The sequence below is a fragment of the Ipomoea nil genome, unplaced genomic scaffold (genome assembly GCF_001879475.1).
Source record: "Ipomoea nil cultivar Tokyo-kokei standard unplaced genomic scaffold, Asagao_1.1 scaffold0869, whole genome shotgun sequence".
Taxonomy (NCBI): Eukaryota; Viridiplantae; Streptophyta; class Magnoliopsida; order Solanales; family Convolvulaceae; genus Ipomoea; species Ipomoea nil.
Window position 1 is genome coordinate 949,615 of NW_017617297.1, and position 72,089 is coordinate 1,021,703.

General features: G+C 33.4%; 5 protein-coding genes and 1 long non-coding RNA gene across 9 annotated transcripts; 3 read left to right on the forward strand and 3 right to left on the reverse strand.

Annotated features, from left to right (window-relative positions):
- Window positions 1-612: 612 nt before the first annotated feature.
- Window positions 613-19,075, reverse strand: LOC109178756 (HSP-interacting protein-like). 3 transcript variants are annotated; one of them, XM_019328302.1, is made up of 4 exons: window positions 16,172-19,075; window positions 15,922-16,093; window positions 8,652-8,657; window positions 6,789-6,800 (listed from the first exon to the last, which is right to left on the reverse strand). In XM_019328302.1, exons 1-2 carry the CDS (start codon window positions 18,396-18,398, stop codon window positions 15,945-15,947), a joined length of 2,376 nt encoding a protein of 791 aa, XP_019183847.1. In that variant the 5' UTR covers window positions 18,399-19,075; the 3' UTR covers window positions 6,789-6,800; window positions 8,652-8,657; window positions 15,922-15,944. The 3 variants fall into 3 exon arrangements, with proteins under 3 accessions (XP_019183848.1, XP_019183847.1, XP_019183846.1); XM_019328303.1 differs by lacking the exons at window positions 6,789-6,800; window positions 8,652-8,657 and adding an exon at window positions 613-623; XM_019328301.1 differs by lacking the exons at window positions 6,789-6,800; window positions 8,652-8,657 and having other exon boundaries at window positions 15,457-16,093.
- On the forward strand, window positions 10,885-15,147 carry LOC109178758 (toll-like receptor 13). Of its 2 annotated transcripts, XM_019328306.1 has the most exons (16): window positions 10,885-11,094; window positions 11,345-11,576; window positions 11,674-11,802; window positions 11,901-12,108; window positions 12,199-12,345; window positions 12,440-12,514; window positions 12,602-12,673; window positions 12,824-12,895; window positions 13,072-13,143; window positions 13,220-13,291; window positions 13,385-13,456; window positions 13,538-13,609; window positions 13,698-13,841; window positions 14,049-14,120; window positions 14,392-14,538; window positions 14,685-15,147. In XM_019328306.1, exons 2-16 carry the CDS (start codon window positions 11,373-11,375, stop codon window positions 14,870-14,872), a joined length of 1,746 nt encoding a protein of 581 aa, XP_019183851.1. In that variant the 5' UTR covers window positions 10,885-11,094; window positions 11,345-11,372; the 3' UTR covers window positions 14,873-15,147. The 2 variants fall into 2 exon arrangements, with proteins under 2 accessions (XP_019183851.1, XP_019183850.1); XM_019328305.1 differs by lacking the exon at window positions 10,885-11,094 and having other exon boundaries at window positions 11,277-11,576.
- A 6,644-nt stretch (window positions 19,076-25,719) lies between the features above and the next one.
- On the reverse strand, window positions 25,720-44,180 carry LOC109178757 (glutamate--tRNA ligase, chloroplastic/mitochondrial). Its single transcript, XM_019328304.1, has 14 exons — window positions 44,175-44,180; window positions 30,782-31,116; window positions 30,540-30,658; window positions 30,179-30,300; window positions 29,681-29,863; window positions 28,186-28,304; window positions 28,058-28,106; window positions 27,800-27,901; window positions 27,533-27,635; window positions 27,347-27,410; window positions 27,028-27,142; window positions 26,733-26,833; window positions 26,345-26,501; window positions 25,720-26,250 (listed from the first exon to the last, which is right to left on the reverse strand). The coding sequence occupies exons 2-14, from the start codon at window positions 31,090-31,092 to the stop codon at window positions 26,020-26,022; spliced, it is 1,776 nt and encodes a 591-aa protein (XP_019183849.1). The 5' UTR covers window positions 31,093-31,116; window positions 44,175-44,180; the 3' UTR covers window positions 25,720-26,019.
- Window positions 32,012-36,938, reverse strand: LOC109178759 (NEDD8 ultimate buster 1). Its single transcript, XM_019328307.1, has 11 exons — window positions 36,470-36,938; window positions 35,536-35,658; window positions 35,344-35,440; window positions 34,994-35,029; window positions 34,496-34,683; window positions 34,282-34,384; window positions 33,726-33,907; window positions 33,567-33,644; window positions 33,220-33,322; window positions 32,727-32,820; window positions 32,012-32,622 (listed from the first exon to the last, which is right to left on the reverse strand). Exons 1-11 carry the CDS (start codon window positions 36,784-36,786, stop codon window positions 32,243-32,245), a joined length of 1,701 nt encoding a protein of 566 aa, XP_019183852.1. The 5' UTR covers window positions 36,787-36,938; the 3' UTR covers window positions 32,012-32,242.
- LOC109178760 (putative nuclease HARBI1) lies at window positions 38,664-40,242 on the forward strand. Its single transcript, XM_019328308.1, has one exon. It carries the CDS (start codon window positions 38,734-38,736, stop codon window positions 40,090-40,092), a length of 1,359 nt encoding a protein of 452 aa, XP_019183853.1. The 5' UTR covers window positions 38,664-38,733; the 3' UTR covers window positions 40,093-40,242.
- A 19,502-nt stretch (window positions 44,181-63,682) lies between the features above and the next one.
- On the forward strand, window positions 63,683-66,413 carry LOC109178755. Its single transcript, XR_002053761.1, has 4 exons — window positions 63,683-63,778; window positions 63,899-63,964; window positions 64,940-65,067; window positions 66,252-66,413. It is a non-coding gene; the product is annotated as an uncharacterized LOC109178755 (long non-coding RNA).
- Window positions 66,414-72,089: the final 5,676 nt, after the last annotated feature.

Consider the following 72,089-nt stretch of genomic DNA (forward strand, 5'->3'; position numbering starts at 1 on the left):
TTTTGTAGACAATAGAGCAAAATAGGATTCTTGGGATCACAATGTTTAATCACCTAGTGCCAATTAACGTTTGTAATATTTGGTTTGGAATTAAGATTTGTATGGGAATGCAAAGTGGAATCGAATTACTCCCGTAATCTCTATTCCTAGTGAATTTCCACTCCCATGGCTTAAACACCCAATAAGATCAAAGATCAGCATTCAATTATTCCTAATTACTACCATCTCCCGATGAGCAATAATCTAGAATAAACTTCCCCTAATAAGTTCCCATTTCCCAAGGACCAACCATTAGGTGCAATCGTGTGTGCCCTAATTTATGCCCCAACTCCCATTGGTGACACAAACATGACTGTGAAGCTAGTAATTTAGGCCATTAACTACCAACAACAACAGATTAAAACAAGATTGCAACACAAATCATAAAACCAAACATAAATATATTAAGAAATTAACGAACTAGGCACATAGGTTTATAAACAAATTCACCCAAAAATCCTTAAAGAATTTAGTCGAGCATGACTAAATTATACATAGCAAATATGAATAAAGGATTACAAATCATCAAAAGAGTACAAGAATTAACCAAGCGATTCTCCCAAATCTCCTTGGCTTCCTCCTTGCTTCCAAAGACAACTTGAGCCTCTTGATTTCTCTCTTTCTTGTCTACAAAGAACTCTAAAAATCTCTCGGTGTCTTCTTAGGGTTGAGGAATGAGGGATTTTATAGTGGGTACAAAGTTGAGATGAAGTAGGAATCTTGTACAAAATTGGACTCAAATTATAATTCCTATATTTAAATAAAGAAATTGGAAGTTGAAGATGCTGAAGCCAACGCCCTTTTGTAATTAGGTTGCGACTTCGCGTTTCGCTCGACGCGTCGAACCAAGTCTCGACGCGTCGAGACCAGCAGGTCTCGATTTTCTGATGCTACTGGAAATTTTCGACGCGTCGAGCCTTTGGCTCGACGCGTCAAATCCTCTGGGCCCCGAACTCGTCCAAAATTGCTCCAAACTCATCCTTGAACTTCCCTTGCTCATAGAATTGACCTACAATGGTTCAAAAACACTAACAAACACCGTAAAACATTCAAAACAAGTGTGAACCATAATTAAATGATAATAGCAAGGAAAATATGTATTAAATAAGCAAAATTAAAGAACTAAAATACTAAGATGATTCAAAATAACTATAAAAACAAGCAAAGATGTGATAACATCACCATGCACCCATTTATTCACAAACATGCACATAGAAAACTCATTACTTTATACCACAACCTTGAAACTAACAAATTCTTGGATTCAAGCTTCAAATGCCACTTAATAAAACTGTGCACACATAAATCCCAGCAAATGTATCGATTTATACACAACAATAAAAATAGGAATAAAATGCACACAGCAAATCCATTCCTTTATAACACAACCTGGCAACTAACCTTTTCTATAATTGAACTAACAAATGTCACTGAATAAAACTGTCCACACATAAATCCCAGCAAATGCATCCATTTATTCCCTAGCATGCCCACATCAAACTCATTACTTTATAACACAACCTTGCAACTATCCAATTCTTTAATTCAAATTACAAATGCCACTTAATAAAACATTGCACACATAAATCCCAGCAAATGCATCCATTTACTCACAAGCATGCCCACAGCAAACTCATTACTTTATAAGACAACCTTGCAACTAACCAATTCTTTAATTCAAATAACAAATGACACTTAAAAAAACCGTGCACACAAAAATTCTAACAAATGCATCCATATATTCACACGCATACACAAAGCTACTGTAAAACATTAACATTACATCTAATTTACGGAATGAAAATAGAAAAAATAGGAATAAAATTATATAAACTTATATTTAGAAAAAAAAATTGATCCCATCAGTACAAGCAAAATAATAATAATAATGATAATAACAATAATAATAATAATAATAATAATAATAATAATAATAATAATAATAATAATAATAATAATAATAATAATAACAATAAAACCCTACTATAATTTCGTCGCCCCAAACCGCCGTGAAGCACCGTACGCCCCCCGCCCCCCCCCCCCCCCCACCCACTCACACACAACTCAACTGATGATGAAAACACACATGACCCTCTATCAACCAACGCCGACAAACAACCCACAAAACCCGAAGCCAAAAAACGAGACCAAATTCGCAAAGGAAAAAAGGGGGCAAAACATACCTAGTCCTACAACCCGAGATGGTGGCTCCCCACGCTTGGCTAACCCGCGGTCTCCCCCCTGCAACCATCGTCCGGGCTGTTGATGAAGAAACGAATCGACGGCGAGAAAATCCTAGGTTGACGCAAGGTCACGACAGAGAGAGAAAGAGAGAGAGTCCGTGAAAGAAGTGTAAATGGATGGTGATTGAATATCTCTAGGATTTGAAGCGATTAAAAAAAAAAACTCAAACCCCAAAATACCCCCCTTAACGTAAAATAGGACACTGTTTTATTAAAACCCACCATAAATAATTAAATAAATCCTGAACATTCAATCCCAAAATCCAACGATCCTAATGAATCCACATGTTTGTATTTTAAGACCTATTTGTATTTGAATATTATATATATATATATATATATATATATATATATATATATATATATATATATATATATATATATATATATATATATAGAGGGATGCACTCAGGTGCGAATAAGTGCCCAGGAAGGAATATGCGAACGAATCAGCGCGCGACACGTGTCCAGATATAATAGCTTTAAAAAAATGCGGTGGCATTTTCGTAAATAATTGAACATCGAAGTGCAAGTAAAATCACTTACAAGTGCACCTACTTTCACCTATAAGTGCATGTAATTTTGCCTTGCTAGCATTCACTTCCCGCAAACATTCATGCACCTGGGTGTGCTTATAAGTATAGGTGCAACTATTTATAACTATAGGTGCAACTATTTATAACTATAGGTGCAACTACATATAACTATAGGTGCACCTACTTTCACTTATAAGTGCATGTAATTTTGCCTTGTTAACATTCATTGATCTGAGTTCAACGGGTAGTAATACCCTGAAAACCACCGCAAACATTCATGCACCTAGGTGCAACTACTTATAACTATGTGTGCAACTACTTAGAACTATAGGTGCAACTACTTATAACTATAGGTGCACTTAGTATTGATGCTCAGTGTAAATTTTTAGTTGCACCTATAATACATTTTACATGCACTTGTAATATATTTTACTTGCACTTCGATTTTTAATTATTTACGAAAATACCACCGCGCTTTTTTTAAAAATCAGTGTTTCTCATCCATTAGATCTGGACACGTGGACAGACAGAATTCATTCCTAGTTCACTCCTGGGCGAAGCATTCGCACCTGAGTGCGATTCTATATATATAAATATAAATAAATAAATAAATAAATAAATATATATATATATATATATATATATATATATATATATATATATATATATATATATATATATATATATATATATAATATATATATATACTAGCATTTTGTACGCGCGATGCGCGAAACTTATGTCCAATATTAAAATATTTGTAAGTAACAAAATTTAAAAAATTAGTTAAAATTATATTTTGCAATTTCTTAAAGTGATGATAATTTTGAATTATCATATATTTGAATAATATAGTCATTAAAACAAAAAAAAAAAATATATTTTTATAAAATAATAATAATTTACAAATAATACTAAGCTAATACTCACATATATAATACATTGATATGGATACACAAATAATATACATACATATTTTATATATATATATATCTACAATTTTAATAAGAGCCAATAATGTTAGGCCCTTAACTGGAACAAAAAAAATGTCGGTCCTATTGTTTCTTAAAATGAATGGTTCATATTATACTATTGTTTCTTAAAATGAATGGTTAATATTATTTTTATTTTAATATTTTTTTATTGATTTTCCTTATTTACCCTCTATTATATTATTTTCTTCCCTTAACTAACCTAAATTCCGTTAGCATCAACTTTAGTAACGGAATATTCCGTTAACTATTTATTATTTTAACTTACACATTAATTTCTATAAGAAAAGTCTTAGTTTCGAACGACATCACAATTAGAGTTGGCATAATTGTTAAACATATACTACGAATATGTTTTATTCAAAATATATATAATATAAAATTTAACATAAACTTTGTTCAAATAATTAGTCTGACTAAATATATAACACTCAAAGTTAAGCATCAAAGATTATAAATCAATAACTTTAAAAATCATTTGATTTTTATGCATTTAAAAAAAAACATATTTAGGTTAAGTTTTTTGTTTTTTTGTTTTTTTTTTGGTTTAATTAATCTTCTTTTGATTATTTAGATCAGAAAAAAACTTAATATTTCAATTATACTTTTGCATTATTGGTATGCTTTAGGTCGTTATGGTATTAATATTTTTTTTGTATGTATTTTATAATGGTACAATTATTGTACATTACTTTACAAATATTATACTATTATTTTTTTATCGGACAAAATTGTTCTTACATCATTGTCAGGCCTGCACGACCTAACTACAAAATTGTTGATCATAAATACAGTTACACCTGGACTCTAAAACGGTAAGATCATTTTCTAACGAATGACAATGCTGACATCCCGCTGGCTCTAATTGAACAAGTTTAGACATCAGAATTTTATCAATGTATGAAATTTCTAAAGAAATTTGTAAGTTAATTTTTACTATATTATTATAACAACAATATCTATTGTAACTATATATTTTGAATTATTTATTATATCCTATATTGACAGGAATTGTAACAATTGTCATTGCCATACTCTCAAAACAATTTGTCTCAACAACGAATGTAAATTAAAAAAAAAAAAAGCAATGATTGCGTTATTGTTGATGAAAAGTATGTACGCCACTTTATTATTCTTATTAAACTAAATAAAGTATTAGCTACAACAAAAAATAATACATATGCATTTAATTAATTTAGAATTAGATGTCTATAATGCCTTTATTTAAAAAAAAAAAATTATTCATTATAAAAAAATTAAAAATAGATATAATTTCATTAGTTATATTATCTTTATTTTCTACAATTCAAAAATTCATTACCTTCAAATTTATTAATTTATTATATTCACTGCATTGTCCATTGTTTTCTTTTTACATTATCTTGTAATTAAATATCAAAGTTATAATACAAAATACATTATATATATTTATTTACCAAGTATTTTATACAAATATAATAAATATTAATATTTTGTTCAATAATTTTACATGATAACCTACGACACACATCTCACAATGCATAAACATGTATGGGAAAACTACCACTACCAAATGTCGATTAGAAAATTCAATAAATATTATCTTGCATTTATATATTTTGAATTACCGATTTAAATAAACAAATTCAATATTTATTTACATATGCATGAACATCTCCGATATAATATTGCGTTGATAGACTTTGAAATACTTATTTAAAAATAATCATTGGGCATTATCTAATTCGCGCAAAGCGCGTAAAAAAACTAGTATATATATATATATATATATATATATATATATATATATATATATATATATGATACACATATATAATTTAGCATTCATATAAATATTTAATTAAAATATAATTTATAATTAAATTAATTGTTATATGATAATTTTAATAAAATGATAATTAAAAATATGAAAAAGATATGATAGATGTAGGTGTATGGTAAGATTGGTAGATATATTAAAAACGAACGGTGTTATAACGGTGTAAGGGTGATTTTGTCCAATGCAAATGAATGTACAATAATTAAAGCAAAATGTATATATTTATTAGCATATAAAAAAGGGACAAAAATCAAGGACATAACTTGTATTGACACTTATTATGTTTTTAGATATATATATATATATATATATATATATATATATATATATATATATATATATATATATATATAAAAGATGCAATGCATCATAACTAATTGGACAAATAAGAAAAAGATGTATATATATATAGGATTTGAATCAAATAAAAATATTATTGAGAAAATTAAGAACCACTCAGAATCATTATTTTGTAAATAACTAAAACTTTAAAGTGTAACTAATAGTACTATAGAGTAGTGCATCTTGCATATATATATATATATATATATATATATATATATATATATATATATATATATATATATACACGTGTAGTGAATAAGAGTATCCTCAATAGGTATAGATTTTGAGGAATTTTTGCATGTGTGACTAAGATAGAGAAGATGGAAGGAAAATAAAAAATAAAAAAAGGGAGAAGAATAGTTGCAGATTAACTCACCTAGCGGCTGCTTGCAATAATGGGCGCATTCTGTGCTTTTCACGGGGCAAGTTTTTTTTTTTTTTTTGGTGGGTCCCACTTTAGAGACAAAAAATCAAGTTCTTGCATTACAACCTCAAAAATCACCCCAAATGTCACTATTGTGGTTGCTCTAAATACACTTTGTAGCTTTACTTATAGGTTGTAATTGAATTGAATTGCACTCTAAAGTTTGAACTATTTACAAAAATACCAGGAATTAGATTCACTTTAAAATTTGAGTTATTTATAAACATGCCACTACATTTTTTCCTCTAATTGCTTTAGATCTGTTAGATCTTTCCACATGGATAACTCTGAGTGGTTCATACTCCGTAAATCAATCAACTATAAGCTATCAACTAACAACTGATTGCCAAACACCCCCTAAAAGTCTATTAACCCCACTCCCTAGCTACCTCCTCCCTTCCTCTAGACTTTTACCTAGCCTAATCGGGACCAACACACACACAGACACAGACACACACAAAGTTGCGTTCAAATGAGAACCACTCTCCATGTGAGAACATAAAGACTAATCTTGTGCGTTCATTTTTTTTTTTTTTTTTTGGATGGTCTAGATTCGATTTCTTAAGATGACATGGATTGATTTTTTTTTTAACTGGTTGTTGTTGTTGTTGTTGTTGTTGTTGTGTGTGATTTTTTTTTTTTTTTTTTTTGTAATTGTTGCAAATGTGGCGATTTGTTTCCTATTTTCTTGGATCATCACTGTTGTGAATTGGAGTCGCGATTTCTTCATCATCGATCGAGTGTTTGTCCATTGAAATTGATCAGTATTTTTTGTTTTTTTTTTCCTCTTTTTTTTTTAGTATAATATTGTCTATATTTGGATGTTGGTGTATAAATGTATAATACACATTTTTTTTTTGAATACTTATGATCCTTTAAAAGGTAGTTCTTGTTCTATACTATATAGTAAATGGCACATATAATGTCTTCATATATTATCATCATTTGAGAATATAAGAAAATATATGGTGGATGCATGTGCATGTTAATAATAATGAGAAAAAATAATGGAAGTTATAATAGTATGAGTTATTTTTGTCCAATAAATTGTATAATATAACTTGTATACTACAATATATTGAAGAAAAAAAACAGACATAAATGAAGGTTACCAACATTCATTCACTCCGTTATTGTGTTCGATGGTGAAAACCCTAGACCAAAAAAAAAAAAAAAAAAAAAAAAAAAACCCCTTCATTCACACTTATAATGCGTGCATTGCGCGATTAAATTAAAGCACAACACAAAAATTAAAATAAGTAAATACTTAGTATTTTTCGAATACTATTGACCATGTAGTATCTGTTCAAATATACTTTCTCAACCTACTGAAGCCCAAGGAATCAATACCGTCTCCACTGAGGTTTGGGCCCATGACCTCCCATACTTAGGCAATTTATATCCTACACCACGGCGCGCGTTGCACTATGCGCCCAGATGCAAAATGACGTCGTTTTAATTATTATTTTTTTTGAAATTTCCCGCCCCAGTGAATGGCAGTAGTTTTTTCTTAAAAAAAAAAAAAAAAACCCCGATGTTCAAGAATGTACATAATGTTATACTAGAATACACATAATGTTATACATGAATGTACATAATTATATAACAAAATATACATACTCTTTTTAAAAGATAATACACATAATCTAACATAATACATAATAAACATAAACTTTTAACATAATACACATCAACTCTTAACATAATACACACAAATTTTCTGATTCGGATGTACATAATTGTATAAAAAGAATGTACATAATTGTATAAAAAATACACATAACTGTATGAACCAATACACATAACGTTGTGAACAAATACACATAACGTTGTGAACAAATACACATAATCTCAACAACTTCCTACCGCGCCTCCCAACACTACCCCAAAACGACGTCGTTTTGGGAGGCGCGCGGCGCACAGTGCTATGTGCGCCGTGGTGTAGGATATAACGATTGCCATACTTAGTATAATTTTTAAATATTAATAATTAATATAAAAGCAATGAGTAAGTTAAGAATAATAAATAATTAACGGAATATTCCGTTAATAAAGTTTGTAAATAAATGAAAATGTAAAAAATTAAAGATGGTAACTTTGAAAATGTCATATTATTGTACAAAGAATAATTCAAAAATATACAACGTACCAGATACGCCTCATTAAGTGGGTATGGTTCGGAACAATTAGTTTGTCTATCCTAAGTTAGTTGAAGACTCCTAGTAAAAATAATAAAAATAGTAAAAGGTCAACATCTTGCTTCATATGCCATAACTTGCAAGGATTCAAAGAAAACTAGTAAGAATCAGCCCAACCGCCTCGCTTCCGAGGGGCGACTAGTCGGCTCCCAACCCTATCATATGCCAAGTAGTTATTCTAGGAGGCATTGTCACCCCGCGCGCAGCCCAGGACGCTTGCACATTCACTTTGACTGCAAAGGTCATATCTCCTTCCCATGCTCCAAATAAGGTTAGCCACCTCACAGAGATAGATGCCTTAAGCCAGCCACTACGCTCCGAGTGATGCCTGCCTTATGTCTCCAATGTGCTTTGATTGATTTTTTCTTTTAAATTTTATTCTTAAACAACAAAGATCGGATCGATACCTTATCTCGATTGAGTGCCTTATCAATTCACACATTATTACACTCAGAGACGGAGCCAAAGGGGGAGGGAGAGGGGGGGGGGGGGGCAACTGACCCCCTCTCCCCACCCCCACCCTATACCCCCACCCTATATATAATCTTTGTATGTATATATGTATATATAGTATAGGTTTTAATATTAGTATAAAAAAATATTAAATGTTAATAAGAAATAAGTTAGATTAGTTGGCAAATAAGTTAGAAATAAAGGTCAAGAGTTTGAATCTTGGCGCACACACACACACACACACACACACACATATATATATATATATAATATTTTTCTATTCAAATTATTTTATCAAATTAATTATGTTTCATATTTTGTTATGAATATTTTTATAAAGTTTCGATGTGTTTTATTTTTTGCTCATATCCAATAATACTTACAACTATATTCTTTAGGTAATTTATTTTTTTTTTAATTATCTCTTTTGTTTTAATGTTTCACCTTTATTGAAAAAAATTTCTGAATCCATCACTACTTCTTCGCCCCTCAACTGAATTTCTGGCTCCGTCCCTGATTACACTAATATAATTTTTATCCCTGTTACAACGTTACTAATATTGATTTTTATTATATTTTATTTAGTAGATAATATATATTATTTAGATATACAATTTTATCTGAAAATAATATTTTAATAGGTAACAAAAAAGGAGTCCAAAGTTTAGCCTTCAGAAAAGGAAAATTAAAGAAGCAGAATATATACCTTACAAAAAAAAAAAAAAAAAATGATAAAGCAGACTAAGCAGTATTGCCGCTCACCCAAAGTTTTAAAGAAGTCTCTATCTTTAGCATCATATCAACGTAACATTTAATGGTGAGGACTTAACATTGGAAGAATATTTATCTAATACATGACTAACACTTGAAAGGTGATTGTAGTAAACAATTTATACTTCACTATTAATCATTTGATTGCCATTTGATCTTATAAATCAATTAGTTGAGCCAAAAATTTTCCATATATATATATTCTCATGCGGTGAGGACTTAACATGCGGCCGGTCACCATTTGGTATGCAAAAATGTTCCAATAATGTTAGTAAATCCACTACAAAAAAATGTTCCAATAATGTTAGTAAATGCACCACAAAAAAATATATATCAATGCACCACAAAACATACCATTAAGTACGCATCACCACAAAATGCACTATTAAGTACGCATAAACTCACCATACAACAGTATTCAGAAACGCACTATTAGGTGTAAGGAGGTATGATGCATTTTTTTAATGTGTGGTACGTTTTGTGGTTCATTGGTGCATTTTATTGTGGTGCATTTTCTAACACTATTGGCACATTTTTACATATTATGTGGCCATACCAACTACACGATTAAGTCCTGAGCGCACTTGAACTGACATATATATAGATATAGATATATATAGATATAGATATGGGCGTATATATGGCCACAGGTTATCATCAAAGGCTCTTATCTTCTTCTGCAACTGAAAGATAATTTCTATCAAATAAAGATTGAATGACAGACTCAAATTATACACTACCAGACCAAGATATGGACACGTGGCCGAAACCCACATGCTCTACACTCGTAGCTCACTCCTCGTACACCTTTGTGTTTTTTGTTTCTCCCCATGATGATATATATTATCATCAATTTCACCATATCCTGTTTTTCAGCTCTTTCTGTCTTCCTTTCTCTATAAAAGCCTGCACTTTGATCACCATAAAAATCGGTTCTTGAAATCACAACAAGAAAGAAAGAAAAAAAAAAAAAAAAAGATCAAGTAATTAAATAAAGGTCTATTTTCTGAAAATCGAGTGGCTTTTACTGGAAGCTAAGGTATGTTCCAGTTAGTATTTTTATTTATACCCACAAATATTCTTGTTCTCTTTGTACGTAAATGTGCTTTTCTTCATTGTTCTTTTGTCAAATTGATTCCGATGATATCTACATGTTTGGGTTTCTCGTTTTCTAAAAACTAGAAAGGAAATTGACGTTAAATGTACGAAATTGTGTGAGTGACAGTGATATGCACTGATGCTTATGAGGATGTTTGATGTTTATACATTCTTGGGTAAGTAACTCATAGCAGTTGATAGTTGATTGTGGAACTACCCTTTCCCCTGCCCTTTAGTTCTTGTTTTTTAATGTTAAGAAATGGGAAATTGCCTAATTCTTGTTACTCTCAAACAAAGGTGTGAGAATTTTGATGTTATTATCTCTGTTTTGTTGTATTTAAGGGGAAAGCTTGGAGGGAGGGAGTGAGTGAGCAGAAATTGCATTAAATTAGTCTGTTTGGTTATAGTGGTGCTAGCAAGATTGAGGTTTGATGAGATTAAGTGATTAGGGTTGATGGGTGGTGTTTGTTCCTGGAAGAGAGAGTACTACTATGCTGATGAAAATCCCAACAGAAGAGGCGTCTCGGGGAGATACTTTAAAAGCCGGAGTTCCAAGTGGATGTGGATGGCATCCGCTTTCTTTCCACCCGTTGTGGATTGTAGAGGAAGAAGCACTTGTCCATCCCTTATGGAGTTGTGCATTCACAAAATCCGAGAGGTCGTGTAGTTTTGCTAAGTCTGATATATGAGGTCTAGGTTCATGGATATATATGGTTATTTTGCTATATATCCTTTAAGCTCTGTGCTTTTAACAGGATGTTAGCAAATTCGGTTCGTTTTCCATCTTGCCAAGGGATGTCAGCCAGCTGATATTCAATGACCTAGTTTATTCTCGCTATCTTTCTGCCAATTCGATTGAAGCTTTCAGAGATTGTGCACTGCAGGCAAAAATCTATCCTTGCTTTTGCCTAAAGTTTTTTAAAAGATTTCATTTGTGTATTAAAATTTGAAAACTTTTCGTTATTCTGAGTGGTCTTGACAGGATATGTTGCTCAAAGAGTATCCAGGAATCGAAGATAGTTGGATGGATGTCGTCTCTTCACAAGGCTCATCCTTACTCTCGCTCGATATTTCGAGCTTTGAGGTCACGGATTATTCGTTGTTTCTCCTCAAGAATTGCTCAAGCCTCCAATCTTTAGCTTTTGATTATTGTGATCTAATTACTGAAAAAGGGTTCGAGCAAATCAGCGGTAGTTTCTGTTCTACCTTTTGTATACTTCGATTAATACCTATGTAGTGCCTGCTAAAGGTGAGTGTATACTATATAATCTGGTCGTCAGGTTTCCAAAAGTTGACGTGTTTGGGTTTTAAAAATAGCACGGCCCTTACTGGTGAAGGAATGCGGTGTTTGTCGAGCTTAGTTAATTTGGTTAAGTTGGACCTGGAGAGGTGCCCTCGAATCCACGGAGGACTTGTTCATATTGAAGGTTTGTTATTTATTGATATAGGGATGAATGTGAAAAGTTGATTATAAACCTCTTTCTTGGATCACTTTATAAAAACTGTACTCTACTTTGGCAGGTTTAACCAGACTTGAATCTCTCACTATCAGATGTTGTAAATGCATAGTGGATTCCGACATGAAATCTCTTGCAGGTGTTATTGCCAAAAAACATGACTGATTTATACGATGTTGTTATCTTGCCGGTTCTCAATGTCTGATTTTCATGTCTCGAATTTCAGGCCTCGTCAATTTGAAGCAACTGCAGACTCCCTGTGTCAACATAACTGATGCCGGGGTGTTCTATTTGAAAGGTGACTAATTCCTCTTTTATCGTCAATCTTGAAATCCCATATGGCTAGTTTTTGCCATTGCTAGAACGGGTAAAGTCAAACTGTAACTTTGCTGTCCTTGAAAATTTACTCTTCAACAGTTGAATTAATGCAGTTTTACTCTTTTCCCAGGCTTGAGCAAGCTCGTTTTGTTAAACATGGAGGGCTGCCACATCACTGCTGCATGTTTGGATTATCTTTCAGGTTTCTTAATTGTCGTTTTCTTATGCTTTAAACTTGAATTAAGGGCAATGATAGTAAACATGTTGCTTGCATTAAGAAGAAATGAAGAATCTTTCTTTTCTTAGATTACTTTAGAATTAAGTAAGGCGGTGGTTGTTATTTCTTTTGCTTCTTGATTATATCGTAATTTTGTGCAGATCTTCCTTCACTTCAATATCTCAACCTATGTAGATCCGCCCTGAAGGATGCGGGCTGTGAGAAATTTTCGAGTGAGTTGATAGTCATAGAGGCTCTGCAGGCGAGATAATTCTGCATCTTTTTTTTACGGTTTTTGTCTATCTGCAGCACTGAGCAATTTGGAGGTGTTAAACATAGGATATAACGAAATCACGGATGAATGTTTGACCCATCTACAAGGTTGTCTCTCTTCTACAATGTAGTATTCATTTGTTTTACGATTTACACCAAATTCTTAGTTCGGTTATCCATATTGGCTATGCTACGCTGCAGGATTAACGAAGTTAGAAAGCCTGAACTTGGATTCTTGTAGGATTGGAGATGACGGGCTCGCTAATTTAGCAGGTATAGCTTCCATACTTCTTAAGATCGATTCTCGATTCTCGATTCTGAGCACCTCAACCGTCACTCTCTTGTGTCTTTCAGGCCTCGTTAACTTGAAGAATTTGGAGCTATCGGATAATAAAATTGAAAGCAATGGGATTCAGCATCTTTCAGGTTAGGCGTGTCGGTTATGGAAGTTACTAATACATATGAATGCGGTGGGAGTTCTAAACCGTTAGTTCGAGTTGCCAATATGTTTTAGGTTTGACAAATTTGGAGGATCTTAATCTATCGTTCACCTTAGTAACCGAGGATGGTTTGAGAAACTTGTCTGGATTAAGGTCTCTCAAGTCACTTAATCTGGACATTCGCCATATTACCGACTCCGGGCTTGCTGCACTTACCGGTAAGCTATAACTATTACATTTTTACTATGATTTCCCCCTTCTGGTAAGCTATTATCGCTTTAGTCCTAAATAAGTTTTTGTGCTTAATTGATTGCGTCTGGACTTCAATGGTTTTACGTAATTGAGTCCCCTGTTAGGCCTTCCTTGACTAAATCGAGAAAAACCACTATAGTTGATGACTAAATTAGCACTTTCTTCTGATGCAGGGTTAACCGGATTAACTCACCTGGATCTTTTCGGGGCACAAATAACGGATTCTGGGACTAAATATTTGCAATGTATGTTAAGTGTTCTTTTGCACCGCATTACTATCTGCTTTGAACCTATGGTTCCATAGGTTTTCAGTGTCGAATGAAACTCTCGTTTGGGTTCAATTCACATTGGTTCTTCAAATTACTGATCTGCATTGTTTTGAAAACAAAGTTATCCTGTCAGGGGTTGGAAGGATCCATTATAGCTCCCTCTCTTTTGGGGAAAAAAAATCAAAAAATGGTTTAAACACCCAAACCTCCTGTGTAGAATTTCATAAATTCTTTATGTTTCCATTAGATTTCAAAAATCTCCAGTCACTCGACATCTGTGGTGGCGGGTTAACCGACGATGGCATCAAGAATATGAAACATCTTTCGTCCTTGACGGTTCTAAACCTGTCACAGAACCTCGACCTGACCGATAAGACCTTAGAACACTTGTCAGGTACGCTTTCTGCTATTGGTTTTCAAGATTATCATGCTTGCTGGCTGGTGTAGTCTAGTTGAGTTGATGGATAGAAACGAGTCGTTATTTCCCTCGAACAAACATTGTTGCATTAGTCGATTCTAATGTCACATTGAGAAATGCAGGACTTACAGGGTTGGTGTCTCTAAATGTCTCGAATTCTCGTGTCACCAACGATGGCCTGCAGCATCTGAGGCCGTTAAAGAACCTGCGCTCGCTTTCTTTAGAATCGTGCAGCGTGACAGCGGACGAGCTCAAGAAGCTGCAGCTGAGCGCCCTCCCGAACCTCATGAAATTTCATCCCGAGCTCTGAAAGCATTTCCATGAAAGAAATGTTTTCTCGTCCCGACTTTCATGTTCAAATGGTGTAAATATAAACAGACAATAAGGCGAAAACACTCGCCCGCCCTCTGTGCATATATTAGCTTGAGTCGTGTGATACCAGCACCAAGTTGGTTAAAAGAGTGTCTTATAAGAAAGGTTTGTATGTACTGATAGGTGTGTGAAATAAGGAATAAAGGTTTGTATGTATTTCCCTGTAATGTACAGATGGTTCTATATTTATATACACAAGAAGTGTTGAGTTTATGAGTTTATCCCAAGAGTTTCAAGAGGCTTAGTAAATTTATAAGAGTTTGACAAAAGGACGAGTAAAACCTGCAACCACTACTACCTAAGGGTGTGTACTGAGTAAATCTCGTTTTGTAATTTTAATCGGTAAAGGATCACAAGAAGGTAAATCAACCTATCTGGTCGGTTTAAACCAACTTATAATTGATAAATCTTAAATTAAAGAGATGAAGTGTAGACCAAATGATACAAAATTTAGTGCATAAAAGTTGGGACAAGTAACAAATCATGGTTAACATAATAAAGGGACATAATGTTTATGTAATAGCACATCAAAAGAATGCAGTATATATATATAAGACTGCCTTCCTATAAAACTATAATCTGCTAAATCACACAAACCATTACAAACCAACTAAAATTTCCTATAAAAAAATGCAAAATGAAAACATATATGTGATTAGAATGTAAGAACAATCTTCTGTTGCCTGTCTGAAATGGATGCAATGAATAGGGTAAGATGATGATGATGATGATGCAGAAACAAACAAAAAGTATCTCTGCTACCCTCATCTCACCCAGAAATGAATAAAATGATGATTTCTTGTGATATCTGTAAAATATTCGCCATAACGAATTCAAAGGGCCACGGGAAAAAGATGTAAGCCAACGGGTGATGCAGATTGAAGACCTGCAGAAGCGGTGTTATGGGCCAAAACACACCAAAAGACTATATCCAGTCAATCAGTTAGTCGAACCCATGGCCTTATAAACCCATATACTCTCTCGTACCCATTATTATCAATGACACAAGCTCATGCAAGTTCAAGGGTATGATAGAGTTTGGAAACTCGTCGTCTAAGCAATGGTTCCAAACGGAAAGATGAAACGCCTCTCTGCCATCTTCTTGCCTCGTACATCTCGTTCCATGCTTGTACTATCTCGTCAATATTGAATCCTAGGCCTGAAAAAAACACTAAATTGTCAGTTGTACTAGAAACAATATTAGTCAGCGAGGTTAAGCGATATTATGGATCTTTACCTTCTGGAGCGGTGGTGTTGGAACAATGACTCTTTACCATAACAGCAATATCGGTTGGGGAAGCTCCAGCCAGTTCAAATTTTTCGACTGCAACCTCTAAAGATTCTTGCCAGACAGGCAACCCGAGTTTGAACTCCATTATGGATCTTTCGTAGAGCATGGAACCCCACAAAAGATTTATCTGAGACCTCATGTTTGCAGCCTGTTCTCCAACTTCAACTGTAGAAATATCTTTAAACAAATGCTCCATCTTCATTTCTTGCAAGAGGGTTTGCGTTTTGCTCGATTTGGACAGTTCGTTGTGATGTTGCCCCGCCTCTTCCTCCCACATCTGCATACCTCTTTCCATATTTTCCTCAGCGTTGTTGTAAAGTTGAAATACTTCTGTGGAAGGCCATGATTCCATATCGGCATTAGTGCTAATTGCATAGTACCAAGAGAGTTTTGCCCGTTCGAACTGTTGAAGCCCGAGAGCAAGAATGCCTTCATAGAAGTTCGGTTTGATCTTCAACGCTTCTTCATATCTTCTTCCTGCAGATGAGTACTCCTTTTGTGCCCAAACGTAGGCACATTTTACCTGTTCGAGAACAGATTCTCCTGAATTGTCCTCGGTTATGTAAACTCGTTTCCTTGCCCGAGACATGTGAACATTGCCCCAATTGAACAAAGCGAGAGCAGCCATTTCCTGGAACTTTTCTGCAGCTATAAGGAAAAGATCTTGAGCTTCTTCGCTTGTGACTGTCTCTTCCATAGCCTCGGAGTAGAGCTCCATTCCAGCTTCGTGCAGATCCAGATAAGTATCGCATTCAAATCCAACGTAATTCTTGAACAGATGAGCAAAATGAATGATCCAATCATCAATACAAGGTGGTCCATTCTGCAATTCTTGAACGTGATTTTGTTCCCAATCCTTCTCAAAGAAAGGATCTTGATCTGGATTAACATCTACGATATATAGCCTCACAGAACTGTGCTCAACAGATGCTTCTGCCCACCTTAACTCCTCGTTTGTTGTGATTGTCACTAAGTCGCCTTCTTGGTCCCTATATTTAATTAGAATGGATTTCGAACTTGGGAACCGATCACGTATAATCTCCCTCAGTTCCAAAATGGTGCAGTTAATAGGAATTTGGGCCCATCTTATGTCTTCACCAAATATCAATTTCACCATTCTTCTGGGCTGTTCTTCCAAGCTGTTTCTGTTACTTTTCATTTCTTCAACCACCAACTTATCTTCAGTTTTTCTCTCCTCGTCGCTGTACTCATCTTTCTTCTCCATCTCTTTGTCCTCAGACTTCTTTTCTTCGCTCTCGCCTTTAGCATTTGTTTCGTGAACTCCATTCACGACTGCTTTGTTATTGGCCTTCTCTACATTCTTGATTTTAGCCTTCTCAAGATGAACTCCATCTTCTAATTTGTCGTCACCTACTTTCACCTCTTCTTCGGGATTCATTTCATCAAATCCATACTCGTCTCTCTTTTCCTCGTTCTTATTCTTAGCCTTCTTTTGTCCAATTTTGTCTCCGGATTTGGTTTCAACAACTCCATTTTCAACTTTCTTGTTCTTGGCCTCCTCCTCCTCAACACTATCTATTTTGTTGTTTTTCACCTTTCTCGCCTTCTCTTTAGAAGCTTTTGAAGAGCTTGAGACGAAAACCGGTTCAACATACTCAGGTACTGGAATCAAATCTATGGAAACCTCATTTTGCCCGACGCCTTTTTGCTCAAATGAAGCCTTCTTCACCCTGTCTGCAATCTCAGTAGCCATAAGATTATTCGGTTCCATCTGCAACACTCTACTAACATCTCTCAGTGCCAAATCGAGCCTATTCAAAGCCTCATAACACCTAGCCCTCTTCAAAAGCGCCTTACTATACTTGGGGGTAACCTCGAGAGCCAAATTACACTCGTGAATTGCCCGAGGATATTCACTCAACCCCATCTGCATATAACAAGCAGCCATATTGCTCCGGAGGTGGGACACATCTATATGGTTTCCTGGGAGCAATTTGATAGCTTTCTCATACTTGAACATCGCCCCCTCGTAATCCCTTTGCTGAAACAACCTATTCCCCTCGTACTTCAATTCCTGGGACATCGAAATGAACACAGCTGTGTCCTTATCATACAACCTTGTGCTATTCACACTACCTTTGTTTTTCTTCACATTAGAACCACCAGATTTAGCTCCTATTGGTTTTCTCACCTTTTCGCCTTGCTTCCCCATATTAAACCCCCCAAGATTCAACTTTCAGAAGCTCAAATTGCCTAATAAGTACAACAGATTTGAACTAAATCCAATGCCAAACCACTCTGAGGATAACCTTACCAAATCCCAATCCTTCACATACAAAACCACCCCAGATTCGTTACTACTGAAACATCAAACTAATCAAAACCAGTACTGATAATAAATCCCAGACAACCAAAGTAATTCTTCAATGACAAGGAATTAACCTAAAAGACTGAATCTTTTTAACACCCTTAAACACAAAATGCTATTCTTGAATCTTGAATATACAGCAGAAAACAAGAATCACACAACAGAAAACCAATAATTTCTTCTTTTTTTTTAGGGGCTTCCCTTCTTTCAGATAAGGATTTATTGCAGCTAAATACGCAACCCTAGACAAATCCCAACTGAGGTAACAAAGGAAATGAAGAGATCAACTAGAAGTACCTAAGGATTCGGCTGCAAACAACTCGTTTAATGAACAAAGATTTTTGCTTTTTGTTTTCTGTTTTTTTTTTTTTTTTTTTTGGGTTCTGATGGAGTGAAATTCAATCAAAGCATAAAGAACATAATGTGGGAAAAAGAAGACTTATCTGGAAAAATTTCAGCTTTATTCTTGCTGACCTTTCAAATGCAGAGAAGTGTATGCAGAAATGCTAAGAAAACAGTTGGAAAAAACCTCCACCAAACGTCTCTCCTTCAGGAATAATATATAATAATAAAAATAATAAAGTTGAATTTTACACCTTAACGTAAAAGCCACACACACAAAACTTTTTTAAAAAAAATTAAACACCAAAATATTAAGTAGTTGCAATTTCGTGTTTTTTTAAAAAAATTAATATTTTTTTAAGACAACGCCAACAAGATAAGTGGGGCCTGCATTTTCCGTGTATTCCAAGATTGTGGGGGAGGTTTCCCAGAACCTAAAATGGAATACATTATTAAAAAGGAAATATATAATTACATTTTGTAGAAGACTTCAATTCTTTTTATGATTGTCTTGTCTTCTTATGTATGTCTCTAATCTTTATATACGGAGTAATATATAAGGGCAATCTCTAAAAGTAAGATAAAGATGAGATTATTGAAATGACTATCATGCTAAAGTTTTCACTTAAAAATGAGTTTTTTAAACAAAAAACAGTAAGGTATGAAGACTGATTTAAAAAATACATTTTTGAGGTTTCTTTTTAAGAGTGGATTTAAATTTATACTCTTAAATTGTTAGTATTTTTTTAATTGTAAAATTTTAGGTCATATTTTCATATGAAATTATTATTTTTAATTACTGATCCACAAGTTAAAAATTTGTTAATACCAAATTAATTTACCTAATTAAAAATCATATTAAACCAAATATGCTCAAATCATTATGATCAATCAATAATATAAACTTAAACAATATTTGTTAGAAGTCAACTCTATATCAACTAGCTCAACTCCACATCAACACAAGCCTACAAAAAATTAACTATCAAAGTTGTTAGATTAGTTGTAAAGTTATTAAGTGTAATTACCATCTTCCTATCTCCCTACTCTAGATGTAGTTGTTGTCTCTCATTTAATGCATTAATAAAATCACTTCTTCTTCCCTTCCATCCATGCTCACAATATTTCTCCTGCTCTTCTAGCTACTTTAAAATGGTATACGATAATGCATCTTGTGAAATACAATGGTTAACCTACTTGCTTGAAGCATTAGAAGTTGGAATGCAGTCTTCATCTCTCTTATTCTTTGCTAGCAAATCTGCTATTGCCATAGCTAAAAATTCGATATCCCATGAATGCACCAAGCACATTGAGATGAATTGTCATTTTGTACGAGAAAAATTACAACAGAAAATCTTCAAGTTATTACAATAGACAACCGACTTGTTAATGTCATCACCAAAGCTCATACTCCATCTAGCTTCTATGGCTTTATATCCATGTTGGCCATTCATAACATGTAATCATGTATGCTTCAGCTTGACGGGTGTCATAAGTCAATTCCAAATCAGCTAGCTCAACTTCACATCAACATAATCATGCTTCTAAAAATTAGTAATAATAATAGTATGTAATAAGTGTCATAATAAGTCTTTGTATTCATTATTTATATGTAAATTAATCATTTTAAAATAAGTTAAAATAAATAAAGTTTGTAAAATATTTAATTAAAATCTTTTATTTATGATCTATGAGGCATGTACAATGATTAACTGCGAGCAATCATTTGATCACACATGGGGGTGTTCTTCCAACTAAATAAACTTTCAGTTTAGTGCCTTTTTGGTTTCTGATATTTGTAGGCCTACCATATACATGAATTATATGAAATTGTACCCTTTTATTTAAAAGTTTTGTTGGTGAAAAAAAAAAACTCCGATGTTTATATATATATATATATATATATATATATATATATATATATATATATATATATATATATAATTAGGGTGTCCATGTGCGGTTGTGCAATTTAATCTGGGTCATTCATCTAGCTTAAATCAACGTCCAGGATTGTCAAAATTTAAAAAAATAACGCGGTGGTAATTTTGTAATTTTTGCATCTAGATCAAAATTAAGGTGAGCGGATCTGTGATTAATGTGCGTGAGTTTTGTATATAAGATGCGTGAGGTTTGCGCGTAAGGTGCGTGAGTTTTATGCTTAATGTGTGTGGGGTTGTGCTTAACGTGAGTAGTTGTTAAAACTTAAAGTGTGGACTTTTGTGTTTAAGGTGCGTGAGATTTGTTCTTAATGTGAGTGGAGTTTGTGCTTAATGTGCGTAGGGTTTGTGCTTAATGTGTGTGAGGTTAGTGATTAATGTCAGTAATTGTTGAAACTTAAGGTCTGTGAGTTAATATTTAAAGTGCGTGGGGTTTGTGCTTAATGTGTGTAAGGTTGTGCTTAATGTGCGTGGGTTTGTGCTTAATGTCAGTAGTTGTTGAAACTTAAAGTCTGTGAGTTAATATTTAAAGTGCGTGGGTTTTGTGCTTAATGTGCGTGAGGTTGTGCTTAATGTGTGTGAGTTTTGTATTTAATGCGCGTGAGGTTGTGCTTAAGATCTAACATAAGGTGCGTGTTTCTATCACTTAAGGTGCACCATTTTTAGCTTATGCTACTTTCTTCCAGACACGCGCGCATTTTTTTTTTTTAATTTTTATTGATTTGAGCCGTTGATCTAAATTTGATCAACGGCTCAGATCTAACTGCACGGGAAGCTATACCCGCACGGGAAGCTATACCCGCACCTGAACCCTTCCCTATACATACATATATATATATATATATATATATATATATATATATATATATATATATATATATATATATATATATATATATATATATGAGTTTAATTTAGAAATTTTAGTTTATGAAAAGACATTTTTATACATTATAAGTTTTAAAAATGATTTTATGGTTTGGTTTTTTAAAAAGTTGTGTTACAACTCTACAATTTCAGGTTATGTTATATTTTCTCATGAGTGGAATATTTTGATCAGACATTTTTATCACAAGATACAAATATTTAACTTTAAAATTTTCAAATTTCAAAAACTTTGAAAAAATTGTTATGAATATTTTGATATAACTGTCACCCGACATAAAAATATGATATTAAATGGTAAAAAATTAAAGGTTTTGATATAATTGTCAACAAGACATAGAAGTTTGATTTTTATTTTTTTTAATTAAGAAGCCAATTTAAAATAATGGATCATAATTTTCTTCAAATTATATTTTTTATTTGTTGACATAATAACTTTACATAATAATTTACTTTATGATTCGTGAGTCTAACCAAAAATATAAAGTAACCATTATACTTTCCACTTGCTACTTCATTGATTAAAATATTTGATAAACTTTTTTATTTAAATAAGGTTTTCCTTTTTACAAACACAAAAATGAGTATTTACTATTTAGGCAGTGTGTGTATCGATCGGTGTATTTATGTAATCATGGAATGTGTGAAGTTGATTAGAATTTCTTAGAGGGAAAATTGATATTTGCAAAATTGTATTTATGTCATTTCAATTTTATATGTACTTATCATGTTATTAGTTAGATTATTAATTATTAATATTAGGTAGTCTTTACATTCGATGTTGTCTAAAAAAGAAACCATGTTCAAAGTAGTAGTTAGGCGAGTTAGATGGATGACCTCTAACTTGTTAGAAAAGTAGGGAGAAAAAAAGCATATAAGAAAGGACAAAACATTTCGTTGATATTATTATATGGAAGATATTTCTATAACACTTTAAAAATTCACATTAAAATAATGTATTAGGGTGGCACTATTTTTTTTTTTTTTTTTTTGTCCATGATTTGGATCCTATGTGGGCAAGAAAGAACATTCTAGAAATGCATTTTAAATCCTGTAAAAAAGTTAAAATGTTTTATAGTTTTATACTAGTTCAAAGATACAAATATCAAATTTTTTCACCTATTATTTATTTGGTGTATATAAATTTACAAAATTTATCACCTTAACTAAGAGAATGCAAATCCACTTTGATTGATCCAGTTCAATTATAAAACCTCATCTAAAATAAAGCCTCAAAGTAACTTTTCACTATCTTTCATGTTAAAGTTTTAATATGTTGTTCAGTAAAACATATTTATAAAAAAAATAAAAATAAATAAATAAATAAAAAAGGAACCAATACACATATTGGATTCCCAAAAATAATGTGACAGGTCCCCTTGGCTTGCACATGCTTATTGAGAGCATTCCTGATGGAAATAGTCCCTTTTGTTTGACATGTTTGCTCACTTCCTTTTGTATGAATAAATAAATTTAAATTGTTTAAGTTGTTATCTTGATAATCATAATGTTACAAATTTAACTTACAATAAAAACGGTCTATTAACTTTTTTGGTTTGAATCGGTCAGATATAGACAATCTAAAATTCTAAACTAGTTTACCTCCTTGTGATTCTTGACCAACAATAATTATAAGATGAGATTTACCCCGTACACATGTAATTGCGAGTTTATCGCATCATTCAAAAATAATAGTAAATAAATAAAACAACTCCGACAAAGTTTCGGAATTCCTCATAGAGTTCTAGATTAGATCAATTAATGAATATTTTTTTTTTAATGAATATAAGTGTATGGGATTATTAATTATATATAATATTACAAAATTTAACAAGCAAAACACTTGTGTTATTATTGTTTTGCCAGCTCACAAGTTTGCTTCTTGCGTTGCTTGACACGACTTATTATACTTGTAAGCAAGCAAGCAACTTTGTAACGGTATTCAAATTTTATTATAAAAATGAGGCAAAGCAAGTTGGGAGTGTTTATGTTTAATAATAAGAAGTTTTCAAAAAAAAAAAATGTTTAATAATAAGAAAAGAGAAGAAAAGAAATTAGGCGGAGAGGGAAGTGCGGTGGGCGTGGGGCACACGCCTTTTTGCAGCCACTAAAAGAGAAGCGGCACGTTACCTGTAGAGAGAGAGAGAAAGAGAGAGAGAGCACGTGAACAAAAGTGGAAGAACCCTACGACTCTGGTGGGACCCAATGACCAATACCTACTTTCTTGTACTATTCTATTCTCACAACCCATCTTAAGTCTTAACTTGCGACTAAGCTGTTAACGAACCGAATATAAACGAACGAAGATTGTTTGTGTTCGTTTGTTAAGATTTTTAGAGTGTTCGTATTCGTTTATTAAGCGTTTGTTAGTATTTGTTAACGTTCGCGAACATGTTCTTCAACATTAACGAACACGTTCACGAACATGTTTGTTAACATTAACGAACACATTCACGAACATGTTCGTTCACGTTCGTGAATGCTTAATAACCAAACATATGAACGAACATGTTCATGATCGAAATTCGTTCGTGGACATGAAATAATATATGTTTATGAAAAATAACCAAACAAGTAACACAACTACAAAAAGAATACAAACAAATATTAAACGAACACAAACAAGCATGTTCACGAACATTATTAAACAAACACTAAACGAGCTTGTTCACGAACATTATTAAACGAACACAAACGAGCTTGTTCATGATCTCTTAACAAACGAGCTTACAACTGTTCAGACTCTGTTCGTTTATAAACCGAGCTCTAAATTTTGTTTGTTAATGTTCATTTACCTTAATAAACGAACATAAATGAATGCTTACCGAACACGAACATGAGTAATTTACCGAAAGCTCTGTTCGCTAACACCCCTACTTGCGGCAACAAGGATAGAAAGACACACGCCTCTCTAGATTATTATTCATACTCCTTTCATTTTTATTTTTATTTTTTGTTAAACTATGGTTTCGATTTTGCTAGATTATATCCTGAATTCTATGAATTTACCTTTAAACTTATAAAAAGGTAAATCGTACAAATCAAACTTTAGATTTAATACAAAATTGCACACTTATATATACAAGAAATTTAAAACAAACTTTCAATATTCGTAGCAAAAATTGAACTCTACTCAATGATTTAGTAACAATATTTAAAAGAAGAAGAATTGAACTCTACTCTACGTAAATATTAAGTGAGACTTTAAGCTTTCGTTTTTAATTTTCAACTATTGTGTCATTATCATATTTATTTAGGTCATATTATATTAAATTTGTCTTATTATATCTGTAATTTTTATTTAATACCCTAACTCGTTTCATTTTATTTGATTTGTGATGACTTTTGCTATTTCGGAAATAAAACATTCTACACAAGCCACCGCCAAGAGTCCAACACCAAACGAGGAAGCCTGACCTTTTGCTTTAGTTATCGCCCAATGCCCATCGGATCTTCTTTAGTTGAATTTTAATTTTATTTTTTATTTTAAAATAAAAGTTTATATTAAAATAGAGGTGGTTATACCGTCTGCATTAAATAAAGTTTACGGATACATTTTATATGTACACATAAAAAAAAATTACAATGTCAAAAAATAAAAATAACAACTATTATGAATATAAACAACATATAGGGTATACTGTTAGATATAAAATTATACTGACATAAACGGAAGGAAACTTAAATCACAAGGAGCATAACCTCATAACAACAGAAGCTTTAGGATTACTTGAACATCTCTCTCTATAATTGATATAATCGATTTGTCTTTTTCGAATGAAAAATCTGCAGAGTAATGTTAGCTCGTTTTGTCCTATATATAATTAAAAATCTTAGATGGTGTATTGAGATTATTCTTATCAGTACGAGTACATAAATTAAATATGCCATATAATGTATATCCTATATCCCATCAATATAAGCTTCTATATAGACATAATTTTTAAGTCTAGTCAAATTGTAACCTTGATCCTTGTAAAGTGATAGTTTTCCTTTCACTATGTAAAAAATTGTATCACATCCATCATATATATTCACCATCACAAAGATTTCTCAAAATCATCATCACATTAGGAGTATAAACCATTTATACCTGGAAAAGCTGTAAAAACTCCCATCTCCTTGTTTAACTCACATTTACAAGCTGCTTCGTTAACGATTTTAAAACTCACGCGACCTCAAAAGTTATTGCACAGTACTCAAGGCCGAGTCGACCAAAAAACAATCGGCAATCTGAAAAATGAGCACGACGAAAGGTCATCACAGAAGAACTCAAGGAACGCAAGTTACAGTCTACCTCAATGAGTTGCAGCACCGGCAGACTCCAGTATAGGCGGATCTTTACTGAAGGATTCCCAGTCAACTTCTCTGAGCATTTTAAATCTTTCGTCCAACGGTATAAACCCAACTTGAGATGCTACAACGCCTGAATTACCAGCTTTATACAGCAAAACAATACTCGACCCGATATCAGGGCCGTGAAGCTTTCCAGTTAGCAAGACCCTAAGGGGCATGAACAGAGATTTTCCCTGGCACACAAAATAATAACGAAAAGAGACTCGTATATCAACTTACATAGGCTAAAAGGAATTTTACCACAATCTCAAGATCTCACGTTCTCACCTTCCGCTTCAGTGATTTACCAAAGCTCTTTACCCACTTCTGCCACCCGGGTTGGCCTTCTTCAAGTGCACCAAAGAGCTCCCCACTAGAGTAGGCAGCTACTAAGCTCTCCGCAACTTCAGAAAGTCGATCTTCAAGAACAGGTTTTCCTTCAGGACTGCAAAAATGAGGTAAAGGGTCACTAAAATTACTTTGTGAACTGACGTTTTCTTAGAATCATTTTTTAACTGTATATACTAGAGTAGAATAGATGGCAAAAAACCATGTAACTTAGGATAGAAAATTTCATTTCTTCAGTAAGAAGTCAAAACATTACAAACACCATTATGTACAATGATATGTCATATAGCATTTTGTCACAATTTTGCCACGGGAATTAAAGAATCACCTTGACAAGGTTTCATGAAAAGGATAAGATAGTAAGTTTGAAAGAGCTTTCTCTGAATCGCTTATCAAGTCGATTCCGTCCTTCAATAGCTGGACAGCCTCCTGTTTATACAAAAGTTCAGGAGTAAGATGCCTTCATTTTTCCAAAAAAAAAAAAAAAAAAAAAAAACATTTTTTAATAATACAGATCAAACAACTTTGGAAAAGCTTTTCCCTGAAAAACATTTTCCTTTTTCCTATTTTTTTTTTTTAAAGCAAAGTGAACAAGGGCATTGAATTTTATGGAAAAACCCTACTTGTATGAAATCACCCCCTGATTCTGTAAGAATGCCAGCATCCTTCCAGCAGCTACCAATGATTTGTATTAACTCTTCTGATGGTAGAGATCTCAAATGTTGGCCATTCATCCACCTAGGTATACATTTACATTGGAAAAGTGTCAAAAAGCCAAAACATATTACAAAGCCTAGCTAACAAATAAATCTCAGATTATAAAAACTAACAAGTTGAGAAGAAATAACACATCTAAACAGTATCATAAAAACATGTGTTCCTGCAATCCTCTAAAAATGCAGATTAAGAAATCAGAAGCAAATAGCTGAAGAAAAGCATTACCTTAACTTTGTGGAATCAAAAATGGCACCAGCTTTATTTACACGTTCAATTGTGAACTTTTCAACTGCAAATCACATGAGAGTTTCAGGCCATTTACACTTGTGCAGAACATTAACAGGTAAAGTCTACCCCTCTTCAGACCAAGATGCAAGATGTATGAACAGTATTAAAATAAAGGAGACTAACCAAGTTGCTCAAGGGTGAAAAATTCATTTTCAGTACCATCACCCCATCCCAACAGTGCAAGATAATTTACCATAGCCTGAGGCAAATAACCCATCTCCTTGAACTGTTAAAAGAAGAAAACAAAACAGCAATAGCGTTCATTCTTCTTATGGGGACAAAAGGAGAGGATAAAATTTGCATGGTCTTTGACACTATCACTGAACCAGAAATGAAAATCATATCTTAAACAGGAAAAAAAAAACACTAAATGATGTGTAAATCAATTACCTGACCTACTGAAGTTGCACCATGTCGTTTCGAAAGTTTACTTCTATCTGGAGCAAGAATTAAAGAAACATGTGCAAAGGAAGGCATTGGAAAACCAAGGGCCTGCACCATGGTGACATTGAAGTTACAGCCACTTTGTCAACACAACAATAAAAACCAAGGGACCAAAAAGGCAAAAACTTAGAAGCCCTAGACTCAATGTAACAATAAAGGAGGGAAACTATTAAGCAGCAAGTGGAGCAAGAGAAGATGAAGTACCTTATAAATTAAAGCTTGTCTTAGAGTGTTGGGTAAATGCTCTTCTGCTCTGAAGCAACAAGAGAAGTGAAGAACAGTAAATTCATGTAAATTGGAATGAGATTTAGGAAAGCAATTTAATCATTTACCTTATAACATGTGAGATAGCCATGGTAGCATCATCAACAGTGACACAGAAATTGTATACAGGTTGTCCATTACTTCTCATGATAACAAAATCCCCAAGAGTGTCTAGATTCCAACTTACCTTCATGATTCCATCAAACAAAATTATAGTCCACCATAGCAAGAGTGAATTTACAGTTCAGAAAGTGATCCAATGATCCTCTTCAAGTAGGATCAACAATAAGGCATTTAATATCAACTTACTATTAGTTCTGTCTCAAAGTGAAACATTACTGGTCATTAGAAGGTCATATTAAACGTCTGCTTTCTACTGTTTGTTTAGTTTTTGACACATTTGTTCTGTGACTTCTGTCAAACACTTGGAAAAGCCTTTGGAAATATCTCATATCTTAACCCATGACTAATTAAGAAATCCAAAATATGTTTTTAGTTTACTCTTTATTGTCAATACAAAGAGGAAGAAAATAAACATTTCCATGAAGCTAAGTGTAACAATAAAATCCCAACAACAAATGAAACAGAAATTTCAAAAGCATCAGTTTCATGCTTACAAGCCTGCTAATGTCACTTTTTAAAAAAAGTTCTTACCATATTCACAAAATATTAGCACATTAAATTGAATGAAAAATCTTATCATATTCACAAATATAAGATACCAATTGTGCCTTGTACTTTTGACTTTTAAACTTTCAGACATGTACTACATTTTCATGTAATCTACCATACTGATTGGAAAATACTTCCCAATCACAAAAAGAAAAAAAAATAAAAAATAATAATTACCAAAACCATTTATTTACCACACTACTTGCCCACTGTGGATGTTTCCAGGAATCATAATTGTGAAAGGTACACATTTAGGTTAACAAAATGAAACTTAAAAAGTTCTGGTTGCAAACAAACTCCAAAAATTACTAAGGTTTTACAATCTTTTCTACAGAAATAACACTAGATACTTAAGTGACTCACATGTGATTGTGAATTTCTTATTCAACTCTAACTGATATGGACAAAGGAAATCAATGAAGATAATTAGGGGAATCCAGAGATTGATTCTTCCAAATATTTTTGATTGATTATTATTTTGAATTTGGTTCTATACTTCTATTTCCTTTACAAATGTTTCGAAGGTTTGGTTATTTCCTTTTCAGTTTAGGAGTACTGCTTATGTATCCCGTTATTCCCGTCTATATAAATGGGATTTATGGGCTAAATAAACACAACAGAATTAAGTCAAAATCAAGGAGAAGGAAAACTCCCCAAAATTCCAAGTTAGTTTCCCGGTTCATTTCGGCATATCAAGGCAAAACAACATTTTTTCAGCATTGAAGAAGGTTTGGAGATGCTGAGTATTAAGAGAACTCATTCGGTTTGTTTTTCTCCTATAGAAAAACACACAATTTTGATAAACAAATGCAAACAGGAAGGAATGAACAAAAACTACAAAGAGATACTATGTGAACAAAGATGTAGAAACAGTTTCAGAACATCACAAACCTCACCACGGATGAGGTCGTCAATTTTCAACCTCCCTTCACTAGGTACTCGAAACCGATAGGTATATGGGGTCCCCTTTTCCAACTCTTCTTGCACTTCCTCTTCAGTGGCACTGGCCCATTTTCCTGTGTATACTGGAGGCAACTGCTTCAATTTTGCTATCTCTTTCATTTTCTCTAGTTCCTATTACATTTAAAGATATAAGTGGATAAAATAGTAGATATTAACAAAAAGCAATAATAAAATTCTTAAAAATCAATCTCTAAATGCACATAATCATATAAACACATTAAAAATGTCTTTGGATCTATGCAAGAAAACCAAGATAAAACTAGTAACCAGTTTAAGATGGAATAGCAATTGAAAACACCATTCCCTGAAATTGGTTTACTATGCAGGATCCTAAGAAATATATATGGGGAAAAACTAATTTTGTGAACTGCTGCCCTATTGGGTGCTTCAGTCTCTAAATTGCAACTTTATGCCCGAGCATAATACCTCATTAGAGCAGAAACAGCGGTAAACATGACCAGATTGTAAAAGTTTTTCTGCATATTCCTTGTAAAGTGAATTCCTCTCGGACTGCCTGTAAGGACCATAGTTTCCACCAATGCCAGGACCTGCACCAATCCACAATGTAAAAGTGAGTCCAAGAGACCCGAAAAAAGGAGTAATTTCTTCAGTTTCTGATTGATCGGAAAAAGGGTTAGAGAACAATCACTGATGTTTCAACAAGACAAAAGATAGAGATTTTGTGGCTCAAACAGGGCGGCATTGTTAAAATTAGCAGGAAATTGAAAAGCATTACACCTTAGTTTGAACATAAGAATAGATACCTAGAGGGAGTAAGACAGCTTACCTTCATCCCAATTGAGACCAAGCCAAGAAAGATCAGAAAGCACGGCTTCCTCCGACTCCCTTGTTGATCTTTCCAAGTCGGTGTCTTCAATTCGGAGAATAAACTTCCCACCCTTGGACCTGTCACAATATCACAATTACAATCAAAAGTGGATAACATAAGAGAATCAAATCAAATAGAGTTTGCCTACTTAGTACGCGTCCATTTTTCGATCATATGGCAAGGAAAGAGGCAAAACTGACCGGGCAAATAGGTAATTGAAAAGAGCAGTTCTGGCACCTCCGACGTGGAGATTTCCGGTAGGCGATGGAGCAAAACGAACCCGAACTTCCTCTCCTTTTGCTCCTCTATTCAGAGGAGAGTAGGTTTCTGTAGATGAAGCAGAAACTGAGAACGCTCTCTTCGGGAAGCAGTGATAGTAGACACTCTGGCTGTTCTTTGCACTGCCATTGCGACAGTAAAGCGATGATTGGCGGAAAATTGGCGGCGCCACCTCCTTAGGTATCAGACTGATTCTTATCCATGGCACTCCCACCACCAGCATCGCCGCCATTAGACCTCTTCTTCTTCTTCTATTCTGTTTTCATTCAAAGAAAGCATATATTGTTGTTACTTCGCGCATAAAGGAAGTAACATCGACTGCCAGATAAGGTTGCAGCAGTAGTCGTTGCACGAGACCAAACAAAAGTTCTTTTTTTTTCGGAATAAGATTCAAATTGGCCACTGAACGTAAGTTGAAAATGTAATTAGGCCACTGAACGAAAATAAAGTGCAATTAGACCACTGAACACTCTAAAAATGTGCAATTTCACCTGATAGCATGTTACTCTCAATTTTAGCAGGTTATCTGCTTACGTGGCAGCTGAGTTGGCATTTTTAATAAATTTTAATAATAAATTTTTATTTAAAAAAAATTTAAAAAAATAAAAACGACTTTATTTTATTTTTTATTTAATTTTTTTTAATTTTTTATAAAATTTATTATTAAAATTAATTATTAAAAATTATTTAAAAATTATTAAAAATGCCAACTCAGCTGCCACGTAAGTAGGTAACCTGCTAAAATTGATGGTAACCTGCTATCCGGTGAAATTGCATACATTTGGAGAGTTTTTGGTGGCCTAATTGCATTTTCAGGTTACGTTCAGTGGCCAATTTGAACCTTATTCCTTTTTTCTCTTTTTATTCCTTTTTTCTCTTTTTTTTTTTCTTTTTAAATGTCATTTTGGTTAGGTGTTCAGACTTCAGATGTCTTTTTAAATGGCATGTCCAATTAAGTTGCAATTATTATTGTGTCGATCACGGTCTAAAATTATATAAAATTTATTATTTTAATTTATAAAATATATTATTTTATTTTGAAATGTTCATTATTTTAATAGGCGTGCAAAGTTTTTTTTTTTAACATCAAACGACGTCGTTTTAGACAATGGTCCACACAACTGTGCGTGTGGAACATAATTTGCCATTAAGTTAATTTACCATTATATATATGTACAGCTAATTTTGGCACTCTAAAAGCAATTCTTACACCCACTGTCCATCGTGTAAAACTGAAATCCCTCAAATACTCTTCAATGAAGAAAAACTTCACACAGATAACCCCTAATAGCTTTATGAGATATATACTACTCCTGTAGAGAGATTCCCACTTCCCATGGTTTGATAAACAAGAGTTGTGACCACACAGACTACTTATAGTCTTACTTTGCAGAACTTAGCAGTGTGAGATACTGTGTTATTGCTTCGCCTTCTTTCGTGATATCAAGGTCATAGTCAGAGTAAGCATCTCCTCTTAACAGTTCACCAGTAAGCTCGTCCTCTATTTCCACATCGCGTTCCTCCTCTTCTTTGCTGTGGCTTGGACCGGTTGAATCTGCATTACTACCTGATGCATCTGCGTCAGCACCCACGCTGTCTCCACCATCCTTGTTCGGTATGGGAGGATTCCCATCTTCACCGCCATTATTGGACAATGAAGAAGCACTTTCATCGGTAACCATTGCAGAACTGCTATTGGATTGCCCGAGTAGATGATTTAGTGCAGCTTGTCTTGTGCCGAAAGTTCGGACAGCTGTCACCACTGAATTGTAAAATGTTGAAACAAAATGTTATCTCAAGCACTATATAAATCCATGAAGTTAAAGCTTTGAGAATGAAGAATTCCATTTCATGGTGCTAAAAAACCTCTTTCTCTTGGGAAACCCATGGCTACAAGCTGTTCAATTGTAGCATTTTCTTCTTGACGCAGCCTTTTCTTTTTCTTTGACTCGATGTGAAGCTGGATATATATATATAGAAAAGAAATGAGGAAATTGTTGTAGTTCATACAAAGCAAAACAAAACCAGAGCCAGTCATACAAATTCCGGATGCATACAGATATTGTTGAGCATATATAATATATAAACATAAATGTGCAATCCAACTGTCAGCTTAGGCTTTTAGTTGAAATGGAACACATGCTTAAACTTGGTATCAGAGCCAACCCCATGCCAAAGGACACCCAATAAAAAAGAGACTATGGTCCACATATTGCTTGGAGCCCGTCAAAAGTAACCATGAGGGGGCGTGTTGATCATATATAATATATAAACATAAATGTGCAATACAACTGTCAGTTGAGGCTTTTAGTTGAGATGGAGCACATGCTTCAATTGATATCGCTAAAAGAATACTTACCTGTATAGCAGAATTAGCTTCTGGATTAGTCAGGTCGTCCAGGGCCTTCTGTGTGTCGTTTTCATTTCTTCGAAGCGCTTCTGCAGCAAGCTCTTTCTCAAACCTACAAATATTGGTCATCGATGATGTATAAAAACCAACCCCTATCATGGTTATTAAACCGCCAATGCAGTTTCCTTTTAGAAAAGTAACCACAATATTTGGTTGAAGTTGTTTAGGAACATAAAGAAGTCCCTTCAACTCAATTATACTAATTTCCTTCCCAGGAACCTGTGCCGATACATTAAAATTTATAAATTCTTAATGTAGAAATTAAGCTAGTTCAAGTCATACCAACTTATACATACCCAATTGAAACCAATTCATAGAGATACTGGAGATTGACAGCTTTTTTGAGAGGAGTCATTCCATAACACTTTTGCTCCCTGAAATTCATGGCATACAAAGCTTAGAATTCTGAGCTAAACACAATGGAGGAAAATTTGAGATAACAAAATTCAACTAACAGGATCTCTCTTTGCCTACGAAGATCCTCATCCCGTTTGCTTGCTGCTTTCTCTTTCTCCTCAACAAGAAAATTAACAGCACTTTGAACATCTTGATTGTTCATACGCAGTGCTTTCTTTGCATCACCTTCTTTATAGCCCATGCTCAAAAGTAGCGACAGTGCTTCATCTGGAATTTGAAGCTATTTAAAGACAAGGCAACTGTTTTAATAGGGAATAGAGATGGAGGAATGAGATGGAAGTTCTATTTTTATGTTAATGAAGAAATTAAGGAGAACTAGATATATAAAATTTTTTTAAAAAAAAGGTAAAATTGGATGATACTAGAAAGCATGAGAACTAGATAAATACAAATTTCAGTTTCTTTTTACAGACTCCACTCTCCCCTCTCCCCTCTCCCTACCCCACACCCCACCTAGTAAACAGAAACCACTCTAGCTCACATATTTACAGAAGAATAATTGAAAGAGGATATTTTATGTTTTTTTTTTCCTAAATGATGGCATAGAAACCTCAAAGAGAGTATTAACAAATTTATAAATTAACTCAGGCTAACCTGGAAATATTTCGCTTGTGCAGAACTCAAAGACTGTCTAGCTTTTTCAAACTGACCACTGTGATATCCAACGACTCCTTCTAACAGCTCCAGTCTTACATGTCTAGAGACAATAAATTAATATAAAAGAACACCAATCAAAATACTAAATTAAGCTATATTCTGCTGCCAAATTTGATATTAACTTAATCTATACATCAAAGGGCATACTCACAGGGAAATCTCAGGATAGCGCCCCCCTTGAAGAAGTCTAACACGACTAGCTTCCTTCCCATGAGCACGCTCAAGCCCTTCCCTGGCTTTTGCAAGGCGGATGCCTGCAACTGAGAGCCAGCTGATGTCTTGGAGCATAAAGTAACACCACACCAAATCTATTTGCAGAATGGCTACATTATCAACCATCTGAAAACCAAAGAGGATGGCCAGGAATCATGAGAAGATGGCTAAAAGTAATTATGCATAAGTCAGGGAATACTACATACCATAAGAAATCTTTTAAAGAAAGTAGTCGTTTATGGCTCTGACTATTACATTTTTTTTTTTTTGAAAGGTGACTATTAATTTAATAGCATTGAAATTATGTTCAATATTCACTTTAAGGTATACTTGCTAATTACAAGACGAGAAACAAATTTTCAACAGTTTTTCATAGTAACAAATAAAAATAAATCTTATATCATGGATTAATGTGGAAAATGAAATGACAACTCACCTCAATAACTTTAGGATTGCAAAGAGAGAAGGCCTCCTGTAAAAAGAAAATGTTATTTGATTATGTAATTTCAGTAATAGCTGGGTAAATTTTTTAAAAATAACTAATATATCAAACAACTGGCCATAGGAAGAGAAAGAAATGTTATTTGAGTAGTAATAGCCGAGTATTGTTTTTCTTCCAGGTTGAAACAGCACCAAGCTAGATTGTGGCTAAAAAATGTATAAGCAACAAGCCCTTATTATAATTCAGCACATAGCTGTAATGAAGCAACTCTATCTAAATCCTAAACTAAAAGCTTAGGGGGTTGTTCAAGGGAGATTCAGTTATGACAAGTTCTGTAAGCCAACCTCCCCCATGGTGAGAACCTCAAGTGCCTCTCTATATTGTTGCTTTCTGATCAATGCTTTGCCATTTGCATGAAGCATGAGACCCATCATTATAGCCCTGTCAAATGAAGTGACAGGTTATCACAGAGTACAGGTTTATAGCTATTATAAAATACACTAGGCTTCATGTGCCAGATATAATATTATTAATACCGCTGGTCAGTATCAGATCCAAACTGCAGTTTTTCTCCACTCTGATTTTCAAGTTCTAGGTTAAAGTCTTCTACAGGTAATGAACCTTCTGTATGTCTCTGGGCCAATGACATAGCAGCAGTCCTGCAATTTAAGTGATATTACTGTAGTGACCATAAAAAGGAATAAAGTCCAATAGTTAAGTGAAAGCTTAGTACTAATCGGCAGAAGAGGAAGGGGAAAAACAATATATTTGCATGAAATAAACCTAATGGCAATATCGTATCCATGCTGATGCAAGACCAGAATGCAGGCCTCCAGAAGTACATCATATGCCAGACTACAAACCTAACTATGATAAGCATGATTCATCTATTCTTATGTCTATAATCATTTTCTTTTCTTGGACTTAGAATTTCTGCAGTTTAAGTCTGTAAAACATGCCAAAAGGCATCTGAATAGCGATAGCTATAATGCCATGTTCCTCATAGTCATAGGATTGACAGCTATAAATGATACCAATGGATGCCAAATATAGATACACAAAAAGCATAACTCACTTCTGGAGGAAAAAATCAATAGAATTCTACATACATTGCAGTTCTAAAATTCCATTGTCTCCAAAATCCCCATTTTATCTCAAATAAATTAGAGTAATACAAAAACTTTACAATTTTATCTTAACAATCCAAGCAGCAGGTTTATCTAAAAAAATTTACACGGGAAGAATATGCAGACTGATCATGAAAGAAAACCAACAACCTAACACATTCACTTTGATCATGCAACTTTCTTACTCCTACTGCAATTATCCATCAATGACCACAAAATACCCAATTAGTTAGCACACAAGAAGAACTCAATTTTTTCAACTTTCAACACTGATCGTGCAATTCAAAGCACAGACACAAGCAACATGTGAAGAATATACTATATAGATGAAGAAATCACTAACTTGAGCCTTGAAAGTCTAGAAGAGCGTTCCTCTTCAGCCAGAGATTCCTCCTTGAAGGACTTGCCACGATCAGGAGAAACCTTGGAGGCCAAAACCTTCGCATTATTTTTGACGCCCAATTGGGTGAGCTTCTCCGTACCGTCTCCGTCTTTCAGCAATTTTCCAGCACAGATGAGGTTTATGGTCTCCGGCGGCGCAACGCAGCCCGATCGCCGGATAACCTCTTCCCTAAGCATAGACACCGTCCACTCCTCCAGCTCTACCTCCAACACCCCACTCCATGCCCCTGCTATCTTTAGCTTTGCCATACCCCCCATACTTCTTCTCACAGAGTTTCTCCTCAATACGCAAAGGGGCGAGGAGGATATATATATTATAACTATGTAAGGAATTGACTTGTTGAGTCAATTTCCGTTCCAATCACACTCTCGATATAATTCGCTGCTTCCTATGTAAGTTCATCAACGTGCGTTGATTGGCCTGTGGGATAATTCGTAACGGCCTTGGAGTCTTAGAGATTAAGGATTGACAATTTTTGGGATATAGGTGAAATAAGTCTTTTGAACTAATTAGTAAAAGTGCAATTAAATTCTCAAATTAGAAAAAAAAAAAACAAAAAAAAATTAATTAGACACCTGAACATTGGAAAAAATACAATTATTTCTATTTAATTTGTTAATACAAGTAACATCCAAGTTAAAGATAATTGGAGTGTTACATTAATATGTTTTGAACTTTTGATGTCTTAATGTCAATTCATTCTTCCCAAACTCACTCATGTTAATGCCCAATTTATATAAGGGAAAAAGATCAAATAGGCCACCAAACTTTAGCTAAAAAGTCAATTAGGTCCATCAATTTTTTAAAGGTGCAATTACACCCATCAACAATTCATTTTAGAGTTAATACCATCCGAGGTCCTCCGAGTATAGTAGTTTTGCCACGTTTAGTCCTAAATTTTCAAAGTGACCATCTGTGGTCCTTCGACTTTTAAATTTAACCATTCATGGTCCAAGTTAACCACCCAAGGTCCTTCAACTATTAAATTTTAACCAACCATGGTCCTTTCGAGAGGACCACAACTGGTTACATTTCGAAACATGAAGGACCATATGTGATTAACTTGGATCATGAATGGTTAAATTTGAAAGTCGAAGGACCACAGATGGCCAATTTGAAAGTTTAGGACTAAACGTGGCAAAACCACTATACTCGGAGGACCTCTAATGATATTAACTCATTCATTTTAATACAATGAAACCCAAAAACCAATAAATAGCCTGTTATCACATATCATTAGGGACCCGGCCACACTCTGACACAATTTCAGACAAAAAAGTGATTGGCGAACGGTCGCTGGTCATGGAGAAGTCGCCTTCTCCGTTGAGAAGGCGACCACTATGGTCGTCTTTTGTCGGAGAAGGCGACCCAGTGATTGTCGGTCACTTTTTTGTCTGAAATTGTGCCCGAGTGTGGCCAGATCCCTAATGACCTGTGATAGCATATGATTTATCGGTTTTTAGACTAAATTGCATCAAAATGAATTATTAATGTGTGTAATTACACCTTTAAATTTTTGAGGGGGCTAATTGATTTTTCAGCTAAAGTTCGAGGGTCTATTTGACCATTTTCCCTTCGTATAATAATAATATAACTTGGTTACAAGAGTTGTTATACCATGAATCAGGGTCCACTAGGCAAGGTAGACCTGGTTCTAAACGACGTATAAATTATGTATTTTTAGTATTAAAATTGTGAACTTCTATAATATAAATCGTGTTTTTAAGTCAAAACACATAACCGCTATAGAAGGGAAATTTGTAAATACAATATGGTCATCAAATTCTAATATGTTAAAATTGTATGACTGCAATATTTGAAAAGAATTTGTGAATACGAAACAAGATAACCATTTATATATATATTAACATTGCGTGTTCGTAATATAAAAATTATAAATTTTTAAAAGGTAAATTGTGAAAATCACCCGGGTCATGGTAACCGCCGGTGAGCTTTTGCATGCTGGGACAGGTCCACTTTTCAAACTCGCCAATTGACAGATTTTTTAGTCTGCACTGCACCACCAAATTGTATCGAAGATTTTATTTTTAGCAAATTGTATGTAACGTATTTATTCTTAGAAATTTTGATATAATCTTACAATGATACTCACAATTCACAAAAAGGCGAAAATTCTCGTCTTTGACCCCACCTGATATTTTGATATACTCTGTGTTTGTAGGTGTTCATAGTTGAAACCGCAAATGGCCAACTGCGGCGGAGGCAGCAAGAGAAACACCCCAACCAAGAAGCGTAAGAACAGGAAGAAGAAGAAGAAGATTACCTTAAGCAGCAACAATGGCGTTAAGAAATCACAGCCTCTCCTCCTCACCCATCACCGCCATAACAACCAGATGGCTAAGCTCATCCCATTCCTCATCTCCACTGCAAACTCTGTCTACTCTTTCCTCCGCCGCCACGACCTCCACCTCCTCCCTAAACAATCTCTCTCCCTCGAGTCCCTCCTCGCCTCTACTTCCATCTCCGTCTCCAACCTTTTCTCTCTCCTCTCTCTTCCTCCGCCTCCGCCGGTACCCCAGACCGCCAATCTGCCGGAATCCCATTGCTGGTTCCAGCGCTTCCTCGCTTCCGCTACCTCCGATTCGGATGCCCGATGGATCCATTTCTTCAACCTAGGCAAACCCTCGTTTACGCTCCTCCTCCGTCTTCTCACCCCTTCTCTGTCTTCCCTCTTCCCTCTCCCTCCCAATTACGCCCTCGCCGCCGCCCTCTTGCGCCTTGCCCACGGCGCCTCCTACTCCGCCGTCTCTCGCCGCTTCGGCCTTGACTCCGCCACTGCCTGCCGCGCCTTCTACGCCGTCTGCAAAGCAATTCATGAAAAGCTCGGGCATTTGTTCGAGCTTAAGACGGATATCAATCGGGTTATTGTGGGGTTCGGGTGGATATCTTTGCCCAATTGCTGCGGTGTTCTTGGGTTGGAAAAGTTTGAGCTTGATGGGGATTTGATGGGTGAAAATGGGTATTTGATAGTTCAAGCATTGGTGGACTCTGAAGGAAGATTCTTGGATGTTTCCGCTGGGTGGCCCTGCTCCATGAGCCCTGGAAACATTTTGAGACAATCCAAACTCTTTTCTGGTATTGAGGAATCCAAAGGATACTTAAATGGCCCAGCATTCGAGTTAAACGATGGCAATTCCATTCCTCAGTACATTTTGGGGGACTCTTGTCTCCCACTGTTACCTTGGCTCCTCACCCCTTACATTAAACCAGTTATGGATGTGGACTTAAGTCCTGCACAAACTGCCTTTAATTCGGTTCATGCTAGGGCAATGGAATTGGTGGGTACAGCGTTTGAGAGGGTTAGGTGCAGGTGGAAACTCGTGGCAAATAAATGGAAGGGACGATGTGATGAGGCTTTTCCATTTGTTATCGTGGCGTGTTGTTTGTTGCACAATTTTCTTATCAAGTGTAGTGAGAATTTGCCAGATGAAAACGTGGAATACTTTAGGAACCAGGAGTTTCCGGTGTGTGATGAGGCGTTGGACGACAGTGGGATGAGGATCAGAGATGTTCTTGCATCGCATTTGTGCCTGGTAAGTTAGAGAAGATGAATCTTGTAATCTATATTTATTGGCTTTATTTATACTTTGATGCTATGTTTTCCAGAGTATACATTTAGTGTATTGTGAAAACTAGGATTCTAGTATTCCTTTTATGTTTGGTGCAATGAATAGTCGATTTTATTAGAATTACATGCTATATATGTGCAAAGGCAGCCCATACTTTTATTATTTTTCGCATTTTGTCAAACAAAAGTTATAAATGATATGTGTGCCGTTTGATAGTATATAAAGGAACAGGAGAACATGAAGTTTGTTGTTTTGAAAGTACTATTTATTCAAGATGTCCAGGAAGGGACATTCTATCAAAAAAGAATGCCTCATAAGTATGAAGATCGTAAGAGTTGTTTGATGTCCTGCCAAAGATTCTTTGCCTTGTAAAGAGAGCTTAATTCTAGTGTCGGATCAATATGGCAATTGGGAGGCCCTGTGAAATCATTTCCTCTTAGATTGGCTTCTTTCAATGTTATGTTATTATCTAAAATCCTAGGCAAATATCTCCTTTTTGTTGCTCTAGGATAGAACAACAGATGTTAATTCATGCTGGTAATGAAGAAATCTAGGAGTTTCTTCCTTTATGTCATGTGACGCATAGTTTGTTAAACTAAATGCCTTGTGTTGATCGTAAAAACCTTGGAACCAAAGCTTGAGATATGTGATCTAGCATCAGTTTGTTGTTGTTTCTTGAGAGGAATTCCGTGTTTGTAATAGAAACTTGCAAATTCTGTATTGGGAACATTAGAATACCTTGAAATTCTCAAAGTGGTTGAAATGCCGGGAAAGGAGAGTATTGTAGCCTTATAATGGTGGCTTTCCTTGTCCCCAGTTCTTGAAAATTAAGGGGACAGATTCACAGATTCGAAGAATCGAAGTCAGGGAAGGCTTCTAATCTCCTCCACTTACCATTATCTACAACAACTCTAATTCTTTGAGGTGTTTCAACAAAAACTAGATCCATTATCCTTGTTGGTTTCACGAAGCTTGGCCAAATTTTCTTGTATACTCAAGCTATTAAGATTTAGAGCCTTGGGCGGTGTAGCTATGGTGCCAGCTTTCTAGTTTGGGGAAACATGAATGAAGAGGAAGGGGATATACAAATGTACTGTTTGAAATAAGGCAATAGATTATTGTTGAATTTGAAGTCTCCAGTGTGGGTGGAAAGACTGTGCAAGTCTGACCTTTTTAATGTTAATTGACTACTATACTTTAGCCGATTTTGTTGTAGATTTAGAAAGTTGATAGGCGAAAACTCACTACTCAAGAGAGATGATAAGATGCTGATATCACAGGGATTTCCTTATAGATTTAGGACCTCCAGATTGCTAGCTTGCTCCTGAAACCTTCAATGCGAAATTTAGGTAGAAAATCTTTAGATCTTCGATTGCCATAAAGCTCTTGACTGCACGCACTATCGAATATATATCTAGCTCTAGCTCTTGCTCTTTTAGAACGATAAGATTAGTGGTTTGGCAGCACTTAAGAGGGATTGTTATATTGTGGACCAGCAGTGTACTGCGGATCCTGGTCCAATACACATAATTTGACTTAATAATGTACATAATTCATGTTCATAATGCACATAATTTATGTTTATAATACACATACACATAAACATGATATAATTAACATGAATTATGTGTATTATGAACATGCATTTTAAACATTACAAATATGAATTTTGTGTATTATGTTGCGTGTTTATATGTCTTCATTATATTGTGTTTATGTGTATTATGGACATAAGTTCAGTATATTATAAAGTCAAATTATGTGTATTGGTTCACATTTTACAGTGCACTGTGGGTCCACAATATAAATTGCGACTTAGGAGTCATAGTGATATTGATCATGAGTTAAACTCCTTGTTATGGGCCTATGAGAGACAAGAAAGAAATCATGCACTTTGCAATCACTTGGCAAATGCAACTAATAGGCCACCTTCCCAATCCTATTCAAAAACTTGAAATGGCCCAAAATACTTATGTGATAGCTTGATAGTGTACTGTTTGGACAATGGGCACTGGCGGTAAGGTTGTAAGCGAACCCAAACACAAGCACCTTCAGCAATTATATTGTGGACCGTGATTCAAAAATACTTAAAGAAACAGCGCGCCGTTACAGTTAACGTAGCGCGCATGTTTGGTGTATTAATTACCAATTGAAACTACAGTATATCTAAACTGACATTGTCTCGCGTATCATTTTTATATTATCAAGTGAAATTGTAGTTGTGTTGAAATGAAATTGCAGTGTATACAAAATGAAACTGAATAACAATTTCACATATTTTAGTGTATATTACCCAGTGAAATTGTAGTTATATCAAAATGATACTGTAGATGTGTTGAAATGAAACTGCAGTGTATATAAAATTAAACTAAATAATATTTCACATATTTCTTCTCACATGTTGGGAGAAGAACATTTCACATATTTGAGTATATATATTGTGCAATGAAGCTATAGTTATATCGAAATAATCATGTAATTGTGTTTTAATGAAATTATAGTGCATATAAAATAAAATTAAATAACATTTTCACATATTTGAGTGTATAAATATTGAACGAAACTGTAGTTATATCGAAATAAAACTGTAGTTGTGTTGAACTGAAATTGCAGTTTATACAAAATGAAATTGAATAACAGAGTTACTTTTTGCAGAACGGTGTGAAACGGATGCTGTTTCTTTTCATTAAACAAAACGGGCCGAAGTGTCAAATAGGCTCATCTACTACTGCGAAGTGCTTAATTATTTTATTTTATTTTATTTTTTAATAATTGAATAGGCAACCTGCAAAAATAAAAAGTCAATCAAACAAATTTAGCAGGTAAATGTGGTTGATTAGACTTTAATTTAGTTCGTGGTGAGAATTGAGCACTTCGCAATAGTAGATGGACCTATTTGACACTTCTGCTAACAAAACAACGTCATTTAGAAGCTCGGTGCATAATCTATTATACACCGCAGTCCACGATATAATTTGTCCCAGCACCTTGCTCCTATAGTCCTATGACACATCTTTATGTTTGAGATTATAAGCTTTCACAATCTCTTTTTTTAAATATTATGACATGTTAAAAATTGAATATCTTTCCTATTTTTTTAATTTAATTGTAATTTTTTCCCCTATTTTTGTACTTTTAAGAGTTTATTTACTCCATACAATTTTTTTTTTTTTTTTCAGAAAAGAAAATATGTTGGAGATTTCAAACTCCCATTATTTACTGCACATTTATTTCAAGCTTGGTTGGTTGGGGTCACTTTCGGACCCTTTACTTGCCTTGGGTAGAATAAGTAAGAATCATCAATGCATTAAATTCACTTTTATGGACAATCTAATTAAAACTAGCTTTCATCATAATGCTCCAATATGAAAATTAGAGTAAGTAAAATAATTAATATAAATTTTAGATGGGAAAGTTAATCAAATTATAAATAGGATAATGCCGAATACAATATATATATATATATATTTATTTATTTATTTATTTATTTTTGAGACCGAATACAATATTTTTTGTTGTATGATATTTTTATCACTCTTTCGTACAAAAAAATGTCACAATCAAATTAATATATATAGCTAAGGCCTAGGAGAAGTTTAGTGCTATGCAGTCTTCAATTTAAATAGGAAGAACCATTAATACCTACTGTAATTCCCTTTTAACCTTTTTTTTTTGTTTTTTTTTTTTTTTGAGTCAATACTATGAAATAAAATATTCTCAAGAAGTGAGTTAAAATAATGAATTAATTTCACTTTTGGTCTCACGACTTTTGAGGTTCTATTACTTTTGATTTACAATTTTAAAAATTTTCAATTTTAGTGTTTAATTTTGTTATTTTTTATCAGTTTTGGTCCTTTAAGTCAAATTGATGACGAAATGTTGCCAGATTTTATATTTTAGGGGTAAAATTGTCATCCTAAGAAAACATCTTCAATATCTAAACAAAATCAATGTAAAATCATATCTATAGGTGTTTGATCGATGAGAATAATGGTGAAGACGAGTAGGAATTAAACACAGATCTATGGGATTTATAGTGTCGATGATTGACAAACTCTTCTTTTTCTCTTAATATGATTTTTCTTTTGTTTATATATTGAAGATCTTTCATTGGGATGATAATTTTACCCCTAAAATATGAAATTCGGCAACATTTCATCGTCAATTTGATCGAAAGAACTAAAATTGACAAAAATAACAAAGTTATAGGTGACACCAAAATTGAAAAAATTTAAAATTATACACAAAAAAATAATAAGACATTAAAAGTCGTGCAACCAAAAGTGTAATTAGTTCTAAAATATTTATGACATGTCTTCTAATATTTATTGCATTTATCTGTAATCTTAAATATAGGTCACCGTTCAACCACACCAAATTAGGAAGTAGGAATAGGGGTGTTCAATCGGTTAACCGTTCGGTTAACCGAACCGAATTAATCGAAGTTTTTTTTTCCTTTAACCGTTAACCGAACCGAAGTTTGCTCTACCGAATTTACCGAACCGAAATTTTTTTCGGTTAATCGGTCGGTTAACCGATTAACCAAAATTTTTAAAGCTAAAATTTAAAATTCTAAAAATAATACCTAAAATAATAAATCCTATTAAAATAAAATACATATCATAATAAATCATAACAAAATATACAAAAACATTAATTATAAACTCCAAACATCCATAACTTCAAATTATTATATATATATATATATATATATATATATATATATATATATATATATATATATATATATATATATATATATATATATATATATATATATATATATATATTAAAAACTTCGGTTAACCGTTCGGTTAATTCGGTTAACCGACCTTTCGAACCGAATTAACCGTTAACCGAAATTTTAAAATTCCTTTAACCATTAACCGAACCGAAAAGTTCGGTTCGAAAACGGTTAACCGAACTTTATCGGTTCGGTCGGTTAACCGAAAATTATCCGAAGTTTGCACACCCCTAAGTAGGAACAATGTAGGGCCTTCATGAGCTCTTTCCTAGCTTGTAGGCTTGGAGCTGTTATAACTTAGGATATATATATATATATATATATATATATATATATATATATATATATATATATATATATATATATATATATATATATATATGTCTGTGTGTGTGTGGTTTTTTTTTTTTTTTGGAGAAATTAAAAAAAATATTGAGATATTTCGACATCGTTTTGGCACAATCTTCGTATCAGCTTTTGTATGCCATTTTGATTCACAAGCTGGTTTTGTACACGTTCATAGCTGGGGAAACCATTGTTTGACTATTCTGATGAAGAAATTAAACATAATAATTAATAAATTAATTATGAAAGGACTGAATTATCTTTTAGAAAACGGCATTAGATGATCAAGTTTAACAAAAGGACCATAGATTGCTAGAAACAAAAAGTAAGAGGACTAAAAGTGGTTGATTTAAAAGTTGAGGACTAAAATTGACAGTGCCACCAAAGTCGGAGGACCTCCGCCAGTATTTACTCGTGTGTGCAATCATTCAAACCATACCATGAGTTGATTTGAGTCAACTGACTAGCTATCTCAAGCAGAGATAGGCCATACACTGTGTAATTTGTGAAGGAAAAATTAGCATATAGCACTTGGTAAGTTAACAATTACAATTAAATATTTTGTTCAAACATTTGACTAGGGTTTTTATTTTTTTTTTGATTGGCAACGATTCCATGTCTTCCTCATATTTTCTATAATTATAATAGAATCTGCAAACATCATATAGTCTTTAGCATTGTCATAAACCATCCACTTAGCGAAACAATTGTGTCCCCATCTCCGAAGTTGTGAACAACAACTTGAAGAAGGTAATTCCCATGGGATTGTAATTGAACCTTGTTGGATAATTCTAAGAATTTTTTTCCTACATTCATCACAAGGTGGTTGATTGTTTGAACACATAGGTAAGTTTTGCACACTTTCAAGAACTCCTGGATCTTCTGCGTCAATTATAGCGTTTAAGAAATTGATTTTTCCCATTGTCATTACCAAGCCTAATATAAAATAAATATTTAATATTTGCATTGCTTCTTTGTCTTTTGCTTTTTCCTATTCTTTTACTTTTCATTTATACTAGTTTAGTGGAGTGGGATATATATATATATATATATATATATATATATATATATATATATATGTATGTGTGTGTGTAATTAAATAATAGAAATTCTAAAAGCATGCATCATGCATATGAATAATTATGATACGTTATAACTATTATTATAAATAAATAATATGAAAATTTATAAAATAAATTGAATATGTTATTGATTATTAAGATGAACACTTAACATAGGTTTTCTTTAGTAAATTAATAACAGTTTAATGTTGTAATGTTCTGTCCGGGATAAATGAATATAATATACAAGAATGACAAAAAAAATATGAGAGTGACCTTTTCATTACCATATATATATATATATATATATATATATATATATATATATATATATATATATTACATAGAATAGTGGTTACAAAACATCTCCATAAATCCTCATAAATATAATAATAATGTTCACAACTTCACATAAATACAATAATAATGTCTATTAATATATTATTTTGTAACGCTCTCCTTTGACATTATTTAACCATAATCATGTCTCGTTCAAAACTCGCTAGAGAAAATTTTGTGGGAAAAAATCTAGTCGAGAAAAGAGTACACGATATATGGGTAACGCATGTGTCGTTCCGGTTGGCTCATTAAAAATCTTACACTGAATAAATCTAGTGGAAAAAACTCAGTTAAGGAAAAAAAGGTACAATCGTAAACCGTTAGGGTTTAAATTCAGGATAAAGAATATTTGATCTTCGGAATCAATAATTTAATTGTACTTAGATGTTATTGCTATCCTTGAAGGCAACAATCTCCCTAACCTACGCATCCCAATTTTGTGCACATATTTATCAAAAAGTAAATGTAGGTAGGGATTTAGTGAACAAAGATTGTCACTTAAACAAATCTTTTGAACCTGTATTTCACCACTCTTCTGGAGTTCGTGTGGTAATAATTTGTTAGAGAAGAAAAATAAATGAAATAGTTCTTTTAAGGGTAAAAATATCTATTTAACACCCAAGATGGGAAAATTCCCACTTTTAAAATAATTGAATGAGCAAATGTGTATACATGAATAACTCAGGAAAAAAAAAGGTGCTATAATCTTATAATTTAGGAAAGAAAAAGTACCATATTTCTTCTTTTAAAACATCAAAACAATATCATTTAGGATTGTGTATGTATTCGTGTCCATACATTTTTTTTTTTGAAAGACAACCAATGTGGTTGTATTTATAGAAGAGCTGAAATAGAGTCAGGTGGGATAGAGTCCTAATACATAGGTGTAGTAAGCTCAAAAGCAGTAGATGCTAACATATGCGCTAAAAGGTTTTGTAATCTAGGTACTAATAAAACTGAGCACGAACTAAAGGTAGAGATGCAAAATTTGCAATTATCAATAGCGTAACCAATATATGATCGAGCTGTGGTATCTGGTGCAGATAGGTAGTGTTGTAGCGTCTGACAATTCGTGTAAAGCTGTATAGATTGTTCTCCACGATCTTTCAGGCAAGACAAGACTTCCTTACATGTAAATGCTTCGGCCATAAGTGGGGAAGAGCAACTTGGGAGGGGAGCGCTGAATGCCGATATATAATGATTGTCGGCGTTGAGGAGTACCGCTCCGACCGTAGCCAAATTCGTTCCATGTTGAAATCCAGCATCCACATAGCATTTTCTCAGTGGTGCTGTTGTGCCGAGGAGTTGATCGGGCGGCAGTGGCAATGGAGGTGGCATCTGTCCGGTGGGAGGAGTGGCGTCGGCATTATGGTCGGACGCTGCTTGGACGGTAGTAGGGGATGTATCGGTACGGTGATCGGCTGGCGTTCGGACGGTGGTACGGTGGTGGATACGGCGCCAAGCTTCCATCGTCGCCGCAACAGTTGCAAGTATTTTTCTCGGCCTCGATAAACAGGCATCCCACACATAATTTGACTTCATAATGTACATAATTCATGTTCATAATGCATATAATTTATGTTTATAATACACATACACATAAATATGATATAATGAACATGAATTATGTATATTATGAACATAAATTTTGTACAGTATAAACATGAATTCTGTATATTATGAAGTCAAATTATGTGTGGGATGCCTGTGAATCTTGGTCCACGATATAAATTGCCATTTAGGAGTCATAGTGATATGATCACGAATTAAGCTCCTCGTTATGGGCCCATTAGACACACGAAAAACGTCATGCACTTTGCAATCACTTGGTAAATGCAACTAATAGGCCAGCTTCCCAATCCTATTCAAAAACTTGAAATGGCCCAAAATACTTATGTGATAGCTTGAGAGTGTACTGTTTGGACAATGGGCACTGCCCACTGGCGGTAAGGTTGTAAGCGGACCCAAACCCAAGCACCTAGCTCGTGCCGAATTATGCCGTGGAAACGTGTTCACCGAGAATGGTGAACACAAGTCAAAACGACGTCGTTTTTAGGCAAAAAAAAAAAAATCGCGGATGTGGAGTTAACGGCGCGTTACTGATCAAATTATGAATTTTCTGTTATGAGATTATGAATTTTATGAAAATTCATAATCTCATAACAGAAAATTCATAATCGCATAACAAAAAATTCATAATCTCACAACTGAAAATTCATAATCTCATAACAGAAAATTCATAATCTTATAACAGAAAATTCATAATCTCATGGTTCCAAAGTGAATGTGCAGGCATGGATTCATAATTTATGAATGTCCGTGATTTCGGACGGGAATATGTAGGCATGGTTCCAAAGTGAATGTGCATGCATGAATTCATAATTTATGAATGTCCGAAACTCCGAAATTATGAATGTAATGAAAATTCATAATCTCATAACAGAAAATTCATAATCGCATAACAGAAAATTCATAATCTCATAACAGAAAATTCATAATCTCATAACAGAAAATTCATAATCTCATGGTTCCAAAGTGAATGTGTAGGCATGGTTCCAAAGTGAATATGTAGGCAGTCACGTAATTAATTTAAAAAAAAAAAAGAAGAAGATAACGGTGCACTAACACCGTTGGAACCGTGTTCACCATGAATGGTGAACACGGTTCCATGGCATAACGTCTGCCTAGCTCGTATGACACATCTTTATGTTTGAGATTATAAGCTTTCACAATCTCTTTTGTTAAATATTATGACATGTTAAAAATTGAATATCTTTCCTATTTTTGTACTTTTAAGAGTTTATTTACTCCATACAATTTTTTTGACAAAAAAATAAAAAATAAAAAAATGTTGGAGATTTCAAACTCCCATTATTTACTGCACATTTATGTCAAGCTTGGTTGGTTGGGGTCACTTTCGGACCCTTTACTTGCCTTGGGTAGAAAAAGTAAGAATCATCAATGCATTAAATTCACTTTTATGGACAACCTAATTAAAACTAGCTTTCATCATAATGCTCCAATATGAAAATTAGAGTAAATAAAATAATTAATATAAATTTTAGATGGAAAGTTAATCAAATTAAATAGGATAATGCCGAATACAATTTTTTTTTTTTAGACCGAATACAATATTTTTTGTTGTATGATATTTTTATCACTCTTCCGTACTAAAAACTGTCACAATCAAATTAATATATATAGCTAAGGCCTAGGAGAAGTTTGGTGCTAGGTAGTCTTCAATTCAAATAGGAAGAACCATTAGGGGGCGTTTGGTTCAGATTATATAACATAACCAAGGGAATGTAACATTCCAAAGTTCACATTCTGGTGTTTGGTTTATATTTTCTTAGGGAATCTAACATTCTCAAGGAATGTCACATTCCCTCCACATAGGATTTTGAAGGGAATGTGATTCCCTTCAAAATCTTAGGTAATGTAAAATAACCTTGGTTATGTTAGTTTATTATATATATATATATATATATATATATATATATATATATATATATATATATATATTTAATTTTTATTATGTTATGTTAGCATATAAAATAATTTTGTTTCTCAAGTTCAAGATTTTAGTTAATATTTTAAAATCATGTAATTATATATGATACCGTTATCTTATTTATTTATTTTAATTTTAAAATTTAATAAAATATATGAAAATATGTTAAGGATATTATAGTGTGTATAAAAGATAGCCCTAAACCAAACATGATTATATTACATACCCCAATTTTAACCAGGAATCTAAAATTCCCAGTAATCTAACATTCCCAGCAATCTAACATTCCCTAAGGTAATCTGACATTCCGTGAACCAAACGACCCCTTAACACCTACTGTAATTCCCTTTTAACCTTTTTTTTTTTTTTTTTTTGAGTCAATACTATGAAATAAAATATTCTCAAGAAGAAGTGAGTTAAAATAATACTCTGTAATAAATTAATTTCATTTTTGGTCCCATGACTTTCGAGGTTCTATCACTTTTAGTTCACAACTTTAAAATTTTTTAATTTTGGTGCCTAACTTTGTTATTTTTATCAGTTTTGGTCTTTTAAGCCAAATTAACGATGAAATGTTGTCAGATTTTATATTTTAGGGGTAAAATCGTCATCTCAAAAAAACATATTCAAAAACTTGTACTAAACAGGACCATAATATTAAATTACGTCCCAAGACAAAACATTACAAATGATGGGAAGGGTTGGACAACCACTCCGCTTCATATAAAATTAGAACTTTCATGCATGTTCGTTGTCTCCCTTCCGCAGATGCAATGTCTGTTCTGTATGGGATGTGTAAGTCAAAAACTAGCCAGCCATGGCATTAATGATTCGAGGGTCTGTTTTCTGTATGGGACTAAATCTATTAGTTTATGTTAAAAAGTTAATTATGATTTGAAATTGAGCATTTTCTATAGGGATAAAGTATAAATAAGCCATTGAACTATTTGGAAAAAAAGCAATTAAGTCATCGAACTCAAATAACCCTCAAATAAGCCATTGAACTTGGAAAAAAAGAGCAATTAACATTTTTAACAGGTTAACTCTAGGTTTTTGCTGACTGGATTGTCAAATGTTTATTTTATTTACGATTTTTTTTTTTATTATAATCCACCTACATAGTAATATATTTTAAAGTAATTATAATCAAAGTAGTTTTGTCTTGTCTAGATCTAATTTATTTATTTATTATTATTTTTTAAACAAAACATCCAGTGAAAAAATAGTAATAAATAAATAAATCAAATCTCGACAAGACAAAACTATTTTGATTATAATTACTTTAAAATATAATACTATCCAAGTGGATAATATTAATAAAAAATAATAATAATAAACGTAAATAAAATAAACATTTGGCAATCCAATAAAATGTTAATTGCTCTTTTTTGCATGGTTCAATGACTTATTTGCTCTTTTTTTCCGGGTTCAATGGCTTATTTGAAGGTTATTTGAGTTCGATGGCTTCTCAAATAGTTCAGTGGCTTATTTGTACTTTATCCCTTTTCTATATTATTAATACGCATCCAACTAACCTTCTGCTTTCGGATCATAATTAGTTTATAATGAACTCACCAACTAATAGAAATTAGCCGGATAAGTCTGAAATCGATAAGTCCAATGATCTGAATGAGCTAGTCCAATAGTGCGAGTCACTTAATTAAAGTTATTTTTTGTTATAGAAGTGATCGAAACATAACATAAATGGGATTTATAGGTAATTAAGCTCATCTTTAGTACAGAGTATTTTTTAAAATTAAAATTTTAATAAATGTATTACAAAAAAAAATAGTTTTATGAAAATAAATAATTTAATTTATTATCAATTTTATAAATATTATATTATAGTGTAAGTATATTAATATTTGACAAAAAATTGTGTGAGAATGTCCGTGAGTCGGGTCAATATGGAAATCTAATACTTATACTGAAAAATATAATACTAATTAGGAATAAAGTATTTGTTACTTATAAGAGAAAATGTAATATTTATGAGGAAAAATATTGTCACGCCATATCGTTATGTGAAGACTTTTAACAATATGAAGCCTAACCATACATACCCCTCAAAACCTTCATAAAAAACACTTGAATACATAATAAATCCTCACGAGAAGCCATGTCCGCATTTCAATATATATATATATATATATATATATATATATATATATATATATATATATATATATATATAGATGTGTATTCAAATGAGGACAAGTATATTATAGAGGACTGTGAGGACAGATGTAGTGTGTGCCATTCGCAGGTATTCCGTGTGCATGACCGAATGTAGTCGTGTGCCACAGTTTGTATGTCGCGCGCTAGATTTGTTAATTTATAGAGCTTTGGTTCAAAACCTGATGTTTACATTTATTCTTGTGTGCCACTATGTATTAAGTTGTGTGCCTGGTATAAATTTATTGTGTGCCCATTATTTGTCCTCACAGTCCTCTATATATTGTTGTCCTCATTTGAACTCAACCCTATATATATATATATATATATATATATATATATATGGTCGAGATCAGGTGCGAAGGAGGTCCCAGGTGCGAACATGCGGTGAGATCTGAGCTGTTGATCAAATCTAGATCAACGGCTCAAATCAATGAAATTTTTTTTAAAAAAATGCGCGTCTGGAAGGAAGAAACAAAGTCTAAAAATGGCGCACATTAAGTGTTACAAAGACGCACCTTAGGTGTTAGAATAACGCACATTAAGTGTTAAAATGGCGCACCTTAAGTCTTAACATCGCGCACATTCAGTTTATAAAAATGGCGTACCTTAAGTATTACAAATACGCACCACAAGTAGTAAAATATGCACCTTAAGTATAAAAATGGTGCACCTTAAGCGTAGAACTTATGCACCTTAAGTTGATAACTGACGCACTTTAAATGTTAAAATGGCGCACCTTAAGTGTTAAAAAGGACGCACCTTAAGCTATGGAAAGACGCACCAAAATGTTTAGAATGACGCACCTTAAGTTTCAAAAAAAAAAAAAAAAAAAAAAAAAAAAACGCACCTTAAGTTCTCAACTGAATAACCGACGCACCTAAAACACAGAAACCATACACCTTAAGTATAAAAATGGTGCACCTTAAGCGTAGAACTTATGCACCTTAAGTTTGACCAATACGGAAAATGACCAAATTGCCACCGCGTTTTTTTTTTTTAATTTTTAAATCCTTGTTAATCCTTGACGTTGATTTTGACAAGATCAATGGTTCTCATCTCACCGCATGTTTCACCTGGGCACAACATTCGCATATGATCATATATATATATATATATATATATATATATATATATATATATATATATATATATATATATATATATAGGGAGAATTGCATCTTTAGTCCCTGAGTTATAACCAAGTTCCGACTCAGTCCCTAAGTTATGGCCGTTTCCGAGTTTAGTCCCTCATATGAGCAAAGTGACGAGTTTGGTCCCTAGCGTTAATATTTTGTCTACAGCTAACAAAAAACTTAAAAACAATTTAATAATAGAGGGTAAAATAGGAAATTTCAAATTATAATCTTTTTTTTTTATGTAGTCCGTTTTGACGGCTCTACTTGGAAGTAACCTAAAAAAAAATGCCATTTGCATAATTTTGAACTTTTAATGGTCCAATTGCACATTTTTTTGTTCGATAGTTCAATTGCACTATGTGTAAAAATTTAGTAGACTATTTGACAATTTTATCTTATTTTTAAGGGAAATACGTTCAATTGCACTTTTTCCTTATTTCCTTAGAATGCATTTCACTAAATCTAGTTTACAAAGAAGTCAAAAACTAAAGCAACAAAATAAGTTGAATGTTAATCTATAAGAAAAGATCAAATCCCTAGACTGAGGTTTAGGATGGTCATGAACAATAAATGAGTTCTGTACCTTAATGCTTCAAAGGTTTTCATACAAATTGTTAACACTGCATGTGCTCTCATTTACTGGTCTTATAAAGTTTTGAGAAATGGGACATTTGCTAAAGGGGAACAACGAACATGGAATTTCACGTATAGCCTTTTAAACAATATATTCATTTAAAAACTTAAATCATTTATAAAGTTAATGTTGTTATTTATTTTAAACATAATAATTTTTTTTTTTTATATATATTATTGGAAGGAAGCAAGGCTACTGCCAGTTGTGTCAAGAAGGGATCACAAGTAAATATACCATGCAAAGTTAGTTAGAAAAGGGCATTGTCCATCAGCGTTCATGCGTGTATACACCCCAACAAAACGCCGTTGTAGAACGTAAACATCAACACATTCTCAACGTTGCTAGATCTCTTCGATTCCAAGCTAATCTCCCCTTAGATTTTTGGGGGCATTGTGTTATGCATGCAGTTTTTATCATAAACAGGCTACCCTCCCCGGTAGTTAATCTATCTAGTCCATACAAGAGGCTCTATGGTACTGATCCAGACTTGAGCAACATTAGAGTCTTCGGATGCTTATGCTATGTAGCTACACTCAAGACTGGCAGACATAAGATGGCAACCAGAGGGCAGAAATGTATCTTTGTAGGCATACCAGCTGGGATAAAAGGCTATATGCTCTACAGTTTGAATGATGGATCAATATTTGTTTCTAGGGACGTGGTCTTCTATGAAACTCAATTCCCTATGGCAGATAAAGATGATCTTCATAAACAGCCTTCACAGTGTGAGCTCTCATTTCCCAATGTCCCTACATCTCTAAACCTGGACTTGGAAGTCTATGAACCAGCAGCCCATGACATGCTGCAAGGGCCAGTTAATATTGGAAGGGCTCAGACGTTGTCAGAATCAGCCTCATCACATGAACCAGCAGACTTTGATGTTCCTCAGCCTCATGCCCTGCCAAGCCATAGTATGTCGCATGAGCCACTAAGTGTTGATACATCACAACCGGGCAGTCTGAACAGTCAAGAGGAGGCTAACAGTTACGATAGTCAACCTGTGATCGCACAACAGCCTAGTGCACTGCCAAGTCCTAGGAGATCATGTCGATATAGCCATGCCCGAAGCAAGCTCATGGATTACTATTGTGACTCTGCCATAGTCCAAGGTTCGTCACCTCACCCTATCTCTGCAGTCTTATCATATGATCATCTCTCTTTGCCACACCGAAAGTTTGCTATGGCAGTCACTTCTATTGATGAGCCACGAACATATAAACAAGCCATACAACATATGTGTTGGAAAGAAGCAATGGATGCTGAGATCAAGGCATTACAACAAAACAACACTTGGACAATTGTTGATCTACCCTCCAGGAAGAGCCCTATAGGGTGCAAATGGATCTACAAGACAAAGCTTAGAGCTGATGGTTCAGTGGAACGCCACAAAGCTCGATTGGTGGCTAAGGGTTACACACAGCAATTGGGCATAGACTACATCGAAACATTTTCTCCGGTTGCAAGAATTACCACCATTCGCACCTTCCTAGCCATGGCATCATCCCGGGATTGGCATATCCATCAATTGGATATCAACAACGCTTTCCTCCATGGAGATTTAGACGAGGAGGTTTACATGGTGTTACCACCCGGTTTTCAAAGTGAACGCCCAGGCCAAGTATGCAAGCTTTTACGGTCTTTATACGGCTTGAAACAAGCTAGCCGGCAATGGAATGCCAAGCTCAGCAATGCTTTGATTCAGAGGGGTTTTACACAATCCATTTTGGATCCCTCTCTGTTTACAAAGGGAAATTCTACAGACTTTATTGCCCTTCTTATATATGTAGATGACATAATTGTAACAAGTCCTAACTTGTCTCTTATTAAGGAGCTCAAAGACTTCCTGAACACAGCCTTCAAAATCAAAGATCTTGGCATTCTAGGGTACTTTCTGGGGATTGAAGCTCATGTGCAAAAATCAGGCTTGAACTTGTGTCAAAGAAGATATGCTCTGAAAATACTTGATGAAGCCGGTTTCATTAATTGTAAACCAGCCAATACTCCAATGGTTCCCGGGGCTCGACTCACCAAAGAAGGAGGCACTCCCCTTGATGATGCTTCTAGCTACAGACGTCTTGTTGGCCGGTTGTTATATCTTACCGCAACAAGACCGGATATAACATTTGCCATTCAACAACTTAGCCAGTATGTCGACTCTCCTACCATTGAACATATGGTTGCAGCTCATCGCGTCCTCAGGTACCTCAAAAAGGCCCCTGGCCAGGGCTTATTCTATCCAAAGCTAAGTAATATGCAGCTAAACGTGTTCTCCGATTCGGACTGGGGAACATGCTCAGACACTCGGAGATCCATCACCGGCTTCTGTGTCTTTCTTGGATCAGCATTGATCTCATGGAGGACGAAGAAACAGGCTACTGTTTCCCGCTCATCATCTGAAGCAGAGTACTGTGCCTTAGCAGCAACAGTGTGTGAAGTTCAGTGGATCACTAGGCTGCTGCATGACCTTCACATCAAACCGGAGAAACCTGCTGCTCTATTTTATGACAACAAATCGGCTATTGCCATTGGTGAGAACCATGTGTTCCATGAACGAACTAAGCATCTAGATATAGACTGCCACATTGTTCGTGAGAAGCTCAATCAAGGAATCATCAAGCTTTTGTCCGTACCATCTTCAGCTCAAGTTGCAGACGGATTCACGAAGGCTCTTCCCATCTCATCCTTTCAAGCATTCATATCTAAACTGGGTACTCAGGATCTTCATACTCCAGTTTATTGGGGGGGTATTGGAAGGAAGCAAGGCTACTGCCAGTTGTGTCAAGAAGGGCTCACAAGTAAATATACCATGCAAAGTTAGTTAGAGGCAGTTTTCTCCATTAACCGTGTATAAAAGCTTTCTCCAGTTGTAATCAAAACAGATCTTTTCACTCACAGTTTCGAATAACAACTTTTCCCTCCCTTTCCTTTCATTCTGTTCGATGCTAACCTAAACCGGAATATATCGGAAGGGGCAGACCCAAAGAACATTCAACAGTTTATACATTGGCTTGTCGCCATGCCGGAAGCCCACTGGCATCATCTTCCAGCAAGATACCGACGCTATCTGGTGGAGCCACAAGGGTACGCAGCCCTCTTGGTAAACCTCTGGACGAAGCTGCCAATGCATCAGCAACCCGATTTTGTTCCCGTAGTATGCAGGAGACACTCCAATCTTCCAATCTGGCTAATTCCATCCTACAAGCTCTAAGGATATTATGAACAATGACATTCTCTATTCTGCCACCATTGATGCCTGCTTCTATCTCACTGGAGTCACTCAAAACATAATAAATTAATCGTAATAAAATTTGTTTACATTCCTTGGTTATAAATAAAATAAAATAAAAATCTTACCCCAAATAAAATAAAAATCTATCACTAGGGACTGCATTACTTTTCTTTTTTTTCCCCTTAAGTTACGTTAAGCTAACTATAAAGAAAGAACTTAAGAAGGATCATGTATAAACATCAATAATTATTTTGCATTAATTTAAGTCATAAACATCAATATTATTTTGGAATGAGAGCCTATGAAGGTCTTACACTGTACCTACCTAATTTGATGTGGTTGAATGGTAACCTAAATTTAAAATTCTACTATATAGATTTTTAAATTTTACTCTATGATGTGACGGATAATGATGCTTTGGAGAAAAAAAAAAAAAAGTGGACTGACACATATAAATTTAGGACTAAAGATTAAAAGGATTTAACACTTAATTAAAATTAAATAGACTAAAATGCACTTGTATTTAACGCAATTTAAACGATTTTGTTGACAAAGGACCAAAAATGATCATATCAGGATAATACTTTGAATAAATGGGCAAATTATTGTGTGGACCATGGTCTACACAGTGTTGTGTGGACCATAACAAAAAAAATACTTTTTTAATATACTAAATGTATATATATTATTCATGTACTATACTGAATGTACATTATACAAAATAATGTACTTTCAGTACTAAAATAATGTACATTATTCTCTGAATAGAATGTACATTTTTAATATCTTAAATGTACATTATTTTTGTACCGAACGTACATTATTTTACAATATATAAAATATGGTCTAACACAACTTGTATGGACTATGGTACACACAATAATGATTGGACTAAATGGGATGTTTTTTTTTTTTTTTAGGAATAAGGTTCAAATTGGCCACTGAACGTAACCTGAAAATGCAATTAGGCCACTGAACGAAAAAAAGTGCAATTAGGCCACTGAACACTCCAAAAATGTACAATTTCACCTGATAGCAGGTTACCCTCAATTTTAGCAGGTTATCTGCTTACGTGGCAGCTGAGTTGACATTTTTAATAAATTTTAAATAATTTTTAATAAATTTTAATAATAAATTTTTATTTAAAAAAATTAAAAAAAAAAACGACTTTATTTTATTTTTTATTTAATTTTTTTCAATTTTTTTATAAAATTTATTATTAAAATTAATTATTAAAAATTATTAAAAAATGCCAACTCAGCTGCCACGTAAGCAAGTAACCTGCTAAAATTGATGGTAACCTGCTATCCGGTGAAATTGCATACGTTTGGAGAGTTCAATGGCCTAATTGCACGTTTTTGGAGTGTTCAGTGGCCTAATTGCACTTTTTTTTTCGTTCAGTGGCTTAATTGCATTTTTAGGTTACGTTCAGTGGCCAATTTGAACCTTATTCCTTTTTTTTAAAGGACCAAAAGTAGACTTACTACGATTTTTTTTGACAAAGGATCATGTCACGTTAATACTAGAACTAAATGTGATGTTTAAAAAAAAAAAAAGACTAAAAGTAAACTTGCAAGTTGCAAAGAGTATACTGCCCCCACTAGCACTTGAACCCATGGCTTCAACTTCAAAAAAATTACTTTGTGCCATTAAGACCACAATATCATTTTGGTAATGGAATTAACTCTTAAAACTATAATTTTTGTAAAGATTTATGGTTAGGCGGATAGGATATAGAGTTATATATAGTGCATTTGCCTGCCCTTTCATAATAAAGAAAAGAAAGACTAATCTCCTTTCCTTTCCTAAATAACATCCTTTCGTCCTTTCAACGAGCAAGTTGGGATTTTCCGGCGAGGTCTCCTTCAATATACTCTTCAAGTCCTTCTGTCTTGATGTAATTGAATTGATTATTAGTTTTCCTCTCTTATTCAGTAAAACCTTAATGAGCACTTCAACCGATCTGATGGAGCATTTTTCTCAACACCTCACTCGGAAGGAATGCTTCAGGCTATTCACTCACCAGAAAGAGTCAAATCAGAAGTCCCAGAGCTTGGATTGGGGTTCTCTCCCTATAGTAGGGAGAATCGCCTTGGTAGTCGCATAAATGTCTACTAGTTTACGCTCCCTTAATTATGTGCGAGGAAGTGAAAACAAACACGTGAGACCAAAGGAGTGACTCGTTAGTTCCGCAGCTCTGGGAGTTTGTTCCGAAATGTCAAACTCGCAGACTATAAATTGATTGCTCGGAGTATAATTTCTAAGCTAGTCCTTCTCCTGGTCAGCCACCTAGAGATCCAGCTTAGTCTAGTTAATGATAGCTCCACCGGTCTAAGTTCCCCAGCTTTCACCTATTCGACCAAGTCAAATTGCTATCTTAAATAAGAAGCCGTTGTGCGCACTGACTCTTCTAGGTCATCCAAAGCTGTTTGGATCAGAAACACTCAAACTCATTGGCAACAAGACTTATGGAGAGGTATTTGCTGATTGGTATTTCGATCGAAATGTAATTAGTCTAATTCAGATAATAGACAATAAGTCTGATAAGGAGAAGGAAAGCTTTCAATGTACATGCTTCAGCTAAATAAGGAAATGCTTTCGTAACCCACTGCTTCAAAGCAAATGCTCTGTCATTTTTCAATTATTCTTTTATTACAAATGGTCAAATAAGCTTCCTAGTAGAGCGAATAATGTAATTCTTTTATTGGTAAATAATTTCAATGTGACACTCCTTAGACTAACCACTAATACAAAACTAACCATTTGTGATTATTGTAATAGACATTAATTCTTCAACTTGATAAAATCCAAATACCACTTTTTGCTCCCAACTTAATTCTTCAATTGAAAATAATAAACAAATAAATAATTATAGGTCCCTTCAAAAAAAAAAATAAAAAAAATATAGGAACTTGCTCTTCAATTTCAATTTCGATCCTCTGAAATATAAGTTTTTGAGTGAAGAGAGACACTAACAGCCACTATCCGATAGTGTGTACTGGTTAAATCCCGTATTGTGACCCTAGCCAGTAAAGATTCACAAGAAGGTAAAACAACCTAAGTTGTCCGATTCATATATAACTGATCGACTCAAACCAAGAAAGTCAACAAGTTACGATCAATACTTGAGGGTGTGCACTATGTAAATCTTGCCTTGTGACCCAACCCGATAAACCCACTTATGTTGTTCTACATGATCAATTCAAACTAAAAATATCAATAAGTCGTTCTCACTCAAAATCAAATTTGTAACATTATAATTCCAATGCAATCTTTTAAAACAACAAAGATGCAGTGAATAGCCAATATATAGGACCAATATAGATGAATTGTTGACGGAGAACCTATTTAAGTACCATTGGTTACTTAAGGGATTTTTTAAATAATTGTCCTAATTAAGTAAATGCTAAAAGGCGATGGAGTCCAGTTGATAGTAGCTCTAAATTTAAGTAATGTTTGATTACTTAATTGATTTAATTTAGTAAACATTAAACATAACTTAATTAAGTAAATGTCAATAGTCAAGAGATCCTAACTATTATTAACTCTTTTAAACTATCAATAAACAATGAGCTTTAAAAAATAAATTACTTTGAAATGTTGTTCACTTGTTCGTCATGCCTTTTCAAAATACACTTTGAGCTTTTCATTATTATTTTACAAAATGACACCCTATAACATCTACATTAAAACTTAACCCATCTCCATTATAATTACAATATTATATTTTATTATGAGATATTAGAGGACAAGGACATAATGTTATTTCTTCAAAAAAAAAGGACATAATGTTATTATTATTTTTTTATTATTTAATAATAATTATTATTATTATGTAAAAATCATTAATATATGTATCTTATTATATTAATTATACACATAAGTTTGCATATAATAATATACCATTTATAGAAAAAATATTTCAAAAACATTTGTGAATATAATTTATTGATTAAAAAATTATTATTGTCAATATTTTTTTTTTTTTGAAAGTTACTGGCTCTATTACATTGTAGTATCTGTTCATATACTTTCTCAACCTACTGAAACACAAAGAACCAATAACGCCTCCACTGAGGCTCAAACTTATAATCTTCCAAATAGAAGTCCAACCCGGATACCATTGGACCACATAGTCCTGATTATTATTGTCAATATATTACTAAACAAAATTATAATCCTTCTTCCAACACACACACACACACAAACCACTTAAACTCCTTATTATTTTATAATGTTCTCTAACTAATTTCAAATTAAATGTATAGAATGATTTAATATGTTACAATAATAATCTCTATAGATATTTATATAACAATATTCTTCCCTTAATTAATATTAATTAGATTATTAGAATATTAAAACAAATTTAATATAATTATGTAACATATTTTATATCTATTATGTACATTTAAAAATATATTACAATAATTATAATATTATTATCTTTTAATTACAGTTTATTAAATATATAATATAATCAAGGTTGCAAAATACGTTAGGCGCCGGTTTTTTTATTTTTTTATTTTTTTATTTTTTTATTTTTATTATTAAAAAAAAAACTAAAAATTATAAAAATTCATTAATAAAACATAAGTTTCTCATAGTTTTTTTACAGACTATTTACGTAAGTGGTTGTAAAATTGTTCAAAATATTGTTAAAACCATATAAATACATAAAAACTAAAATTAAGAGCAATATAAACATTTTTTTAGAAATTGGTGGACCAAACCGCCTTTGGCTGTTTGTTTTGCATAGATCTCGAAAAAATACGCGATTTCAAAATTTTTTTTTATCCAAAACGGACAATCGAGTTAAAAGTTATGCCTTTCCGAACTTTTCACACCTTACAACTAAAAAAAAAAAAAGAAAAAAAAATCGCCGGCTCAGCCGGCCGCCTAGTCGGCCGGCCGTGGAGGAGGCCGATTCCGGCCTTTCTTGTCATGGCCGGGCAGCACCGATTAATCAGCGCCTAGGCGCGATTTTTGCAACACTTAATATAATATAATATTTAATTTTATTATATATGTGTGTTATTATCTTTGGACAGTATATTATTAACTTTTTAAAAATTAATTTAACTAAATAATCCTAATTCTAACCATTTATTTATTAATTTTTAATATTTCACTTCAATTTTTTTCAATTTTCAACTTAGCTTTCAATGAACAAACCATATATGAACGAATTCAGTACTGATGTATCAATCGCAACTAGTATTACCCCTGCTAGCCACCTACCTAGTATATATGAACGAATTCATTTTTTGTGCTGATGTATCAATTCTAGTTGCGATTGATACATCAGCACTAATGAATTCGTTCATATATGGTTTGTTTATTACTACGTAAAAGCTAAGTTGAAAATTAAAAATTGAAAAGTTAATAGTTGGTTTACCGCTTTGGGTCACAAGCGGGATTTACTTAGTGCACATCATCAAATAGTGATTGTAATTTTTTTTTTTTATAATAATAGTGATTGTGACTTATTGACTTTCTTATTGAGATGATCAGTTATGGACAACTTAGGATGTTTTATCTTTTTGTGAATCTTTACCGGCTAAGATCACAAGATGTGATTTAACCAATACATACCCTCGGATAGTGGTTGTTAGTGTCTCTCTTCACTCAAAAACTTGATAGGACCAGAATTGAAATTGAAGAGCAAGTACCTATAATTTATTTATTTGTTTATTATTTTGAATTGAAGAATTAAGTTGCACTTGGGAGCAAAAAGTGGTATTTGAATTATAGCCCTTTGAATTTAAGGTGAAGGAGGAGCATGACGCAGGAATGCCAGCTTTAGCATTAAATGTTAAACCAGCTCAAAAATATGGAGCTCTGCCTTTGATTTGTTTTAGCATTAAATGGAGATCTATCTGCCTTTGAACTCTAAAGAGCATGTGGCCTTCTGGCCAATTAATACTATGTCAATTAAAAGCATTCCTTTCAGCTCAATTTATCCAAATTCCTCCAATAATTTCTTTTGAGCATCATGTGACCATATTACCTATTAACTAATGCTATGGTTAACAAATGCATTCTATTCTTTCCTATAATTGTTGTGTACTCTAAATTAATTTAAAGATATTATCATTGTATTTGTTAATATAATTGTATTAACTAAAGTTAATCAGTTATCGTTATAATCATATATATTGATTTAAAAAAAAAAAAATTCAAAGCTTGAAACTATGATGATATCTACTTAGTGATAGCTACAGGCAATTAATGCTCTTCTTCCCATTGAATTTACTACAATTAATTTTGGCTAATTATTTTAATACACTATTTGTTAAATTGCTCAAGTGCTTGCTTGGCTTCTCTATAATAGTGTAGCTCTTAACGCCTCTCTTTCACATCCACAATTCAGTCTCTCCTCTACACTTTATCTTCCTTCTTCAGATCTGCAATCCAGTCTCTCTCTTAGTCTTTTCTCTGCATAGACAATTGAAGCTACTTTTACGAAGAACCATAGATTTGTACATCTTTTCAATTTCAAAGTTAAAAAAAAAAAAAAAAAAAAAAAAAAAAAAACAGTCAAATTTCCTTTTACATTTCCACCTTCACTCCAATTTACAAACACATTTTTTTTTTCACAGAGCTAGAGTGGAAATGAAGATATTCATAATACTCATCAGTGTTGTTGTTTTGGCTAGAGGAAAGCTGTAAGTATATATGTTTCTTTCATTTTCTATTTATTTTGTTTTGCAACAATTTTGTTTCATAAACATGAGAAGAATTTTAAGTTGGATTTAATGATTAATGTGATTCATATGTTTTTACTAGTCTATATACTATATTTAACATTATTTTTGGTTTTTTTTTCATATCTTTTAAAAATGACAGTATCTGCATACCTTGCTCATTCTCATGCTCCTGGTATATCTGAACTTTTTTTTTTTTTGTTTTTTTTTTGTTAATGAACTTAATTACTTTTTTTTTTTCTTTCTAAATATGTAAAACCTGAGCATGCATGAATTTTTAAGTTGTTAAGTTGTGACAAGATGTCCACCCTGAAATCCTACTTGTCAAAAATAATATACTGTAGTTAATGTCTAAATCTATTTATAATTGAATAGATTGCATGGCTCATATAAATATACTTTATTTACTGATTTAGTTTAATTTAATAGAATACATGGGTATATTGTATTTCTGTAATGGCTAATAAAAATGTTTTTCATGTATGTAACGATAGTTTGGTGAATCCAACTCTAGTTATACCATTGATCATGGTGCCGACATTTCTTCTTTAAGAACATTATATTATATTATATTATTATTAAAAAAATAAAATTTCATAAATATATTAGCTAATGAGAATTCGTCATTTTAATTTTAATTTTTTTTTTTTTTTTTTTTTTTTTTTTTTTTTAGTTTGCATAGCTGGAAATCCAGCAACCTACTACTACTCCAAAGGATTTGGCAGGGGTAGTAAAAATTGGATTGTGTATTTTCGTGTAAGACTTAAAACTTTAAATATAATATACAAATATTTGAGTATATATAATTATTTTCTACTAGTATTATATATCTTATATATATTTAAATTTTTTCACGACTTCCACACGTTAATTAATTATTTCATGATTATGAATATACCCAAAATGTTTAATCCATTTTTAATACCTTGAATGCAGGGAGGAGGGTGGTGTAGTGATTTTGCTGATTGCAATGCTTATATCCAAAATAAAGGAGTTGCCACGGACCCTACACCAATAAGATTTGATGATATCTTCAACAATGAAATTAAAAAAGAAAAATTCAGGTATATATGTATTTTAAAACTATATGTATATTAATTCTCTCCATCCCTTGTTTTTAACTAAGATGTTTTTATGCTACAAAATATACAGATTTCTGGAACAGAGTTGTTGTTAGGTATTGTGATCATCATCGTTTATGAGCAACTCTAAAATAACTGATGAAAATGTACGAACCCGCTTCTTAGTATTTTATTTAATTCATTTGTACTGCACATTAATCATATAAATATATTAAATTCCTACTTTTAATTTAAGAGATTTACACATGCACTTAATTAAATTTTGTCTGGGCACTACACTTTATTTTAGAGGTGCAAGAATCTTCAAAACTGTAATACAAGAGCTACTATGCCTTAGAATGGGAAATGCAAGAAATGTGAGCAATTCTGATTTTAAAAAGCACAAAAATGTTTAACATCAAATATTTATTTGCTTTAAAAAGTCAGTAATTTTTATATATGATGATAATGGGTGGAGGATTCATGAACTTGGTTATCAATATATTACTCTTTTCTCTCTCAAACACTCCCTTCTTCTTGAATATATTACTTTCTTGAGAGAATAGAAAAGAAGAAGGGAGTGTTTGAGAGAGAAAATAGTAATATATTGATAACCAAGTTCATGAATCCTCCACCCATTAACATCATATATAAAGATTAATGACTTTTTCAAACAAGTAAATATTGTGATGTTAAACATTTCTATGCTTTGTAAAATCAGAAATGCTCACATTTCTTGCATTTCTCATTCCAAGGCATAGTAGCTCTTCCATTACAGCTTTGAAGATTCTTGCACCTCTAAAATAAAGTGTAGTGCCATGACAAAATTTGATTAAGTGCATGTGTAAACCTCTTAAATCAAAAGTAGGAATTTAATATATTTATATGATTAATGTGCAGTACAAATGAATTAATAAAAATAATAAGAAGCAGGTTCGTACATTTTCATCAGTTATTTTAGAGTTGCTCGTAAACGATGATGCATCAGAATACCTAACAACAACTCTGTTCCAGTTGAAGAAATCTGAATATTTTGTAGCATAAAAGCATCTCAGTTAAAAACAAGGGATGGAGAGAATTAATATACATATAGTTTTAAAATACATATATACCTGAATTTTTAGGTTTTTCGTTGTTGAAGATATCATCAAATGTTATTGGTGTAGTAACTTCGATTGCCTATGCAGAGAAAGGCTGTGAGAGAGAGACTGTGGATTGCGGATGTGAAAGCGAGGTGTTAAGAGCTACAATAAACGCCAGCGAAGATGCAAATTTAACAAATAGTGTACGAAAATAATTAGCCAAAATTAATTGTAGTAAATTCAATGGGAAGAAGAGCATTAATTGTATGTAGATATCATCATACTTTGAAGCTTTGATTTTTTTTTTTAAATCAATATATTTGATTATAACGACAAGTTAATACAATTATATTAACAAATACAATGATACTATCTTTAAATTAATTTAGAGTACACAACAATTATACGAGAGTGCATTTGTTTTCCATAGCATTAGTTAAAGGACAAAACATGACTTTTTTAGCATCTTCTATACTTGACTTTTCATTTACTAACCTCATTTTTAGATTAAATGAACTAGAATTTTCACTGGAACGTTATATGGAATGAATTTGTTATAATATTTTAAGAATATACGAATCGATATACAATTACGTAAATTATAATTTTCGTTTACTTCTCTAGTTTTTAGATTAAATGAACAAGAATATTTGATGCATGGAATGGATTGATGAAATGAGTAATTAGATTGATTATGTTTTCTTGTTATCCTTGCTTGAATTTGAGCATATAATTGTCCAATTACTCGTGCGATGCATGTGTGATGTACAAATAAACTTTTTTACTATATATATTTAGATAATAAAATTAAAGATGAAATTTTAAACAATTCTAATATTTGAAAGTGTACATTTATTTGATTATAAGATTAGTGCAAAAGTATCCCTCATTAATTAAATTATATATGACTCGTTTGTTTAAAATTCTCGTTCTTGTTTGATAATGTACTAAACAAACTTTGTTTGATGTACTTAGTTTGAGTCAGTTATGATTAAAAAAAAGAAGAAGAAAAAACTATGGCATAAAGAACATTATGTATGGATTTTAAAATGTGTGTTTATAATTCGTTACTGGGGACGGCTTAAATGTGCATTCTTTGTTAGGTAAAGTTCGAAGAATAATGTGATCCATTAAAATACACAAGCTATTTATAAGGATATTTATTTAAGTTATATAAGAGTGATCAAATTTTAATAATTAAACTGATGATTATGAAATTAAAATGGTTGAATCATCTCAAGTACATTAATCCCGTTGAATCATTTTAAAATTAAAATTTTATTATTAAAGCGTTCTAAAACGTAGTAAAAAAGAAAAAAAAAACCTTGTTAGTGCACTACATAAAGCAAATCCATTACTTTTTTTTTTTTTTTTGAAATACTCCATTATTTTCTTTTTAGTATTCCAAATTTAGTGATAATGCCTAAGAAATTGATATCATGACCTAATATTTTAAAATGAATTCTTTAATTGATTTTACTAGTGATTCAATTTGAACCGTGAGCTAATTAAGCCCGTGCGAGCTGGGATAAGGAATCTTTATAATGGAGTTTGGGTGCAGTTAGGAATCCTAATGACTAAGGGGAAAAACAAGGGAGTTATTAGTAATCAACATGGATTCAAATTAAGTGGTTTACAATTCTCCTAGGTAATCTTTGAAATTCAAATTATGAGCTTGAGTTCATTGGTTCAATCCCTACTATTTATTCTGGTCATCTTAAATGACTAAAAGAAGTGGGAGACTCGTGATGGGGACGAAGTCATGGCTTTAGATGGGTGGGGGTGGCTGGGAATTTAGGACAACCATTTAGACAAGTCATGGTATTTTTAGTGGTCCTTTTAAGAATCAAGCTTTGGGTCTATTTTGACAAGAATGGCAAAAGTGAAGGAGACAGAGCCCAAGAAGAATTGACTATTGAGAGAGGGGGCATTTTTGCTTGGAATCACTAAGAGCAACTCCAACAGCTGCAAATTCTAGCGCCATTCCACCATTTTGCCAAATTTTGGTTCTCCAATGTGCAGCGCCATTACGTCGTCTCGCCATTTTTTTTGGTGATAATAAACAGTGCCGCGCGCCAAATATAAAATCGAGGGAAACTTACTATTTTGCCCTTGCTTTTTTTGATAATTTCAAATATATCCTTTAATTGTTTTATATGTAATTTTTTATTTTGTTAAATACTTATAGTTAAAGTTTGTATTATTAAATATAAATTATATCATTTGAAAGATCTTATTGAGACGATCGAAACAAGATTAATATTGAATATATATTAATTAAAATTTCAAATACATTAAACATAACTAGAACATAATAATAAAAATTATTATTTACATCAAAAGTTATATTTTATATTAAACTAATTAAGTTCGAACTAAGTTATATTAAACTAATTAAATTTGAAGTAATAATTGAGAAATTAAATTATTTTAGTGTAGAAATTTGGTGTTTTGGTGTTAATGGGTTGGAGATTGAATAAAATTTGATGTGAGAATATTCTTTCTGATGTGACATTTAGGAGAGAAATTTGATGTTTTGGTGTGAATTGAGTTGGAGATGCTATAAGCATCTTGGTTCACTTGTTCACTGGGATTTGAAACCCCAAAATTATTACAAGGGGCAGGAGGAGTGGTCCCTTCAAACACCATAATCCATTCCACACAGCATTGATCTTCTTGTCCTCTGTCATCCTCATCAATTATAGAGGTGCGCTTAGTAGGCAATTAGTTGTCTATTTGAGTCAGATATTTGGGCAAATGAAGAACGGAAATTATTTTGCACGTTGGAGGGTTCTCAATGGTGTTATTGCTGGAGATTAGGAAGTAAATTTCACATTATCATCATTTTTATTCAAATAAAATTACATGTTAGCAGTGTGGAGTGACAATCTAGAGGTAACCTGCAAAAAAAGTTAATCGAAAAATTGTTAGAGATAAGTGTGCCCAAGTAAATTATGTTTTAGTTGATGAGGGAAATTAAACACTTCGAAATAGTATATGAGCTTATTTAACACTTGTGTCTTTTATTCTTTACCATTATATTTATTATACTTGTGGAAACAATTTGCGAATTTCGGATTTTATTTACTTGTAATAATTTATTACTGCGCAAGATTTTGAATCGCACTGATTAAAAAAGAAAAAAAAAACCTTGCCATTTTTAAAATATTGAATAAATTATTGAAGAAATGAGAGGGCACATTTTATTGCGCTTTCCATAGAGTTTGTCTCTAGCTTGTTATTGGGATAATAATTACTCCGTAATATTGTTGTAATTAAGCACTCTCAACTACAAGAAAATGGATCCACTTTTTCATGAGGACAGTTTTGTCCCCCATACTAATGACTACCAAAACATGTCAACCTTTATGTAGACCCTTAGCTTCTATGCATATATATGCTGCTCCAACAATTCAATTAAAAAGTTCACTTTTTTTTTTCTTTTTTTTTTTTTTTTGTATTCAAATCCTAAAACAATTGATTACCTGGTATGTAGACCCTTCTATGCAGTGCATGCGCCCGCTGGCCACATTTCAAATTCTTTTTATTATTATTTTTTTTGCTGACATTTTGTTTTTTTGTTTTTTTATTTTTTTTTTAATCTTACTAGTATTTTCACCCGTGCGATGCACGTAATGGAATTGTTGTAATATATTAAGAATATTTAAATCGATATATAATTATTTAAGAGTTAATTTCACCAAAGGTCGCTTATCTCTTGAAAATTCCAAATTTAATCCTAGACAATAGTTATTAATTATTACGATTTATTCTATATCATAATTCTTACGTTAATATTCTTACTATTATTATTAACACTTAATTACTTTTAGATATTATTATTACCACTTATATTATTATTATTAGTTTCTTTTCAAGTTCTGTTACTATATAATGGCCGTGAGGCACAATAATAATATAACAATAATTAAATATTCTTGTATTGTATTCCGTGAGTCAAAATAATAATGTAACAATAATTAAATATTCTTCTAGGATTTCTATTACCATCATTAATTATTCTCTAATTTTCCATAATTAAATAATTTAACCAATTATAAAGAGAGATTATTAAATAATACACAGGATATTTTTTAATTAAAAAATTTAAAAATTCATTAATAAAACATAAGGTTCTGATAGTTTTTTCTTAGAAAGTATTTAATAAAGCATTTTTTTAGAAATTAGTGGGCCAAACCGCCTACGGCGGTTTGCGGTGGATAGATCTCAAAAAAATACGCAATTTCAAAAACACATTTGTCCAAAACGGACAACCGAGTCAAAAGTTATGCCTTGTCGAACATTTGACACTTTACAACCTATAAAAAAAATTAAAAAAAAAAAAATTAATCGCCGGTTCAGCCAGCGAAGCAGCCGCGGAGGAGGCCGATTCCGGACTTCCTAGCCGCGGCCAGCGGCGCGATAAAAAAAATTATTATTTATTATTAGGGGGGTTTGAAAAATATTAACCCAAAATGTATATGAGTTGTTTTTGTTTTTAACCCAGAATTTTTGTACGAATAGGAAAGTAGAAATCAATATATTTTATTAGGAAGAGAGATTTTTTAGGAATTGGGCGAGAAGTTAAAATTGCAGGATTTTGTTTTTATATATAGTATAAATGTATAGATAGATAGATAGATTACAATAGGAATTATATTACAGAATACGAATTATATTACTGACAGGATAATAGGGTTGGCACCCGACCCGGATCACAAATGGGCATTGACTCAGCATCACATGGGAACCCAACGGGCAGAACTCCAACGGTTAGGAATTCCAACAGGTGTCACCTTTATTGTCTTTGAAGCCACCATTGATGCCACCTTTGATGAGAGAGAGTTAAAGCCTCAACGCCTCATTCATGACTCTTCATATTCTTGTCGTTAGCTCAGCTCCCCAATGATGACTCTTCATGTTGTTACCGTTAGGACCTAGCATAAATAGAACTTCCCTCAGCTGAGCAGGGGACACATTGTACTTTCTATACTGAGACAAAAGCAATACAACCATCGTATTCTCTTATAGCATTGTTATATTATTATTTACCGGTAACGTTATTACCGTCATTGGTGCTTTCATTGAGAGCCTGAGTCCAATACTCAAGCAGGCTACAACACTACTCTTTTTCTCTTTCAACAGCAAGCCTGAAAGAATGGCGTCCCGCAGCTCCCACGGTTCTCGCAACGTGAACAATGGCAATGCCTCAGGTGACCTCCGGGACCAACTCACCAACAATCGCGGAGGGGACCTCCGAGAACAGCTCAACAATGGGAGGCCCGGGGACCTTCGAGACCAACTCAACAATGGGGGGGTGAACCAAGCCGTGAACCTCCAGGCGACCGCCGATATCATTCAGCAAGCAGTGACGGCAGCGCTAAATCAGGTGGCGGTGGGACTGCAAGGCCAAGTGCCCACGCCGCGGCCCCAGCAAATAGGGGTAGAGGCCCAAAGAAGTGGACCGGCCAGACGACAACCAGGCCCTTCCCAATCTGCGCCAGAACGATTGGGACAGAGGGCGCCCGTGCGGCAAATATTAGGATCACGGGCCGAGGGGTCCTCTACCAGAGGCCCTCGCCAACACGAGAACAGACAAGCCGAGAGATCACCCACAGAGGAGGTGGGCGAGTCTCGGGAGCCGACCCCACGCCGACACGTTGATGAGTCGGCCCTACGTCGACACTTGGAGGAGCGACGCGTCAATGAGCCGGCTCTGCGTCGGCACTCGGCGGAGAAGCGGCGCGCTGATGAGCGGGTCCCACACCGACACTTGGATGGACGGAACGTCGAGGAACCCGCTCCGCGTCGACACTCAGATAGACAGCACGTCGATGAACTAGCTCCACGCCGACACATGGAGGAGCGGCAGCCGGCCCCGCGTTGGCACCCTGACGAGTCGGCCCTGGTCGAGAAGCTGCAGAGAAGAATCGAGGAGTTAGC

Coding starts and splice junctions, on each gene's coding strand:
- LOC109178759 (XM_019328307.1), bottom strand. CDS start 36,786: ATGGGGGGTATGGCAAAGCTAAAGATAGCAGGGGCATGGAGTGGGGTG. Junction 34,385..34,495: donor CGCTATCCTGAGATTTCCCT/GTGAGTATGCCC, acceptor TATTGTCTCTAG/ACATGTAAGACTGGAGCTGT. Junction 33,323..33,566: donor TATGAATTGGTTTCAATTGG/GTATGTATAAGT, acceptor CAATATTTGTAG/GTTTGAGAAAGAGCTTGCTG.
- LOC109178757 (XM_019328304.1), bottom strand. CDS start 31,092: ATGGCGGCGATGCTGGTGGTGGGAGTGCCATGGATAAGAATCAGTCTG. Junction 28,107..28,185: donor GCTATCTCACATGTTATAAG/GTAAATGATTAA, acceptor TTGTTGCTTCAG/AGCAGAAGAGCATTTACCCA. Junction 27,411..27,532: donor TTTCACCCTTGAGCAACTTG/GTTAGTCTCCTT, acceptor TGTGATTTGCAG/TTGAAAAGTTCACAATTGAA.
- LOC109178756 (XM_019328303.1), bottom strand. CDS start 18,398: ATGGGGAAGCAAGGCGAAAAGGTGAGAAAACCAATAGGAGCTAAATCT. Junction 16,094..16,171: donor CAACACCACCGCTCCAGAAG/GTAAAGATCCAT, acceptor TGTTTTTTTCAG/GCCTAGGATTCAATATTGAC.
- LOC109178758 (XM_019328306.1), top strand. CDS start 11,373: ATGGGTGGTGTTTGTTCCTGGAAGAGAGAGTACTACTATGCTGATGAA. Junction 12,896..13,071: donor ATGTTTGGATTATCTTTCAG/GTTTCTTAATTG, acceptor AATTTTGTGCAG/ATCTTCCTTCACTTCAATAT. Junction 14,539..14,684: donor GACCTTAGAACACTTGTCAG/GTACGCTTTCTG, acceptor TGAGAAATGCAG/GACTTACAGGGTTGGTGTCT.
- LOC109178760 (XM_019328308.1), top strand. CDS start 38,734: ATGGCCAACTGCGGCGGAGGCAGCAAGAGAAACACCCCAACCAAGAAG.